Source organism: Adiantum capillus-veneris, chromosome 3 (genome assembly GCF_014529385.1).
Source record: "Adiantum capillus-veneris isolate H3 chromosome 3, ASM1452938v2, whole genome shotgun sequence".
NCBI lineage: Eukaryota > Viridiplantae > Streptophyta > Polypodiopsida > Polypodiales > Pteridaceae > Adiantum > Adiantum capillus-veneris.
Window position 1 is genome coordinate 108801746 of NC_140933.1, and position 72089 is coordinate 108873834.

The 72089-nt window shown below is 41.2% G+C and overlaps 1 pseudogene; it reads left to right on the top strand.

Moving 5' to 3' along the window:
- The first annotated feature begins 34756 nt into the window (after window positions 1-34756).
- On the top strand, window positions 34757-35390 carry LOC147461467 (ras-related protein RABA1f pseudogene; annotated as a pseudogene).
- Window positions 35391-72089: the final 36699 nt, after the last annotated feature.

Below are 72089 nucleotides of genomic sequence, written 5' to 3' on the forward strand. Positions count from 1 at the left end.
TTTAAATCAAAAACTAAGCATAGGCGGGGTATTGGGGCATCATTGCTAAGCATTTAGATGCATTCTGGGTCGAAAACGACTAGGTTAAAGAACCACTGCTATTAATAATTGTAATTTTGAAACTTGACATAAAGTGGGGTTTGAGACCATAGGCATGTGTGCTTAGGTCTTATAAACTTGTCCTAGAAGTTTCGTTACGTTTGGATGTCATTTGATGCTGTAACAGATGTGAATTGTTTGCCGATGAGCGATTGGCTTTTGGTGATTTCAGTCACTTGAGTGTAGCTTGAGTTAGATGCGAGTTGTTAGTGTTTTCCAAGAGATTGACAACCTCTTGTAGCCTCTATGCACTAGTTGAGTCAGCTTCGTCCCATGGTTTGACAAATTAATCGTGGTTCTCGCTAATACTGCAATAAGATAAGACAATGAGGTTAGACATGCGTCCAATATTTGGCGCCGTTGTCGGGGATCGAAGAGACCTAAATTAGGGAAAAACACAAGCGTATTGTGTAATTGTCTATTAACTTCCTCTAGGTTCACCTAGAGTTCAAAACTTTCTTTTAGAAACCGCATAGCTTAAGATTGTCATTTTTTTATGTGTAGAGGTAGGTTGGAGGTAATCGTACTTGGTGAGTACCTTTAGGACTGTAGGATTGTAGATTTAGGTTTGGATTTGGAGAATTATTGGTAGACGAGATAAGTCTTAAGATCAAGGCTCTGAAAAACATAAAAAAACACAAGAAAACGAGTGTTTGTGGACACTTTCCACAACTCCATTGCATGAGAATCTAGGAGTAGGGTAAGTAGGATCCGAGGTGGATTTTAGAACATTTCTCTCTCTGAAAGAATCAAGTGTGAGTTGTTATTGGAAGTTGCAGAATTTCAGGTCTACGACTAGAAATAGCCCGAAAGACTCGAATCCACTCAAACCGATTGAAAAGTAAGCCTAAGAGTTGTCTGAACCAGTTGGTAAGCTCAAAGACACTTCGAGGTAAAAAATTTCAAGAGTTGATCAAAACTTAGATTATTTACTTTTTCTTGACATTTTATGCCAAACTAAGTTTCGACTTATTCATAGGCTTAAAATAGCTCATATAAAGACTGTCTTTGAGAAAATTGCAAAAAAGTGCTCATTTTAAGCCTAAAGTTAATAATTGCGATTATTAACTTTCTGCTCTAAATTGGCCAAGGTTCATACCATTGACTCATTGCATGTGTACAAACAACTTTTGTAAAGGTCCAAGAGATTTGGATCACTAAACTGGAAAAAAGCTGAGTAAAAACTAAAGTTTGTACTCACTTTTTGAATCTTGAGTATAAATTGCGGGAAAATTTATCCAAACTTGTTGAAATTTGATTCATAGGCTTATGTTGATGCGATAAACATGTGTACATGCTCAGTTGTCCAAAAATTTGCAAACATTTGTCAAAAGTAAATAATCGCGATTGTTTACATCTGACCTATTTTTCAATTTTTTAACCAAGTTAGCATACCACTAGTTTCACCATGTTGTAATAAGCCCACAAACTAAATTTGGAAAGATTTGGATCACTGGATTAAAATTTGTGACTAAAATTGTAAAGTTAGTCCGCGGACAGATAACTCATGACCATTTGACCAAAAATTGTCCAAACTTGATGAAATTGGCTAGTGACCTTAATTAAAGGTGCTTAACAGATCTGTGTCAAAGTTGGGGCAAAAACTTGCAAAAATATAGCTGAAGTAAATAATCGCGATTATTTACATATGCTTCAAAACTTGATGACTTTGCAAATTTGAGTATACCACAAGGTCAAGCACATCAAGTAGACCTCACAAATCCATTTTGGTGAAATTTGGATCCCAAAAGTGAGACTTAAGCCAGATTATCAAAATCAAAGCTGCTGACACCAAACAATTGATAAACTTGATTAGATTTTGTCCAAACTTGTTGAAACTTGTCCAGGGACTCTAACAAGTTGTATACTTGCCAAACCAATAAAAAAAGTGAAAAAAATTGACAAAAGTAAAGAATCGCGATTATTTACTTCTGCTATCCAGAGACATCAATTTTGACTTTTGAACTTATGAAGTGATAGACCGACATAATATAAAGCCACAAGGCAATTTTGGGTTCAATCGGATCAAAATTGATACATGTACACTTAGTTTACAGGTTGAAGATTAGACCTTTGATTTTTTGCTAAAGTCGAATTTGAAAGTCAAATTTTGACTCTCATAGCTTGATTTGAAGTGATACACAGAGATCAATCACGAGAATAGCAAAAACTCTACTGTCCTTATAGAAGAATAGCTAACTTGATCAAATTTGTACAGGAATCAGGTTGCAGACGAGGAATCAGTGGCTTGATAGAAAGTTGCAATCGAATCAAGTGAAAATTGACGACAAGTCAATCCAAAGGTGAGTACTCTATCGAGGGCTTCATAAGTCTATATGAACCTTAGATCTGGTCGTGTACTAGGAAATCAGGGCATACTCGGAGAAACCTCCAATAGAGTATCTACAGAAGAAAGCGTGAATCAAGGCAATTCCTTGCACACAATTCCTGAAGAAGTCTCAGACACTTTTTCAGATTCAACATCCGAAATGTCTTCTTACTCGATTCACTCGAAAACTAGAACGACAGTGCACTATAAGCATATACTATCTTTTTACAAGACTAACCGTCATGGAGCCTTTACTTGGACCCTAACGAGGAGTATGCTATTCGCATTGATGACCATGGTATTGAGTTCGAAGAAGAGGTTAGGGCAAACAAACAAGGAAAAATGTATATGGATCTAAATGGAACTCAGTATTTACAAGTCAAAAACCTTGATGTGATAGACAAATAGGGGTTAGAAGTAAACACCATAATCCCGGACATGTCAACAAAAGAAGGACCACCAACTTTAGAATTCGAGGGATACAATCAAGTAGACTTGAAGCCTTTGAAACGGCTTAGTACGGATAATCCTAGGATCGGAGTCTATTCTTGGGAAGATAGAAACATAAAAGATCTTTTGTGGACTTCTCATGCCAAACCAGGACAATTAATGGCCATGAAGATCATCTATAACTTCAAGATCAAAGATAAGGGATCAGCAGACCTACCAACCTATCTGTTAAAGGATTGTTATAACAACATCTTTGTTATGATGACTCCTGAGGAGGTAGAACAAACCAAATACCAAGGGTATTTTATACGGGATTGGATATTGGGGCAAGGACCAGAAACAATTCCAAGAGATGAACACTGTGAGAGATCATCTGAGAGTAATGTGAAGAAACGAGAAACCACCTCATCACGTAGAAAACCGGGTGACACTAAGGCCAGTCCAAGGCTACATGAGTCACTATTTCCAACAGATTGGTTCGAAGGACTTGGAACAGGACCAACTCCCAGAAGACCTGGAGTTGAACCAAACAGACGCGTCAGACCAGCTGATTTTCAGAAATGGGTCAGAAAATACAGTGGATCAGGGGATCCATACGACCACTTAGCAAGCTTTAAGTAAACTAAGAGCAGAGCATATATTTTATTTCCATACTCAATTCGAGGGGTTTGGAATGACATTAGAAGGAAAAGCATTAACATGGTTCCAAAACATTCCACCAAGGTCAATCATGGACTTGAATACATTAGCTCAAGGATTAGTAGCTGCTTGTTCCGAAACGGGGATCAAACATAATACGGTAGCTCAAATCTACAGCTTTAAATAGAAACATGGTGAGTCTGTTACAGATTGTGCAACTCGAATGAGATAATACATTGCCAGATGCCCAGAGATGGAGATACCTGCAGAAGAACGACTTGTATCTTTGTTTCTGGAGGGACTGCTAAACAAAGAACTTCATGCTATACTCTATAGTAAAAAGCATACAACCCTAGAAGCGTGTGTGTCTGATGCTATTGACTTAGGAGACAATTGCAAGATCGTCTATGAAGAAGATGTCCCTAAGGATAACCAAATCAAGAAGACAACATCCACAAAATCAGCACAAGTGGGAACGGCTGGTGCGGCACCACTCTCATCCATAGAAGATATGCTAAAAAGGATGAACGACATGATGAACAACATGCAAAAAGCACCTATGAGAGGACCAGGACAAGGGATACCTCCACAGGGACAACCAATTAGGCCACAAAAATGGTGTGCAATCGAGGGTAAATGGACCAACATGGACCAACCATGAGACCCACGAATGCTACTTCAGACCAAAGTATGATGGGAATGTTCAGTATGTGCCCATGAGGCCACAAGGACAACCCATGTCTAGATTTCAGCCTAATATGGCCCAAGCTCAAAGACCACCAATGGGTATGGAAAGACCTCAACCTGTGTTGGGACAACAACCTCTGTATCCAGGAAATAATGCAGTGCCTGTAAAGTACATGCACTCTGAAGGAGTCATAGATGAACAAGCATTAGTGCCTGTTACACCCTATGCATAGTCTAGTCCATCTATAGTAATGGTAGAAGCAGATTGGTATAATCCACATCCACCACCAATGGAAGAAACCGTGACTTATGCTCCACCAGAGCTAGCACCAATATATTATGTAGCTAATCAAGGTGTCAGACCTCCCATGGGAAGACCCATGATGAAGCCTAGAACAAGAAACTATCATAACTGTGGTGCTGATGACCATTGCAACAACAAATGTCCAGAGCCTGACAAAAACATCAAACCAATTGAAGCCTATTGCATACAATGTTGCAAAAAGGGAGGACATTTTCCGGAAGATTGTCCTAAAAATCCTTTGAATAAGGGAAAAACTGTAGTAAACGTAGTCCAAGTGATGCCTAGTAGCTCATCAGAGAGTGAACCGATTGTTCCAATCAAGGTAATCACTAAAGCCCAGGCAAAGAAAAAGAAACAAAACTTCTCTGATGATTCGGAAATACGAAAGTTCTTCTCAAAGAATCAAAAGGAGCAGAAGCAAAAGGTATGAGATGAGAAAACAAAAACAACGGGTTGAAATCGAGGAGAAAGCAAAGAAGTTAGTCTAGGACAAGTTGAAAGAAACTGGCAGTGAATTCAAGGAAACAACCGTGAAATCTGAGGATCCATTCTAGAAAAATTTTGAGCCTATTAATGTCGCCTTGGAAGCCTACCAAGCAGGACTTAAAGCAGGCCAAAACATGGAAAACAAATGGAAAAACTATCCATATCCAGACATGGACGCAGCTAAGCTGGAGGCTATCAAAATTTGGTAAGAATCACGCAAGAAATGCTGGAAAAACAAAAGGCCAAGCTTGAAATTATTGCAAAACCTGAGGAGCTTGTGGTAGAAGAAATGAAAGCAAAATCCGACGTGCTAGCAGAACCCCACCTTGAAACAAATGAACCAGAGCTCATAGTGCATGACAATGAAGATGCCTTAGATGGAATTCCATTCGTAGAGGAAGACTGGCAAGGACACTTATGGGAAAAAGTAAGAGAGATCAATGATGGGAGCCTAACTCTGAAGTCAGCTCCTATAGAAGAAGTCTGGTTGGATAACTTACCTTCTGATACGAAAATGGATGTACAATCCTTGTACGGGGATTGTGGATCGAAAGCTTCAAAAATGTCGAAACCATTGACATTAAAAATATTACCTTTTTACTTGGGAGATAAGAAGATGAATCCATCGTGTGCAAGACCACTCAAGTAAAAAGAACTGAGCAGACCCTAGAAGTAGACAACATTCATTCAATCATGTCTATACCCATCCAATGAACTCTTACCTTGGGAGAACTGTTAAAACTCAGACCATACTTATGGAATGATTTACAGAAAACCCTAGAAGGTGGGGATAACGGGGTTAATCTCGAAGAATTTGGGAAAATTGAAAAATGAAATGGAAAACAAAGAGATTCGATCAGTTCCTATGAACAAAGTCGAAGAATATTATGAAGGGGAAGAAGGAAACACCACCCTCCCAGTGAAATATAATGACATTGAAACCATGGCTATAGTGGATAGTGGCATAGCCATAGCCACTAAAGCAGTATGGGAATCCTGGGAACAGCCAGCCACTAGACAACTTGAATGAAATTGCAGTTGGCTGACGGACACATTGAGAGACCATTAGGGATGCTTGAAAAAGTGATAGTCAATTCCTGTGGAATTGAATATCAACACACTTTTGCCATAGTAGATGTTTGGCGGACGAAGCAACAAGCGGCCGTTTCCAGAGAAGGATCATATTTTTATGAGAAACCATTGTAAAATTCTTTTGTAAGGAAGCATCTCTAAGCCGAGAACTTGTCAAAGGATTTATGATTATTCTTATGGGAGCAATTGTATATTAGAGAGCCAATTAGAAGTTTAGGAGCTCTTGGCCGGACAAGCCATTTGTAAAGACCTAATCTATAAAGGTCATTTTTTGTAAGTTTGAACATGATCTTTTTGATGGAAAACTGAGAAGACAGCGTACGTTTGAGAGCTCCTTCTTGTTCCAACTTGTAATCTTCGCCATTGTGGCTATGGTAATCCAAATTCAGATGTGTTTATTGCATTGTGTTCCTCTTACCTCGCTCTTCCATTCAAGTGTAATCATTCAAGATTCGGTGTAGGTTTTCAACTACGAGTTTGAGGCCTTAAATCGCTGTTTTGAGTGTCTATATGCGTGTTTTATGTTGTTTTGACCCTAGGAGGGACTTCAAGGACCCTAAAATGACCCATTAGGATCACATGTTCGTTGTTTTTGCTGACTTTGGGATGAACGATCGCGATCTTTGTACCTCTCCAGAATGCTGTGATAGTGATAGGATATGTCCCTGATAATCCCCTGTAGCCTCCCTTCAAGTTTCGTGCGATTCCGATATGATTTGCATGGTAAACGGGCGTGATGACTGTAGAGCTGTGTAGAAGGACATATGGAGATTACTTGGCGGTAATGCGTTTGATTTGCTTGTAGAGTTAGTAGTTGCATCTCTTCGAGTTCACTTCATTAGGATTGACACCCTAGTGAGTTTCCATGCCTCATCCGAGTCGCTTCCCTTGTATTGATAAATATGTTGATGCTTGAGAGCTATGCTATGGACGTCCATCGTGGCGATCCGCAAACATTGGCGCCGCTGCCGGGGAATGCACCTTAGGTGATGAGTGACCGAGTGCGCAGTTAGATTCCTTAAAAAAGATCAATCCACAAATCCATTTTACACTTTAATTAGGTTGCTAGACAAGGGTTTAGAGCTTAGTGGAGTCTAGAGCCAGTGGACTGGCTAGACCCTCTCTTAGGAGATTTAGGGAGCTGTGAGTGAGAGTGTTAAAGCATTTTTGCTCTTTAATTTCTCTAATTCGATTGAGTACTGAAATCTCACCCGAAATCCGTCGTGTTTGTTTTGTTTGATTCATTTCCTTATGTTTTTTCAGTTCTGTACTTAGGAGTAGGATAAGCAAATCAAATTCCAATCAGATTTGGGGTAAAAGTTCAAGTCGAGAAACCAGCAAACCATAACTTTGGCCAAAAAAGCCATAAGACTCTGAAATTTTGAAAATCTGACGAAACAGGGTTGATATTGATTCAAATCACAAAGTGGTAGCACAAAACACTAGGAAACACTTGTCAGAGGGAGCAGACAAAATTTCATCAGATTTGGCCCAGGTACTACGATCGCGATCGGTGTACCTCAGTGTCAGAATTGTACAAGATTTGACATGTGCCTTCCTGATAAGATTCTAAACAAGTTTGTCTAAAGCAACCACACCCAAAAACATCAAAAATCAAGGAAATCAGGCCACTTGGGTAAAACTAGCTTGACAGACCCAGGAAGTGCAAAATCTTGGCTTTTGGTGATCCAAATGCAAAAAGACTTGGGGGATAGCCTTAAAACATCGGTGTCTACAAGTATGTCAAATTTGGTCTAATTTGGGCTCTGAACTACGATCGCGATCGGTGTACCTAAGTGCCAGATTTGGACCAGACTTCATATGTGGGATCCCAAGGTGTATACAAACATAAAAGTCTAAAGGACCTAGAGCCAGAAACCTCAAAATACCTGTCAAACCATCTAAATACAGATCCAAGTTAAAAACCGCTAAACTGGCTTAGAAATTGACTTTTAGTTGACCAAAAGACATCAAAACTGGGAAGGAACCATACAGAGGGATAGCCTGAACACAGGACAACCCCAGATAGCTTCCAAATCCCTGATCAAGCACTAAAATCAGATCAAATTGACAGATTCTGGGAAACGGACACTTCCAACCAAGAACTGGTAAAAGCTTGACTTCTTAGAGTCTGGTTACAAAAGTATCAGAGAGGTAGCCTTAAAATAGCCTAGTAAACAAGCTGATGAAGTTTTGTCAAATTTGGGCCCAGAACTACGATCGCGATCGGTGTACCTCTGGCCCAGATCTAACTCATTTTTGACATGTTCATAGACCTAGACTATTTAAGATATCACGAGTTGTCAAAACTCAAATTGGACATAATGTCAATAATCTGCAAGCAAAATTGTGTTGAGATCATTGTGAAAGTGTTGAATCTGCTGACAGTTGGAATGATACAGTGATCTCATAGCCATCCATTGTATTCATTTGCAGAGACCGATCAAGTAACAATCCATGCAGTCGCAGGAATTGGAAGATCATTCCATCTCCAAGTAAGAGGTTTGGATTCAGTCAGTGAGTCCCACTTTCTTCATGTTTTTGAGATCGGGAAAACAAATCAACACCAGACACCTAAATTTAGCGGATCAAACAAGTGTTGTATCAACGGAGGAGAGTGTAAACCAAGGGATAGTATGACCGTTAGAGCCGATCCTTGAAGAAGACATCTCCGATACTTCTTCAGAGAGATCTTCGAGTATTTCACAGAACACTTGGGACAATTAAAACTAAACGGAAGAGAAAACATGGCAGCAGGACCTTCAGACCCCTCGGCCACATTAAAGCTATTGTTCATCAAGTATCAATATGACAACAAGGAAGGTGCCAAGATATATAAAGATGGTATGGACCGCTACTGTGTGAAAATAGAAGATAGACCAAGTGAGTTCAGGGACTTAGTGCCTGTGAGCTATAACGGAGATAGGTACCTAGATGACGAGGGTATCATGTACATGGCAGTCCTGAATCCTAACATTGTAGACAAGTGGGGATTGATGGGCACAAAAGCCAAAATAGACGAGGAACATGAGGAAAAGGCACCAACAATGAGCTTACCTAATGTGAGATTAAGGCGAGAAAACGAAGCGTTAAGAGTCAACACGGATAATGTCTACTTGGGGTTATACAAGTATAATAATGGAGAGCAAGATCTCTATTATAGATGCAACGAACCCTATGTTGGAGAGATGACTGAGCGGAAAACACTTTATGTCTTCACCTACACCGAGGGAGCGGAAACGAAAATTGCTGCATACGACAAGTATGGAAGACAATATGCAGCAATCAATAAAAAAGAGTTGGAAGGATATACGTACTTTGGGGGACCACTTCACCAGCATTATGTCACTCCAAGCCCACTAAGACTAGCACCTACAACTGTCGTGCCAGAACCGGTGACCACAGGTGGAGGGAGGACTCATGTAGCTGATTCTTTCAGTCGACCTCATTATTCGATGCCAAGCCCCATGGGAACGTTACATTCCAGAGAATCAATGGCTACGAATCGAGGTAGTGCGGTTCCTATCTCTACACATACGGCAGTAGGTCGGACATTTGCAGCCACCCCATCACATTTGCCTCCTAGTAGTAGATTTGGGGCAGGGGAGCCAACGAGAGCAACCCACGACCTCCATGATGCCCGAGAATGATTAAGTCGAGACACGGGAGTAATGAGATTGATCGTAGACCATAGACGGATCGGGCCATCCCAAGTAGCGAAGTGCATGCCGAAGAAGTATAGTGGATCGGGGGATCCATATGCCCATGTATCGCTCTTCAAGCAAGTCTTAAGAGCAGAACAAATCACTGATTTCCATACTCAATACGAGGGATTCGGGCTGACCTTGGAAGGGACGGCCTTAAACATGGATTCAACCTTTAAAACTTGAAACTTGTCCGAATATTGAACATGTATTGCGCGAGTTCGCGGAAGAATTCTCAAAACGGGGTATAAAGCATAATACTGTATCACAGATATACGCTTTTAAACAAAGGGAGAATGAAAAAGTGAAGGAAGCAACCTTGAGATTCAATCAATACATTGAGAGGTGCCCCATGAGGGAATTACCGCAGGACGAGAGATTGTCTGTGCTCTTCGTTGAAGGACTTAGGAATGAAACCTTGAAAAAGGACCTTCACTTGAAGGCCTGTAGCACATTTCAACAGGTTACAAGGGAAGCATTGTATCTTGTCGATAACTGCAAAGCATATGGGGAAGTGTCAGAGGATACCGATTCAGTAATGAGTGGCTCTTCATCGATTAAAAGCGAACCCTCTACCAAGAAAGATGCTCAGGCGTCCTTGATGTCGACAGCTGATCAAATGATAGAGGAGGTAATGAAGAGAATGCAGCAACATATGAGATCAAATCCGGTGATGAGACAGTCTCAGACGAGGAAGTGTGACATATGTGGGGGGGATCACCCGACTCTGTGGTGCACACAACAGCCGAAAGCACCAATTGCGAATGCACGAGTATTGAAATGGTGCGCTATAAAGCAAAAATGGACAAATCATAGCACGGAAGAGTGTTTTTATAACAAAAACTATGTGAGGAAAAGACCGTATGGACCTCCAGCAGGACCATCCCAACCACCTCCTCCAAGATATCAAGTTGGACCAAATATGAATCTGGTAGCAGGAGCAGACATACCTCAACCTGTGTTGGGTCAACAACCTCCATTACCACAGGAAAATAGAGCCATGATTAGGTATACTCAACCTTGTGAAGCATCACTAGGAACAAATAGTACACTTCAAGTTTCTTATTATGAGGAACCGAATGAGCCTTACACAACAGAACCTGAATCACAAATGTATGCAGACGAAGCTTATCAACCGTGGGGAAATAGTGAGGGTATGGCACCACCAACGTATGTAGCACAACCTTCGAGAGATCAATATTTGGTAGACGAAAGAACGTTAATGTTCATTGCGAACCAGAATTACAAACCAAGAGGATATCCTAATAGAGCAAGACAACCTATGGGACCACCTCCTCAAAATCAACCACCAATTGGACAGTGCTATAGTTGTAGAAGTACGGATCATTGGGAGCGTAACTGCCCTTTCAAAGGCGAAAGAGTGAAAATTTTTGGGTTTTGTGACGGATGTGGTGTGAATCACATATTGCCAGATTGCCCAAAGAATCCGGACAACAAGGGAAAAGCAACTATGAATATTGTTGGGGTGATACCAAGTGCAAGCAGCGGATCAGAAACCGATCCCATGATCCAAATCAATGCGATAACCAAAGCCCAAGCCAAGGACTTAGGAAAAACGAGCCCTTGGAGGAAAAGGTCGAGTTGCCGATACCCACAGAAAATGAGAGTTTATCCGTGAGAACCCAGCGAAAATCCTGGAAGGCGAAACGAGATAGGATGAAAACAAGAAGGTTGAAAACCCAAATTGCCATGCAAAATGAATTGCATGAAAAAAAGGAGCAACTGAAACAACAGAGAGAGAGTAAAACTGCTGAGGTTAACAACAAGCCGAGGAAAGCGTCCTCAGGGGGATCAGTCTTGGTTGAGAAAGTGCTAGAGCCGTTAGATGCTCTATTACAAGCGTACGAAGCAAGGCTAAAACCAAACCAAACCTTAGAGCAGAGATGGTTAACTTATCCTCAACCAGAAGTAGAAACGAAGCGTTTGGAAATGTGTAAACACCTCATTGAAATAGCCCAGGCGTTGATGGAACCTAAGGTGGTTAGAACCCCAGAACAAGAAGTGTTGATTTACAAAGAGCGAGAAAAACTAAAAATCGATGAACCAAAACAAATAAACGGACCCAGACCTGAAACGATATTGTCAATGGATCATCGAGTGGTGCCAAACACGACTGATGACGCTAAGTCAATGATGATAATGCCAATTCCAAAAGTTGAAGAACAATGGCCACAACACTTATGGGAAACCATTAGAAACAGAAAGAACAGAAGCGCGACGTTACAGTCTGCTCCAATTCCTGAGATTAACCTGGATAACGGATTTTATCCAGCCGATATACAATCGTTGTATGGGGATGCGAGAACGGAGGTTTCGGTGGAAAGCAAAGCCCAATCCTTGAAAACCCTGCCTTCATTTATAGGTGAACACGAGGCACAATCGGAGATAAGGTTAGTTCCATCCTAGATGAGAAATATTCCATATATGGTTGACTCAAAAAGTCTTCAAGAGATGTTGTCGACACCTATAACATGCACAATCACGCTGTCCGAACTCTTGAGAGTCAGACCACACTTATGGGAAGACATGGGGAAACATTTGGAGCACAAAGGATTAAAGATTCCTCTTCGGACAAACCCTACGGGAGAAGAAAACAAACGGGAAGGTCAACCCAAAGCCCAACCAGTGCCCATAAACAAGGTCGGAGATTGCGAGGAGGGTAATACAACCTTACCTATTGAATATTAGGATATAAAAATGATAGCTATCCTAGACAGTGCAGCAGGAGTGGCGATTGCTACAAAGCAAATCTGGGAGAAATGGGGCCATCCATCTCTCAGAAAAACAAGAATGAAACTGCAACTCGCAGATGGGTATATAGAGAGACCATTGGGAATCCTGGACCAAATAGTTGTAGCTTCGTGTGGAATTAACTATGAGCACACCTTTGCTGTGGTGGATTTCGGAAAAACGAACAACTTCGACATTATTTTGGGACGACCTTTTATGCGTCAACTCAAAATGATACAAGATTGGGGGTACGACCAAATCTACCTAAGGCACGAAGAGCTAATAACGAAAATCAACATAAAGGATCACAGCTATAGAGACGTTGCAAAAACACCAGTGCAAGAATTTAATTCAAACACTGTAAATGAAAAAGAAATACCTGCATGGATGCAAATGAAAGCGTATGTCTGGATGTGTGGAGCATTTGATTGTGGAGACATAATCAAAGAAGAATGCGTTTTGGAAAGATCCGTAGAAGACGAGGCTTATCTCCCAGAACCTTTCCCTGAATATTTATTTGAACCATTCGGGTGGACTCAAATATTGTCAACCTTGGACGTATGTGTTAACGAATGCACACCTACAAAATTTTGTGACAAAGAAGGATACGACCTAGTAACGTTGCAAATGGCTAGCGTCATCGTTGAGTAAGAATCGGAGAGCGAGGAACAAGAAGAACCACCACAAGAGACTGAGTGTAAAAGAATAATTGATGAGATATCTGTAGTGAACGATAGGAATCAAACAGAGGAGGAATTCACAGATTCACTAAGCGGTGACCTTCCATCACTGGATGATGAAATCCAATTGATAGAGGCTGATGATGAAAGATCAAGTGCATCAAAGACGAATAGGAAACACAGGCCCGGCGAGACAGGACAGGTTTTACAAGTTTCCTAACCAAAAACCTAGTCGACAGGAGCGGTATAAATCCAAGAGAACAAAAAAATCAAGGGTGAATAAGCATAATTCGATGCCTCTTGTCAATGACAGAACGGGATATCTAAAGCTTGTCAAAGCTGATGATTGTGTCAAAGACGAGGTCACTGGCCGGTTTATCAAAACTAAACCATGGAAAAACAACAAGAAAAATAGACACGAAAATCGAATGACTAAGTCGCATAAAGGGGAGAAAACACGGTCTGGAATGACCAAAACAAAGAGAAAAACGGAGTACAATAAGCTCAAGCGAACCCTCAGAGATATATGGACGACTGACTTTGAAACAAATGAGGACACGAGTTCTGACAAGATGGATACACCGTCCCATTATAAGAAGTATACCATACAAGATAGGAAAATCATAGTGCAACAACCAATGAGGGAATTGAAGGAACCGGGTACATCGTACGACGGTCCTGAAAAAGCTAAACGAATAAATCTAGCGGAGCCAGGAGAAGATCCAAAACCTGCATATATTGCCACGGATCTTAATGAAGAAGAGGAAAAGCTTTTGGTAGCTACTCTTAAACAGTATAGAGATGTGTTTGCATGGTCATACAAAGATCTTAAGGGGGTGGATCCAAGTATCTGTCAACACACAATACCCCTTAAGAATGACGCCAAACCCAATAGACAACGTCCCTATACTTACAATGAAACGTTTGCGAAAAAGATCAAGGAGGAGATAGATAAACTTAAAGAGGCAGAGTTTATTTACGAAATTGAGCACACCGATTGGGTTTCACCGATTGTGGTGGTCCCGAAGAAGAATGGAAAGTTAAGAGTGTGCGTCAATCTCAAGAAAGTAAACGCTGCTACGATTCGGGACAACTATCCCCTACCCATTACTGATCATGTAATAGAAAGGGTGGTAGGAAAAGAAGCTTATAGTTTCTTAGATGGCTTTTCGGGTTACAACCAACTCGCAATAAAGCCAGAGGATCAGCACAAAACGGCTTTCTCAACAACTGAATGGGGTATTTTTGCATTTCGGGTAATGGCTTTTGGCTTAACGAATGCACCAGCCACATTTCAAAGGCTGATGGGTCATGCTTTTAAAGAATATCTAAGACAGTTCTTAGAAATTTACATGGATGACTTGTGCGTTCACTCTCTCGTAAGATTGGAGCACATAGAGCACTTGACCAAGGTGTTCGAAAAATGCAGACTATATCGAATTTGCCTGAATCCAGAGAAATGTGTCTTCATGGTAAGACATGGCAAAATATTGGGACATATAGTGTCCAAAAACGGTATTTCGACAGACATGCAGAAGATCAGCGTCATTGTTGATCTACCACGACCAGTAAAGGTAAAGGAGTTACAGGCATTTATGGGCCATTGTGGATATTATCGCATATTTATCTACTCATATGCTATAATTACAAAACCACTTTACGCGTTGATAACTAAATTTGAGTGGACGGATGAGTGCGAGAAAGCTTTTCAAACTTTGAAGCAAAGGTTAATTTCCGCTCCAATTTTGAAGGCTCCGGATTGGGAAAAGATATTTCACATCCACGTAGATGCATCAGCGTATGCAATAGGATACATACTTGCACAACCTGGAGAGAACAACATGGATTTTCCAATAAGTTACTCCAGTAGACAACTGAACAATGCGGAGAAGAATTACACAACAACTGAAAGAGAGGGTTTGGGTATGGTCTATGCGCTGAAAAAGTTTAGACACTACTTACTTTCCAATAAATTTGTATTCTTCGTTGATCACCAAGCACTGTTGTACTTAGTAAACAAACCTTGTAGTACGGGAAGGGTTGTTCGATGGTTCATCATACTGCTTGAGTTGACTTCACGGTAGTAGTAAAAAAAGGAACTATACACCAAAGAGCGGATCATTTATCTAGAATGATGCATGGAGAAAACCCAGTAGGGGTTGATGATGATTTGCCAGATGCATATCTTTTCAACATAGAAATGGTTCCAAGATGGAGCGAGGATGTAATTCCTTTGCTCACTATCGGGTCATTGAATGTGACAAGACAACCATCTACCATTGCAGCATCCAAATCATTGGTAATGTTGGCGGGCAGGCTATACAAATAGGGATCGGATCAAATCCTTAGGCTTTGTGTTGAATCGAGTGAACAGGATTGTACCTAAACCAAGCACATGTACAAAAAACGGGGATTCACAATGGACATGCACAGACGTATCAAAGATTGATGAGAATGGGTGTGTATTGGCCAAAAATGCAACATAGTGTTCATATGCATATCAAATCATGCGTTAGATGCACGCTTCAAAAGCCAATAGAGCACGCGACTCTATTCAGATTATCTGTAGCACCCCGATGGAGTAACTACATTGTTGAATACCTCAATACTAGGATATTGCATGAAGGGATGAGTAGATCGCGTATCAAAACGATCACGAAAGAGGCAGAAAACTATGTACAGATTGAGGACAATCTTTACAAGAGGGGAAAAGACAATCAATTGAGAATGTGCACGACTGAAGAGGAATACAATCCTATCTTAGAGCAAGCACACGGCGGACAACAAGCTTTGGTTTATGGAATTCAATCGATTTTGCCACTTGAATTCCTTATCCCCAGGCTTTGGGTCGCTAAACAATTAGAATGGACGGGCCATGAATTATCCAATCAGGTAGATGTCCTGGAAAAACTGGATGAAACTAGATTGAGAGCCGTTGCATCAATCTACGTGCAAAAATGAAACATGAAATCATTCTTTGATCAACATGTTATCAGCAAGGAATTTGCTATTGGGGATTACTTCTTAATGTATACCCTGAAACAACATTCTCGGAAACTCAAAAAGCGAGGCAATGGACCCTATGTGATTCATGACATATCATCTAGCGGTGCCATTAAACTTGCGACATTAGAGGGGGAGGAAATGCCTAACTGGATTAGTGGTTGCAGACTAAAGAAATACAACCTACCACTAACCTCAGAGATGCTTGCCAAAATACACGCTGCGAAGGAGCGCAAGAACAAAGCAAAGGAGACAAAAGCTCAAGCGCAGGAGGAGGCCAAAGTCAGGATTTTAAAACGAAAACAAACCTTACAACAACAAATAATTCCTCAACCAGCAGATACGGTTCAAATTGCTTTTTCTATAATTCAAACTAATGAGCAATGGGAAACAGGAATCGATGTTCGCATCAATGTCAGACTTCCGCATGGCAGATATCAACGAGCATTGATTGACACAGGAGCAAGAGTCAATGTGGTCAACTTCTCTACTTACAGGATGCTTACAGATGAACCCCTCGTGCAATCCACACGTGATCTACAAGCCGCAAACGGTGCAACAATGCCAACATTGGGGATAGTAAACTTACCAATCAATATTGATGGCAATAGTTGTCCTCATCAATTTTTCGTAATAAAAGACGGAGAAATCAGAGAATCACTATGCTTGGGAGTTCCATGGATGAGAACGTACAATGCAGTCACTGAATGGTCAGAACATGCGTAAATATACACACATGACTCTAACACGGACATGACTCCATTCGCCAAAATAGATCACTCGTGGCCGAGTATCCCCATCGACAAAAAGCAACTGGCTAATCAGCCAAAAACACCACAAAAGGTTATTCGGAAAGTATGGATAAAGAAAAGATTGATGCCCAACAAACCAAGCAAGATATGGCTACCTAAGTACAAACTCCAGACGGAAGCAGCATCATCTCAAAGACCTTCAGGAGTTACTCCGGAGTGGAAATGGCAACCAAAACTGGAGAAAACTAAAGATTCGAAACCCACAACTCAAAACAAGAAGCCTGAACCTCCAAAATGGCACTAGAAACCTGTGAAAACTAAAGTAGAATCTGTAAAGATGCAACAAACCGCATACAAATGGGTTCCAAAACTAGTTGCCATCACAACACCAACAATCAGGGAAAGAGCACTTCGATTGCAAGCTCTTCTGTTCCATACACAGCTACCCTCGCCAGCAAAAGCCACTGAAAACTACATTCAGCCCCCGCATCTTTCACAGCACCTTGTTACCCAACGCATTGTTCCAAACATCAGAATAGGGCCACATTACACGGCCATGCATAGACACAGATTCCAAAACCCATGCTCATGCACCCAACCTTTGTCCAGGACGACTCAGACAAGGAAGAGGGGAGTAATTGATGAATCTAGCAGTCAGGGCCATTAAGGGGTCCAACGTGTATATATGTACATAATGTGTGTGTTTTTTCATTATTTAGAGTTCAATTTCGAACATATTCGATCAAAACCGGGCATTTTTAGCGTTTTTGTATCATCCGACCAGCATAATAATGAGCTGTAATGACAAAATCCGGAGCATTGGGATGCTTCTAGAGAAAATATATGCTTAGGGGTGAGTATAATAATTTTGGCTAATTTTTGCCAGTTAATAAGTATTTTCAATTTATTTTGTTTAATTTCGTTAATAAAACATCAAAAATTAAAAAATATCGCTCACAAGTGTCGAAATCAAGTTCTGGAAGCAAACGCCAAAGTAGCATGATAAGGTTATCAAGCATGGAAGATATGAAGCTAATCTGAAGATGTCGAATTTGAGCCTTAATGATCATGACTACATTTCGCTAAAATCACATCAAATGGTCATACGACGCCGGAATGACAAGCGGTTCGACCCACAGGTGGTATGCAGATTATATCGGGATCAAAGGTGAGGAAAATCAGCCCTATGTCACGAAAATCTCGGGAAGATATAGGCCAGGCAGGCCAAATTCTACCTCATTGTTCATTCTCACATTTTGAGAGAGAAGAAGAGAGCTTCTTGACCTAGAGCGAGCTGCCACATTTCTACCGCGTACGGACGGTCGGAGCCAGCATTTCATACCAGATTTCATAGTATGTTCCTTATCAAGTAAAGATCAAGTCTATTACGCATGCAAGCGCGAATCATTGCACAAACGGGCGAAGGGATCAAATCAAAGTCGGATCGGGTCAAATAGGTCAAGGGCCCTTAGAGGCATCCAAACAAAACTTTTTCCAGGCACGGAACACATCAATGTGCTCCCCACAAGGTCAGGAATAAAGCCATATGATCAAATCACAGTTTGGTGGTGGTACACCAATCGCGATCGGTGTACCTCACTGACAAAATTTGGGACAGAACATGCAAAACACCTCCCCTCAGCCTCGCCTACAATCTGTAGGTGTCAAAACCAGTTTAGGCCTTTGTGGTACGATCGCGATCAGTGCCCCCAGATGCAAGTTATGCAACTTTTGATTTGGCCCAGGCTTGGAACTCAGTTAAAAGTACACTCTCTTGAATTTTCAAGGAAAATGCACAAATTTTGCTCATGGAATGGGCCTAATTTGTCAAACACAACCGACAAGGGAAAATTTGCCCTACCACTACCAAAATCCGGTTAAAAATAATGATGGATAGTTTGGAAGGCACACATGTCCAACTAAGAGTCAGAACAGTTGTAGAAAACCTCGAATGGATCTCAGAATCTCCTACAAGTACAGATATAGTCATTTCAGTATCGAATGATCACACAAAGATAGAATTGGAGCCGAACCAATGCCAAAGACCAAAAGGTGACTTAGGGATGCTCAAGTATCACATGGATATCCAAGGAATGCCTGAAAAATGCACAAATATGGAAAACCTCCTAAGACAGAGTATAAAGTGCCTGATCAAGTCAAAATCAGACAATGAAGTAGGCTGATGGTAGCAGCACCTCATGGAAGCAGCGGGAGCTCTAAAACTAACTTCAACTAACTACAGGATCCAACCAAATTTCATCAGGAAAACCCAATATGGTTAGACTTAGTAAAATAAGATCAAACAGTGAAAAATTGCTGTAATTTGTTTATTTTAAGTCCAAACTTGGAAATAAATCATCAGTGGGCTAGGCACGCATAGGGGTCCATGACCATCTAGTTTTCACCAAAAAAAGCTCAAGTACTACGATCGCGATCGGTGTACCTCAGCATTAGATTTTGACCAAAACCTAACAGATCCCTTGTATACATCTTTTTCAAGTCACCAACCAAGTTTCAAGCCATTTGGACATCAAAAACTCATAAAAAGACAAAGTCTAGTCCAAAACTCCCTTGTAACCCAAAATTGGGACCTGTAAACTCAAAAGTGTTTCAAATGAAACACAGAGTGGACCAAAATGACCCTTCAACTATCAGCAACCCACTCATGTGATCAAATCTAATTTTGGCCTCTGTACTACGATCGCGATCGGTGTACCTCAGGTCCAGAATTGGCTCAGATTTAAATCAGTCATAGCTCTAGTCTTCCTAGTCCCACTGGTGAAATATGGATAAGAATGGATGAAATTTGTTCAAGTTATGATCAGTTTTAACTTTTGAACTGTTTTTACTAAAAGTCTAAATGCGATTGATTGCGAAGGGAAAATCCTGACAGCTTGTGATTCTCCTGACACAGAATGCCTCGCCAAAAGAAAGAAAGACAGTGGACAGGAGCACCATATGAAGTGGAGGAGCTCGCTACAAATGAAAAGGCTCACATCTCGGATGAAATACTAGTTCAGATCCCTGCCCACATATTCATCTCGAAGTTTAAGGATGCTGATGGTGACATGGTAAAGACAACTATCATGCCACGAGAGATATGGAACCTCCACTGAAGGCCGGAGGTAATAGAGGCAGTGAGAGCTGTACACTTGGAGCAGTTTTTCAGATTAAAACCATCGGGAACAGATTACATGAGGGCCCACGAGCTCATGAGCTCGATACAATATGATGGGCAGGCAATGCTCACGGACAAGGATGGATAAAGATCACGAAAGAAATCATCAACGAAGCTTTGCATTTCCTCCCAGGGCAACACGATTTGCTGGCAAAGACAAAGTCAGTGGATAATGAGAAGGCATTCGTCAAAGCAAAAGGAAACAAATACAAATACAGTGACATGATATACGAAGAGCTGTTGATCTCTCAGCATTTCAGAGTACAAAAGCCTCCTCGCTACACCGAGCCAATCCTGCACATTGCCATGGTCATGGCTCTAGCGACAGTAAAAAATAGAACCATTTGCTGCGACTACGGTTCTTACATTTTGGAAAACTTGATCGAAGCAAATTTGAAAAGCTCGGCAAAAAACAAAAGCTACATGAACGCAGGGCCGATGCTAACCAGAATAGCATACCAAGCTTTGGGAATGATTGAAGATTTGCCAGCTGTCAGTTCTCAAATGGCCCTGATTCAGAAAGCAAAGCTGGTTGCTCATTCAGTAAGGACGACCCCTGGCGCGACATCGTCGCGCTCAGCAAAGGCCTCCAACAAAAGCTCTAGTGATGAAGAAAAAACTGAGACAGATTAAGAAGGAAAATCTCAAGAGTCGAAAGACAAAGGGCCATCAGAGTTTGAAGAAAGCGAGGAGGAAGACTCCACAAAGCCGCTCGAGAGAAAAAGAAGGGAGAGAAGTGCAGTACCGCAGTCGGACCTTCAAAAAGCATATGCAGAAGCTCAACAAAGAGTCGAGGAAAGAAGAACCAATTTACGGGCTGACAGACAGGCTAGAGCGTCTGCAACACAACAAACACAAAAAAGAAGATTCGAGAAGGAAAGGCAAGAAAGAATAGAAAATGCAACTCGCATACGCGCGGAGAAGCAAAGGTTAGAAGTAGAGCAAAAGGCTGCAGAAGTGGACATTTCTTCGCAGTCCACTGAAGGAACGAAGGAGAAAGATGCGGCTCATGAAACAAACCAAGCAGAGCAACTAAAGAAGATCCAAAGACAGAGGAATGTGGAAGCGCGACGGGCGGCGGATCTCACCCGCCAAAGAATCATCAAGATTTTAAAGAAAAGAAAAGTGGAAGCATCTGCTTCGCAACGAGGGGAAGATGCTTCCAAAAAGAGGCATGTACGAGAAGAAGCAAGCCCACCTCCTCCCTCGCCTAAATCATCACCTCCTCTCTCGCCCAAATCAACGCCTCCTCCCTCTCCAAAATCTCCTCCTCCTCCCCCTTCTCCATCGAACAAATAACAGCCACCTCCTCCTCCTCCTTCAACCTCGCAAAAGGAGTTTATACCTCCTACAGAAGCAATCGGATACCACAAAGCCTGCCAGGCAGTGGCTGGTTTTGATTACAAGCAAACTTTAAAGGAATTAGAAAGACAGTTCCAGTGTCAGCACGTTGTGCTGAGTGAAAAGGAAAGGCAAGTACAGGAGGCCCAACAAAAGCAAGCATTTGGGCAAGAGGAGTTAGAGAGCTTGAGGGTGTGACTAGAACTCACAACGGAGGAAAGAGACCTTGAGCGATAGCAGGCTCAGTCTCTGATCAAAGATTTGGTGGACGTCAGGACATATTTGACCGCCAAAGAAAAGGAATGCCAAGAGTTGATGGCAAGACTACAGAAAGCAACGGAGCAGCTTGCGTACGAGAGCGCAACATTTCAGAGACTTAATAGTTCATACAACACTGTCAAAAGCACTTTGACAACCTGGATGGAGAATCAGGAACCTGTTGGAGCATTGGTCTCCACATCTGACAATGCCACAGCAGTGAACACTATAGTGGCACTGAAATCAGAGCTAGAGCAAGAAAAGCTTCAAAGACAGCTGCTCATATCAGGAATGGTGGCCCAAACGGCGGCAAATGAGCGAAAGCTAAAAGAACTGGAGCAGCAACTAGCTCAAGCAAGTGCCGAATTAGAGACTCAGAAGCAGATCGGTGACACGTTGCTAAAGGAAAAACAAGATCTGCTTTTTCAACAACGAATCAAAGCAAACAAAGCCCAGAGTCAACCGCAATTGCTGACCGGACAACAAGGGCCTGATTTGCCTGAAACATCACACCAAGGGCATCAGGAGCATGAATTTGAAGGGCCAGATCTGGATATAAGAGATGAGCTCAATGAGAGCATTAAGGACATGCCAGAGGGGCCAGCAAAGGAGTACATGCTCTATGAAAAGAAGATAATGGAGTCAGCGGCCCTGGCCTACTTACAGCCAGAAGAGTAGGTGGAAGGATTTGGCCATGAGTACCTCCCGTTTCCTCTGCTATGCCATGAAGCAATCTTGTGGAAAGAAAAGATGCGACCAACCCTGCAACGAAACAAAGATGGGGGTTACGATGGCATTGCACTAACAGCGGAAGAAGCCCAGATGCTTGTCGACGACCACCCAAAGTGGAGGCAGAAGTGGTTGGACAAATGACCACAGGATCTAACCAACTACCACAACGCTCCTCAACATATACAAATAGATCCTACTTTCTGCCCAGTCCCTCGAAGACGCACGTGGAAGGATTTCGCCACATGGAAAGGCTCAAGGCCGCAAAAACTAAATTACCCGATCTTGACAGCGCATCAGCCCCCTACAGTAGCCTACATGGTCAACACACTGAATTCGACAGTCACATTGCCGCGGGATGTCCCCGACGTGGCGTGTCAAATGCTAGTAAAGATAGCCCGGATGATCGTCACCTGCATCCAGGCGTTTAAAGACACTGAAGGCGACGATCATCTGTGGAATCTGTTCTTGGAAAGACATAGAGGGATCTGCTGGAATCTCTAGGATTCACCGCCATGACACATTTTGATGGCAATGTACTCCAGGCTAATGTACCTGCCCTCACACTACTTGCAGACATTCGAAGAGGCCTTCATCACAAGATTCTTCGAAATTGACTCACGGATTTTCCATCCTATGGTGAAGGACCTCAAGGCATGGTACGTAGCATACCAACATACGTTATCTGAAATCCATTCAGACAACATCAAGAAGCACTGGAAGCTGTCCTTCGAACAAGAAGTTTTTCAGCAACACTTGCTTCATTGGAGCCACATCAACGGCCAAAGCACTGAACATGATGAGGGCGTGCAAGGATAAGGAAGGGGGGAGTGTTTGGTGGACGAAGCAACAAGTGGCCGTTTCCAAAGAAGGATCATATTTTTATGAGAAACCATTGTAAAATTCTTTTGTAAGGAAGCATCTCTAAGCCGAGAACTTGTCAAAGGATTTATGATTATTCTTATGGGAGCAATTGTATATTAGAGAGCCAATTAGAAGTTTAGGAGCTCTTAGCCAGACAAGCCATTTGTAAAGACCTAATCTATAAAGGTAATTTTTTGTAAGTTTGAACATGATCTTTTTGATGGAAAACTGAGAAGACAGCGTACGTTTGAGAGCTCCTTCTTGTTCCAACTTGTAATCTTCGCCATTGTGGCTACGATAATCTAAATTCAGATTGTTTATTGCATTGTGTTCCTCTTACCTTGCTCTTCCATTCAAGTGTAATCATTCAAGATTCGGTGTAGGTTTTCAACTACGAGTTTTAGGCCTTAAATCGTTGTTTTAAATGTCTATATGCGTGTTTTATGTTGTTTTGACCCTAGGAGGGACTTCAGGGACCCTAAAACGACCCATTAGGATCACCTATTCGCTGTTTTTGCTGACTTTGGGACGAACGATCGCGATCTTTGTATATTCCTGATAATCCCCTGTAGACTCCCTTCAAGTTTTGTGCGATTCCGATATGATTTGCATGGTAAACGAGTGTGATGACTGTAGAGCTGTGTAGAAGGACATAGGCAGATTACTTGGCGGTAATGCGTTTGATTTGCTTGTAGAGTTAGTAGTTGCATCTCTTCGAGTTCACTTCATTAGGATTGACACCCTAGTGAGTTTCCATGCCTCATCCGAGTCGCTTCCCTTGTATTGATAAATATGTTGATGCTTGAGAGCTATGCTATGGACGTCCGTCGCGGCGATCCACAAACAGTAGACTTTGGAAAAAAACTCAACTATGAAATCATATTGGGAAGACCTTTCATGCGATAGGTATAGCTTATCCAAGAATGGGGAAACAACTATCTATACTTGAAGCAAGTGGAATCTATAACAAGAGTCAATCTAAAAGATCACACTTATAGAGATGTCTTGAAAACACCCATCCAAGAGTTTGATTCAGTCTCTTCGGCTGAAACTAAACTCCCATCCTGGTTAAACAAAGACACTCCTATTTGGATGTATGGAGCTTCAGAAAACAGAAGCTTAAGACGAGAAGAATGTATCCTAGAAAGGGATTGCACAGACAAAGCCTACGTACCTGAATCCTTTCTAGAGCATTTATTTGCGCCATTCTAGTGGACTCAAATTTTAGCGACAATGGATGTATGTGTGAATACGTCTATGCCTACTCAATTTTGCAATGAGGATGGCTACGACATAATTCCCATCCAAATGATTTCAATCCTCAACATTGAAAACTAGGATGAGGAACCCAAGGACTTAATGAAAGCTCAACAAGTCTTTTTAGACCTCTATTATGATGCAACTGATGAGTTAGACGAACACTAGGCTACCTCAGAGGATTCGGGGTCAGAAAAAGAGCATACGAGAGCTTAAAAAGAGGGGAGGAAAAGTTTTTTGACTTTCCAAACTAGTAATCAAGAAGACAAAAATGGTATAGACGAAAGAGAGACACCAAAATTGTGAAAACACGACCTATGCCATCAGTCTCTAGTAAAACACAATTCCTGATGCAGATAGATACTAATGATTGCGTCAAGGGCAAAACAATTGGCAGATATCCTTCAAACGAAAACTCAGAAACGTCTCACACATCGAGAAAGACAAGGAAGGGTACTCAAGAAAAATCACAGGAAAAGAAATCACTCATGACCAGAGTCGAGCGGAAAAGGAAGTATCAAGAGTTGAAAAAATCTCTAAAGAAGATATACACAACCAAAATGGAAACCACAGAAGAGGATGGTAAGGATGTAATGCACGTTCCATCCCATTACAAAAAGTATACTCTCCAAGATCGGAAAATCATAGTTGAACAACCTGTTATGGAACTACGGAAATAGGGCGAGTCCTAGGAAGGGCCTGAAAACGCTAAAAGGATAGACCTGGCTGAAGAGCGTAGACCTGCTTACATTGTGATTGACCTAACAGAAGAAGAAGAAAAGCTTTTGCTGAGTTTGTTAAGAGAATATCGAGATATCTTCGCTTGGTCTTACAAGGATCTCAAGGGTGTTGATCTAGAAATCTGTCAACATACCATACCCATGAGAGATGATGTGAAACCCAGTAGACAGAGACCATACACGTATAACGAAATATTTGTCAGGAAGATAAAAGAAGAGATTGAGAGACTAAAGGAAGCCAAATTCATTTACAAAATTGAACACACCGATTGGGTGTCTCCAATTGTGGTAGTACCCAAGAAGAATGAAAAATTATGAGTGTGTGTTAATCTCAAAAAGGTGAATGCAGCTACCATCAGAGACAACTTTCCTCTTTTGATAAATGAGCATATTTTAGAATGAGTTGCAGGAAAAGAAGCTTACAGCTTCTTAGACGGCTTTTTGGGATACAATCAACTTTTGGTTGACCCAAAAGATCAACATAAAACTGCTTTTGCAACAAAATGGGGTATATTTGCCTATCGGGTTATGTCGTTTGGGTTAACTAATGCTCCAGCCATGTTTCAAAGGTTGATGAGCCATGCTTTCAAAGAGTATCTTAGGAAATTCTTAGAAGTATATATGGATGATCTATGCGAACATTCATCAATCCGGGCTGGTCATTTGAATACCTCAAAAAGGTATTCGAAAAATGTAGACTTTATAGGATTTAATTAAATCCTGAAAGTGCACATTCATGAAAAGACAAGGAAAAATTCTTGGACATATAGTGTCTAAAAATGGCATAGCTACTGATATTGAGAAGATTCATGTCATTGCAGATTTTCCTAGACTAACAACAGTCAAAGGGGTACAAGCCTTCATGGGGCATTGTGGATATTACCGAAGGTTCATCCACATGTACGTTATAATTGCAAAACCCATGTATAGCTTGATTACACACTTTGAATGGATCGAGGCATGTGAAGAATCCTTCATGAATCTTAAGCAAGCTCTCACCTCAGCTCCAATATTGAAAGCACCAGATTGGGATAAGGTATTTCATGTACATGTACATGCTTCTAATTTTGCTATCGGTTGTATACTAGCTCAACCAAGAGATGGGAAGGACACGGAGAATAGTGATATGGTTCATCATTCTTCTCGAATTTGATTTCACTATGGTTGTAAAAAAAGGCACTACACATCAACAAGCAGATCATTTGTCAAGGATTGTTTCAGGGGAATCACCTAAAGGGGTAGACGATGATCTATCAGATGCCTATTTGTTCTCCATAGAAATGATACCTAGATGGTTGGAAAACATTGTGTCATTAACGACAATAGCTCAAGTGGATTCACAAATACCACTTCCGATCACAATCGGATTAATCGAGCAATTGGCTATGTATCAATTACTAGCGCATATGCATTAGTCCTTAAGAGAAAGAATAGTACCTAAGTCAAGCACATGTTACCATAGTAGGACTTCACTTTGCGGAAGATCAAACTATGCAATGAATCTTGAGACTTGGAGTCCTTTGTCCGACTATGAGGAGAGATGTTCGATCTTTTGTAAAGGATTGCCCTCAATGTCAAAAACAAATACCCATTCCTCATGTAACATTGTTTCAAATGTCACCTGTACCTAAGTGGAGTAATTATATGGTTACTTAGTTATTGAGCCGAACATTTCTAGAGGATATGAGTAAACACCATCAAAGAACAGTTGAAACTGAAGCAAGAGACTATGCTCTTATTGGGAACCAATTGTACTGGAGAGGTAAAGATCAACATTTGCGTCTTTGTGCAAATGAAAACGAGTATATTTCGATTATAGAACAAGCACATGTTGGATTAGCTGGAGGTCACTTTTCTAGTGAGACCACCGCAAGAGCAATCTTGATGGCAGGCATCTGGTGGCCAACACTTTTTGCAAATGCTAAAGAATATGTTCGAAGGTGTGATACTTGTCAACGAGCAAAAATGCCAACACGAGTAGATAGCATGCTCTTAAGACCAATGATGTGGGCTAGAGCTTTCGCAAAATGGGATATAGATTTTGTTGGACCAATACAGCCACCTTCTTATAGAACCCAAGCTCAATATATAATTGTAGCTACGGACTATTTGACCAAGTGGGCCGAGGCTAAAGCAACTCAAAAGAATGATGCCATAACCACTGCTGCATTCTTATATGAGTAAGTATTTATGAGATAGGGACTGCCAATAGAGATTGACAGTGATCGGGGAACCCATTTCCTCAATGAGGTAATAGAGTATTTGCTTAATGAGTTTATGGTCATTCATAACAAGTCAGCTCCCTATCACCCACAAGCAAATGGACAAGCTGAGCATACGAATAAGATTCTTAGCTCGGTGCTGACTAAAGTGGTTAGTTCAAGAAGAACAGACTGGGAAACTTGAATCTCCATGTTGCTCTATGGGCTTACCGAGTTTCATTCAAAACAACTTTAAATGCCACACCCTTTAACCTTGTTTATGGTCTTGATGCCATACTTCCAATAGAATTTCTATTGCCGACATTAAGGGTAACACAAAATCTTGAGTGGACTGGACATGAATTGTCAGAAAGACACAAAGATTTGGAAAAGCTAGACAAGCAAAGGCTAACTGTTGTAGCTCATATCTATGCACAAAAGCGGAAACAAAAACAGTTTTTTGATTCCCACTTAATAACAAAAATATTCAAAAAAGGAGACTCAGCTTTAGTCTATTCCCTTAAGCAACACATTCCCAAGTTTAAGAAAAAGGGAAACGGACCATTTATCATTGAAGATGTATCTCCAAGTGGAGCAGTAAAATTATCCACCCTAAATGGTGAACCAATGGCTAATTGGATTAGTGGATGTCGTTAAAAAAATACAATTTATCACTAACCAATGAATTGCTAGAAAGAATGCATGCAGCCAAGCAAAGAAAGATCAAACAATAGCAGGTTATTGATGAAGCCCAAGAGGAAGCTAGGCTTCGAGTACTCAAGCGGAAAGCTGCTCTCAAGAATCAACAGATACCGATTCCCATCAACACTTGATCGACAATGGGAATTACCTAAAGACGCAGTTTCAATAGATGATGACTGGTTAGATGGAATACATCTACGCATCAAAGTACAGCTCAACAATCATAGCACCAATGCTTTGGTCGACACAGGAGCTAGAGTAAATGCAGTAACGAGTTATTCCACATACAAGCAGGCCACAAGTCAAGCATTAACGGTAGGAATAGTGACAATCAAAGGATGCAACAAGAACCTAACTCCAACATTGGGAATAGTCAACTTGAACGTGATGGTACATGGATGTGCATGTTCTCATCAATTTGTATGCTTTCCAGATGAACACATGAATGAAACGATGATTCTTGGAATTCCCTTGATGCGTACATACAAAGAAGTACCAGATTGGGATACAAATCAGCTAAAGCTATCACCTTAAGGAGGGCAACTCATTGTTCCAATTGCACCAAGCAAGGAGGAATGAAAAAAAAGCAATCAACAGACCAAACCACGAAGTAGTCAATCTTCTCCATCTCCTCGAAAATCAAATGCTACATGTAGCATGCAAGGAGTCAAACAAATTTGGGTAACAAAAGCACAGCTTAAGGATAAGCCGATTCAGATATGGGTGCCTAAAACTTCACCGACAAAACACAAGAAGGTTCCAAAGGTTAAAACACAGAGACAAGCATCTCCAAAAAGGAAACCTAACATGGAAATGGTTTGGAAGAAAAAGGAGCACTTATCTTCTCCACAAACCGCGAAACCAATCAAACAATGAGGAGTTAAGTCTCAAAAGACTCCAACACACCATGTAGCCGACCAAGCTACCAATGGCGAGAAAAAGCTCGACAACCGTCAAAAGTGCTAGCAACAGCTCAAGCATCCTGATGGTACAATCAAACAGAGAGCACACAAGCTACAAGAATTGCTCTTTGGAAGAAATCAACAGCAAACCTCGACATCGGAAACCCTTGAGTTAGTTACTCAAGACCCAGCTCTTGCATAACATATTCGTTTGAATTGCATTGATCTTCATAGCATGGTAGAGCCAACCATGGCTATGCATAGACACAATTGTTCAACCCATGCACACAATCGTCTCGGAGTACGCCATCTAGGAAGGGTGGAAGGGCACTAAGCACTAAGGACTAAGTACTAAGTAATTAAGGGTAATGTTTGAAGAAGGAGGAAAAAGTTCGATGTTAACATGTAATTTTTTGCAAAATTACCTAATAATGCCCTTATAATTCATCAACAAGGGAAAATTCACAGATAATATCTTCCCGAAGAGTGTAAATAGTGTGTATACTATCAGAAAATCATAAAAAATAGTCCTTTTTTGGGTATTTTTAATCACTTTTATTGATAATGAAGCTTAGAAATAGAAAAATCCAACAAAAAACAATAAAGCTGTGTTTTTCAAGGGATTTTTTTAATTAGGGATTTTTACTTTACTTTTTTAGAACATCTTGCTATTTTCTTTGATTTTTTCAAATAAACAGGTCAAAAATTAATAATAAATAACAAGGAAGCTCAGATGGAAAAATGGAAGACACGATGGTGATCAGAAAGACAAGGCGGACAAGCACAAAAATTTTCAATGCGGTTAGGCCTACTTTTGCAAAAGTCTTGCAGCATGAGCTACATGAATCCGATCAGGAAAATTTTTGAGTCTAACATAGATTTCATACCCTAGTAGGACTAACAGGGAAATCTGGGGAAATTTGGTTCGAGAAGTCCGGGTATAGATATCCAAGGTAGGCTAAAACCACCTCATTTCTACTTGGAGCCTTTGCAGAGAGAGATTTCGGCCTCTTTCGCGCGACTTTTATGGAGCCCACAGTTGACCATTTTCAACGCCGTCTCACACGAGATATGAGGGGTAAGTTCTTTACTCAACAATGATCCATTTTGTACGGCTGGTAGCTAGTCTAAAGCCCTAGAAAAAACCCTAGAAATCGAGCAGTGCACAAAGACCTACGACCTAAAACTGGCCATAGCGGCCTGCCAGCTTGACCAAATCGGATGGGATTTGAACCATAGCATGCCCTAACATAATAGAACCTTTCTATATCATCAGATGACCATTCAGCAGGGGTCGAGGGGGTTCCCAGTAGAAAAGTTAGGATTTTTGGCAAATGCCAGAATTCCAACCTGACTCCACAGATGGCTTGCTAATGAGGTCCATTTACAATGTATTTGATTGGTTTGGTGAAATCCATCAAGCAAAGCCCTCGAACAACAGAAAACGACTCAAAGGTTACAAAGCGTCCAATTCAACATACGGGGTCAAACTGACTCCAAATGAGCCAGAATTGGACAGGGTGCTTCACGACTATGTTGCGGACAAGTCCAAAGCATCAAAGTTGACCGACCAACCCAACAGGAAGGGTAGTCATAAAAAGCGGTGATTTTAGAGTCGGCAGAGCACAAAGTGATGCCGGCATGACTAAACTTGACCAAATCCAATTTAGGACTTGTATTATGTGTATGAAAGATGTCTAGGTCAAATTGGTAGGTTTTGCAAAGTTTTTGTCACTGTTGTAAATAATCGCGATTATTTACTTTTGCATCAGTTTTGCTTGGAAATTGTCAAATCATCTCACCTATCATGTGTACACACCTATTACATGCCAAAAATCAAGTATGAGCCAAAATGACCACCCATTACTTGTAAAATTGCCAAAAAACGCAAAGAAGTCTTTGCAAGCTAAAATTTGGGTTATGGACCACATCTCTTGATTCAAATCACTTCATATCTCATACCCAAGGTCTATACAATGCATAGAACCAAATTGTACCAAAAAATGTCAATTTTGGAAGAAAAGCAATTATTTACTTTTTTGGTCAAAATTGACAAGTTTTGATATTTTGCATCATACATCCAAAGTACATGACGTGTTAAGCCCACTAGCCAATTTTGAATCAATTTGGAGTTCAAAATCTCAAATCTCCTTTATATCTACTGTTTTAGAGACCTAAAGCCAAAATCTGGTACCATTTTCACCATGTGCATCCAAATGAGCCCATATTTCACTCAGAGCATGTATTTGGTATATACTTCAAGCCTATAAAGCCAAGTTTGCAAAAAGTTGAAAATTTTTCTCAGCTGTAAATAATTACGATTATTTACTTTGGTTGCAAATTTTTGTTTTGACCATACAGTTTTGTTCCTTGCATGTTTTTAAGCATCTTTGCTTGTTCAAAAATTGATTTGAAGCAGTGGACCAAATTGTCAGCATTTCAGTCTAAAGGACATTTCAGAGATACTTCCGACAAATCTGCTAACGTTGCACTCTATTCACTGAACAGGATCCATGCAAGCAGCGGAGAGGGCTAAAAAGAAGCTCAACCAAAAGAAGAAACTACAGGAACTTCCCGCTTATCAACTAGACCCCGAGTCAATCAAAGCAGCAAAGGCATCCGACCTCTCTAGAGAATAGCTGGAAGAGCACCACACTACAGTTTTCACTGGCAAGTTCAAAAGTTAAGAGGGGCATCAAGTGGAGTTGCAACTCCTACCCAAAGAAGTCTATGATGTAGCCGCCAAGCCAGAGACAAAAGAAGCTAACCGCAGGCTGGGGCTCAGGCATTTCTACGAACAAGAGCCTTGCGGAGTGGATTTTCAGAAGGCTTATGAGCTTCTATCCACCATCAAAGAAGACGGAACCGCATAGATATCCGACCCCCAAGGGAACAAGATCGAAGTAGTGATCACAAAAGAGATAGTGGCAGAGCACAGACTGCCCACAAAAGGGATGACCATGTGATCAAGGGACAGGAAAACCGTAGGTACATTTACCGAAGAGACAGTCGTGGCTACATTCGCAGACCTCATTCACAAACAAGTGGAAGAGCCAGCCCATTTGTACCACCAACACTTTTATTTCTTAGCAAAAAGGCTACCAAGGTACACTACACCAAATTAGGGATTTCTAATCACCGAGCAAAAAAAATCGAGCGAAGACAAATTCGAGCAAATTGATACAATAGCAACAACGGTGAAAGAAAAAAATTATGTCATGCACATTACTTTCACTACACAAATCTAACACTCAATTGACAAAAAATGAGATTTTAGAACCAATATGAAAATTGAATACCCGAGGCACAAGCAATCTCTTCATATTTGAAACATATACAATTCAATTCCATGTGGCGCACCTCCTCTCAAAAATGCTAAAAGAAAAAAATAATGTCAACAATGGTGAAAGAAAAAATTATGTCATGAACATTACTTTCACTACACAAATCTAACACTCAATCGACAAAAAATGAGATTTTAGAACCAATATAAAAATTGAAAACCCGAGGCACAAGCAATCTCTTTATACTTGAAACATATACAATTCAATTCCATGTCTCATACCTCCTCTCAAAAATAAGTTGTAAAATTTTTGGCAAGCTCCATTTTACTAATTACCAAAAGTTCAAGTCAAAACTTCTTGTTTCACCTAAGTTTGTTGGCAGCTTGTGTAGCATTGGCTTCTAAGCTGCCTCTTAATTCTTCTAGCCCTCCTAATTGAAAATTTAAGGATAAAGTAAAGCTTGAAGAGGTTCCTTTTGCAGGCCCTCCAAATTGGTGCTTTATCTGATCATTTTGCTTTTGGAGCCACTTTCCTTGAGACAATTTCTTGCCTAACGAGTCTATTGTGAGATCAATAGACAAAAACGATACGACTAGAGCCGACCAAAGCCAAATGCAAGTTCTTCTATAGAGGAAAGGCCCAAGTCTGAGTTGCGTTTGCATGTTGAATGCAGAGACTTAAAACTTCTATATTGTGAGTGCTAAACAATTCACTGTTAAAAACACCCAAGGCCATGGCACAAATAGAGAATAATCTAATCGTAGGATATCCATGCAAGATTGAAAGAATCTTTTAGTCCTAGCTCAGAGAATGGTGATTTACAACTTCCAAAGCCTGCCATATCTTTTGCGGCAGCAATAGAAACAAGAGCAACCATCACAGGAACAGAGGTACAAAAGAACTGTTTCTTCTACATGCCGACGTCTATGGCTACAATCCAATGTCCTTCCAATCTGTCACAGTACTGTCGTCTGTGACTTAGGATAAATATGAACGTCATTAGCGCTATGGGGTATACCATGTTGGAATGAATCGAGAGTGTTGGTTCGAATCTTGAATTATGTTGAATAGAGTTCGTGCTCATTCGTAGCCTGCCCTAGTTTGGATCTCGAGCTGTGTTAAATAGAGTTCGTGCTCATTTGTAGCCTATGTTCAAACATGTTTGGTGGAACGAACTGCTGACTGGTTAATCTACTAAAGTAGGTTGTCCCCGCGGCTACATGGCAGGCTCTCAAGGATCCCATATCCTTGAGAGTCTAATATTTAGCAAGAGCCAGATTGTGTGGTCGTGATCCTATGGGCAAGAAACAGTAAATGGGCAAAACGCAGCAATTGTAGGTGCGAGTGAGAAAAGCGACAACAAAAATAAATTATTCACAAAAGCTTGGAATCCAACTCATTTTGACAAATCCTATTTTTTTCAAGGGAAAATGATCAAAGTACCTCAAAGTACCCCTCATATTTTAGAAATTCTCAAAATACCCTTGTATCTATTTTGGTTGGATTCTTCAATATTTTCTAATCTTTATTCCTTTTTGACAATTGAGATCCGTTTTTGAGTGCTTAGCATGGAGTTTGTCACAGATTACCTCACAAAAAGGGCAATTATGTTCAAACAATAATGAAGTAATTCGTCTCCAAAGCCTACATAACCAACTCAAATTCTAGTTTTAGCATGTTATATTGATAGACAATCAGTGTTCTTATAAAAAGCTTCAAAAAAATTTTATCTTTGGAGAAATTTAATCTCATAACCTGGCGTATTTTGGGATTTTTGAAAAATTTAAAGGACATTTTGGGAATTTAGGACAAGAGATCGGGGGAACTTTGGGAACTTTTGAAATTTGAGGGCAAATTAAAGGAGTATTTTGGTAATTTTCCCTTTCACTGGTTTGCTACTGCAACCATTTCGCACCGGCGCGGAATGGTTGCAGTAGCAGACCAAGGAGCTACTGGAGCGTGCGGTCCCCTTCAGCTGGCGGCCGAGATCACCTCCTCCAGTCAGTGCGTTGTAGTCACAGAAGAAAAAATCTACTTTGAAGCCAGAAAAGCGTGTGCGGGGAGAGCCCCTGCATGTGCTCCTTCCCCCCTTCTCAGGATGCTTCGCCTCCCTCCCCACTACACCATCTGCTCGCCTTCATCCAGTGAGAGAGAGAGAGAGAGAGAGAGAGAGAGAGAGAGAGAGAGAGAGAGAGAGAGAGAGAGAGAGAGAGAGAGAGAGAGAGAGAGAGAGAGAGAGAGAGAGAGAGAGAGAGAGAGAGAGAGAGAGAGAGAGAGAATGGCTTCTTCTTAGGTCCTAGCAGACTCCCACTTTGAGTGTGGCGATGGCCTACAGACCTGATGGACGACTATATATGATTACCTCTTCAAGGTGGTTCTAACAGGTGACTCTGGTGTAGGCAAGTCCAACCTACTATTGTGCTTCTCTCACAATGAGTTCGCCCTAGAGTTCAGGTCCACCATCGATGTCGAGTTTGCTACCCGCACCATCAATGTCGAAGGCAAGACCATCAAAGCACAGATTTGGAATACTGCCAGCCAAGAAAGATACCGAGAAATGACCAATGCATATTACCGGGGTGCATTGGGTGCTTTGCTCGTGTATGACATAGCTAGACATATGACTTTCGAGAACTCAGGGAGCATAGAGACTCAAATGTTGTGATAATGCTTGTGGGAAACAAATCCGATCTGCGACACTTGAGGGCAGTTTCAACAGAGGATAGCCAGTCTTTTGCAGAGAGTGAGTGTTTATTCTTTATGGAGACCTCTGCCTTGGAAGCAACAAATGTTGAAAATGCATTCACGCAAGTCCTTATGCAGATTTACAGGGTGGTTAGCGAAAAGGCACTTGACATAGGCGAAGACCTTGCTGCTGTACCAAGACAAGGGCAAACGATTAGTTATACAAGTAATGAGTCGACGACACCTAAGAAAGTTGGGTGTTGTTCAACATAATGGTGAAGGCCACCATAAAGTTGTCATGAACACATTGTGGACTTTGTAAGCTGCCATGTGTCGTTTTTCTACCAGGCAGCAAGCTTTTTTGTTTGGATTCATTGGAGGAAATTTATGGCAACATTTGAGTGGAAATAAAGCTGCTTCAAGAGGTAACAAGCTAGGTGCCGTATGTCTGTAGATGATCCTCTTGCTTTTGAGATGCAGCAGGAAGAAGATGGATATTTTAGAGTGCGTATTCACTTGCATTCTTCTCTGACTTCATTTGTCATGAGGTGGGGAGATGCTTTCTGGGTTGGTTTTGAAGAGGCTTTATGATAGAATAGGAAGTTTTGCTTCAAAACTAGCCTTTGGAGCTGGCCATGCTTGGAAGTAATTTCAGCATGTTCTAGATATTGTTTTTGTTGGTTGGAAAATTTAGTATGCTGCTGATATAGAGTTTTCTATAGCAAGCAACTTCTTTGTGCTAGATGGCTTGTAGACTTTTGTATTTTGGTCTTGGTAGATTACTTAAGGTTTGGTTACAAAAAGAGAGAGAGAGAGAGAGAGAGAGAGAGAGAGAGAGAGAGAGAGAGAGAGAGAGAGAGAGAGAGAGAGAGAGAGAGAGAGAGAGAGAGAGAGATGGTTCTGTGGTTTTTAACAGCAAGCCTTCATTTTGGTGAGAGATGTTGGCACTTTCAGCTTCACGCTGGACATAGAGTTCAAAGGTGCGATCCAGATCGCAGGCTCTTGAGACTGCTTAAAATACACTGAACCCTGGTTTTTTTCTAACACTGCTTAGGACCTTGGTTGGGGTTGATCACTTTTTACTCAGAGGCACCATTTTACACTTTGATAAATGGCTACCTATAGGAGAGTGAATGCTAGAGGCCTACGCTAATGGTACAAACCACTATAGAACATTACATTGTATGCACTTGGGAGTCATGTTTGATAGGTTGGAAAAGTGCACTTTGAAGAATCCCGAAGACTACGGATGGAAATGTATTCCAAGTGGATAATAGAGGTGGAAAGTGCTAGAACAACATATGCTAGGTGCCCTTGGCTTGTCGCAAGCACCGATGTGGAATGATTTCGTCGACACTTGCGACAAGCTGGGGGCATTTATTTGTTCCATGATTGAAATTGGCTCCAAGTTTGGTTCCATGGGATTTGAGTTTGGTTGTGGGGTTAGTTTGTAACAATGGAAAACCCTCTTGTACTTCTGCAATTTTCTCTTAGTAATAAAGAATGTTTAAAGGGACTTGCTTGATCATTTCATTGCTCAAAAATACTCGCTCGCCAATTTGTATAACCCCACCAAATCATGCCGTGGCCACCACATTCACTTAGGTTCTCAAGTCGACAATAAGACAACCAATGGACCACGCGCAGTATGTCTTGACAACCTTGAAGGGAGCCAAGAAGGAAGGAAAAATCACGTACTTGGGTGTGCCAGAGGTCTTGACTAGAATAGCATATCATGCCATCGGCATGGCCGACAAACTATCGCCGCCTGCCCCTTATCAGAACACATGGATATTGGCAGCACAACCCTCTCCAAGAGCTACAAGGTCAAGTAAGAGATCATATAAATCTGATGAAGAGTCAGCTGACAGCTCGCCGGAAAGGCACAACAGCGAGAGCTCTAACAACAAAGAAAAGAGAGCTCGGAGAGAAGAGATGAAAAGAAAAGTTGTGGCCGCACACCAAGAAGAGCCAGCTAAAAAACAAGCGCGCTTGAAAGAGAGAAACAGGTGTACCAGCACAGTAGGCAAGCACAAGGGAAGGACCCAAAAAAATGGGTACCTACTGGACTTAAAGGCCCTCGAACGAAGCATCATACAAGAAAAGAGGCAGATGATCCAACAGAACGTTTAGAAAGAATGCACCAAGAGGCTGAATCTCTAAAGTTGAAGGAGGTAGAAGAAGCTACTAAGAAAGCCAAGGAGGCAGAAGATCAAAGGCAAGCTAAGGAAACGACTAGCCAAGAGAAAAGTCATGGATCTCCCTGACCCACCTCATCGTCTATAGAACAACAAGACCATCCCATGCCTAGCCCACCACCATCACCTGCGGGCAAAGACACCAATGAAGAAGCGGAACCTGAGAAAGAGAAAGATTCTGAGTCTACTCAACAAACAGAATCTGCACAAGAAGCTGACCATCCCGACAGAGAAAAAGAAAAAGAATCCGAGCCGAAACAGGAGAAGGCAGCAGAAGATACTCAAAAGCCACATAAAAGGCAAGCAGATCTGAACAAGAGACCGGTAAGGAAGCAGACGCGGAAAAAGAGTCTACCACTGCACATGAGACAGAACCTGAGCCAAAGAAAGAAGAAAGGCCGGCACCTGAAGAGACATCAAGGTATGATCCAACACCATCTACTTCCACTCAACTAGAAACTGCCAAGGCATCAAAGCCTCACGGTACCCCAAAAGAAGACCGACACACAAGAACCAACAGCACTGACGACACAACAAGAAGCCACACATGAGGCTGCAGGCACATTCCAGCTGGCAAGACAGGAGGAGTGGCAGTCAAACGATGAGGTAATCATCCAAGTCAATGAATATGCACGACAGATGCAAGAAATGACGGAGAGACTCCGCTCAGTAGCACTAAACCGTAGCACCAAGGCCAAAGAACTTGAGATGGTGATCGACGCTCTCCAAGGAGAGTTAGAAGACAGGATGACTGTCGTCACTAATCTTCAAAGGCAGGTGCAAGAGTTGAAGGCAAAAGCGGAACAACATCAGTTAGCCAGAGATAGGCAACAAAAAGAAATGGAGGAGTTAGGTGATCTCCTTACCAAACTATCTGATGCCTGCAAAGCAAAAGACAAGCAGTTGACAGAAGTTACGAATGAACTTCTTACGAAATCTCTGTCAGCTCAAAAAATTCAGGTACAATTAGATGTTGCCAATGCTTCTCTACAGTACTTGGAGCAGCGGATCAATGATCATGCCATTTTCTTACGAAAAATCAGAAAAAATCCAACCGTGGCCTCAATCAAAGGAACTGACGAAGTGTACAAGGCACTCAAGAAAAAAAATAAAGACCTTGAATTGGACTTAAAGCTAGAACAATCATAGCGCAGGGACCTGGCATTGATGCGGGTTCAGAGAGAGGAGGAGCTTCTAAAGGAGATAGCAGAACTAAAGCGGATTAATCAACTCCTCAAAGATGGAAAACTAGACACGTAGGAAGAGGCAGGCACTTCAGAGCCACCACAGATGGATATACACTCGATCTCGTATGCTGAGTTTGAGACACAGTCCACAGCAGAGCCGAGTGGTGATGAAGATTTTTAGATTAACATGACGGACAAAGACACAGTGCCAATGGTCCAGTTGACAAAAGCTGAAGAAGACGCACTGAAGGAGAAGATCACCCTAGAGGTGGATGAGCAATGGAAAGACGCTATGGATTGGGAGTTGAGAGTTTTACACTCTGTCAACATCACTCAACTCACTCCCAATCAGATCAACGCTCAATGGCACCAACAATCCCTACCATACCCTCTTATCAAAGTGAAACTATTACAGGTGAAAGAAAGGCTATACAAAGATATGCAAGAAGATGCCACAGATAAGGACCACTCAAAGTGGAGGCTAAGCTGGCTGAACAAGAATCTGAGATACCTGATTCTGTTCAAGAGCACCTGCAGCCCTTCAAAGAGATCGAACCTTCTGTCCTGTACCCAGAGTAAGGACATGGCAAGCGCATGAAGCACTGCAAAAGAAGAGGCCAACTTGGCTTAACTTCCCCAGGCTGCCAGCTCTAGAGAGAGGCCAAGCAATAGAGGAATACATGGTGAAAACCCTAACGGGCACCATGTATTTCTTCAAGAGTCTGCCGGATCTCTCCTGTGCCATGTTATGTAAGATCTGGAGAATTCTGCTCACATGTATACAAGTTTTTAATGAGCCGAGCAAACAGGAGCCCCATGGCTATCATTCTTGGAAGGAAACAAAGGCTTATGCTACGATCTGAGTGGGCAACCTTCGGAAGAAGTCCTTTACGGATTCTATGCCAGATGTATGTTCCTGCCATCACATAATATGATAGCCTTTGAAGAAGTATTCTACACTGGATTCTTCACCTGACGAACGAAAATATTTGCGCCGGTGATCAACACCCTAACATCTAGGTTTGTAGGCTACTCAGCGGTGGAGCTGAAGAATAAAGTAACAATGCAATTTCTGCAAGTGCCTGACAAAGAAAGAAGAATCAGATACCAGAAGGCACTAAACGCGCTTAAAGACCGCTTCACCAGCCGTCAATCCGAAGACTATTTCAACCCATAAAGCTGTGTCAAGAGATGACACAGGCGAGGAGGGGGGGAATGTTAGAAGCAAGTTAGCACAGACACCATTTTTCGTAGTTCTCTTTGTAAAACATTTATTATTTTGATAAATCGAGAATATTGTAACTTCTATTTTCTTGGATAAACTTTGTAATTAATAAGCCGAGGCTACAAGCTTCCAGATTTTATCAGCCAGTCATTTCCCAGCTTTGGTAGAACTCCAGATTATTAGTTTTGACCACCCAAAAACCTTGGCTAAGGTATAAAAGCCAATTTTTGTAAGTTTTTTGTAAGTTTTTGGATAAGAAATACACAGCGTGAGCTAACGACGCTCACTTCTCTCCTTCTCCTGCTTCCTACTCCCTCTCTGGTTGTCACATTGCGATTGCGTTTGTTGCATTGCAACCGCAGGTAAGAGCTCTACGCATTGACGTAAGCCATTCGCAATATTTTGTAGCTTTTGGCGTCGCCGACCCGTGGCCTAATTTCATCATAACTAAGAATTTACACTTTTAAATAAAAAATTAAGCATGTGTGGGATATTGGGACATCATTGCTAAGCATTTAGATGCATTCTGGATCGAAAATGACTAGGTCAAAAATCCACTACTGTTAATAATCAAGATTTTGGAACTTGACCTAAAGTGGGGTTTGAGACCATAGGCATGTGTGCTTAGGTCTTGTAAACTTGTCCTCGAAGTTTCGTTACGTTTGGATGTCATTTGATGCTGTAACGGATGTGAATTGTTTGTCGATGAGCGATTGGCTTTTGGTGATTTCAGTCACTTGAGTGTAGCTTGAGTTAGATGCGAGTTGTTAGTGTTTTCCAAGAGATTGACAACCTCTTGTAGCCTCTATGCACTAGCCGAGCTAGCTTTGTCCCATGGTTTGACAAATTAATCGTGGTTCTCGCTAATACTGCAATAAGATAAGATGGTGAGGTTAGACATGCGTCCCACAAGGCTGACCTCTTTATCACCTTTTTCTTCCCTTGTTCCTCCTTGTCTGCACCATCACTTTCTTCAGAAGAGGAAGAGGATGAAGAAGATGGAGAAGAGGGTGACCTCTTTCTCACCTTTTTCTTCTCTTGTTTTATCTCGTCCCTCTTTGAATTATGGTGTGGAGAAGTATGCATTTTGCCCGCCGTCTTTGTGGGGCTATCTCCGCCAAGGTGGCAGGAGAATTACTTATTTCTCATTCTTTTGATGGGGGATCTACCATTGAAACTTGAGCTCTCCTTTGGGAAGGATATGCGTCGTCAAGTAGTAGATTGTTCAGCCCTTCATAAGGATCCTCTTTTTCTTCCCTTATCTGAGAGAGGAATCTTTTGGAAGTCTCACAAGGAGGCCTCCTAGGTACTCTCTTTTCTTGGTGGGGAGTTTGGAGAATCCCTTGAGTACTGCGTAGCTGCTGTTGCACTTCACCTTGGAGGGATGGATTGCCCATGGCTTGTTGAAACCTAGTAACAAGGTAATTAACAAGCATATGGACATCATTAGTAGCCTCTTCATTAGCAAAATCAAAGCTATCAACATTAACCTTTCACTCTCTTTACTATTGTCAGCCATTCTAACAAATTTTAGGTGTAAAATTTTTAAGTGTACTTTGGCACTTCAAGTCTTAGTTGCTACTCCTCTTAACCCTTTAGAAAAGCACTCAAGCTCCTATACCCATGACTCAAATATCATTAATTGCAACGAATAGAAGAGAGGGTCTTTCACCACCAAAACAACACCGGCTCCTGTCAAGCTTCTAATAGCTCAATAGTGGTTAAGCCATACGCAAGCCCCGTTGGACTCCACTATTAAGACCATAGCTCTAGACGGTGATGTCCCGTTATCTGCACAAAGCAGGCGCACTGCAAGGTTGGAAAATCCCTATTCTACTTACTCACTTGCAATTAATAATACCAACCATTTATAGTTAGCTTGAGAACCTCTCTTCTTGAGCAAGAAAAGAGAAACCTTGTGCTCTGATACCAATGTAAAATTTAATGGCCTAGTAACTTGTGTGTAGTGAAAAATAACATAGACATAGTGAGCATTTCATTAAGACTAGATTCCTAATGAGCATAGCAAGAGTGCTTGGATGGAGAGAGCAACAAAAGCATAACACCTTGTTAGATAGACATGAACAATACTTCAAAAAAAGAGAGAAATTAAGCTATTGACAACAGTTGAGGACCGGATTTACATAGAGCCGGTTCCCCCTCCAAAAGGCTTTGTATTATAGGATTCCCCCCATCAAGTAAGACATTTTACAATACAATACTTTGTGTTCCTTCAATAACTTGCTGGTGCAATGGGGGTGCAATGAAGATGGAAGTTTCAAGCACCAAGCTTACACTTGAAAACACAACATCAATTCCCTCATGGTCTCAGACCCAAGACCTCACACACCTTCGAAGATGGTGAGAGCTAGCGGGGTATAAGAGTAGATCTAGAGGAAGAAGGAGTATTCTTACGAGAATGAAGTATGTAGCCTCACATAATCACTCATAAAATCTTAGCATAGTTTAGTAATTAGCATGGTAGAGGAGATGAGCATGCATTGGAGCTTGGCTCTTGGTAGGATTTGCATCACAAAACCAAGAGTTGTTGGTGTAGGCCTCCCTTCCCACAAGCTTGGAGTAGATGATGAGCTTTCCATTAAATCTTGAGAAGGATATAGTCTTGTTTATCTCACACATGAGATTGTGTGTGTGTGTGTGTGTGTGTGTGTGTGTGTGTGTGTGTGCGTGTGCGAGATAATGCCTTGCAAAAACCAGTCCCCCTCTCTCTCTTGGTCAACCCCTCTTCCTATTTACTCATGATGGCATCCTAATTGCCCTTGAAAAGCTTAGCCAATAGCATTTGAGATGCCAAGTCAAGATCCTTGTGACAAGTGTCCACACCTTTTCCCTTTTGTAATAGCTTAGATAATTAATTTAATTATCTAAATCTTTATTGGACCTTTTAGCCTGTTGGCCAATAGGAATTAAGAAAATTTATGGGCTGCTTATTTCTCATTGGACCTTTTGACTGTCCAATATTATTTTAGGGTGATTAATTTTCATTTGTTATTTTATCAAGCATTTCTAAAATAAGAAATTGAATTTACACTAGCTTAATCCTCATTGGTCCACCTCTTTGTCCATCCAATAGGATTCAGGCAAAATTAAGGGTTTTGTTGCATGCCTGACATGTGTCCTATTTGCTTTTAGGTGTAAAGGTAAGCTTGTGTGTGTGTTCTGTTTCATCCCAGCTCTCCCACTCTCTTGTCTTCTTGTTGGAGTACTTTGTTGACTTTACAAGTTAGTACTTTAGTCATTAGGGATGGTTCCCATGGCCTAGGACCTATAGACTAAGAATTTGGAACTTTACTTTATGGAAGTCTTAACGGAGTTGAACCCAAAGGTCTTTTTAAACTCCATTCATGCACTTTTCTCTTTAGCAAACCATCCCCATCTGGATCCCTATTTTCCTTCTTTGGATCCCCTGTTGAGACCGGTCTGGCAGCCTCTCCAATATCTAGCCTTTGCTCCCCCTGGTATCTCCCCATATTAAATGATCAATTTAACATGAGAAAATCATTTAGGAGAATTAGATATTAGTTATTATGACATTACCTTTCTCTTGCAATAATGATCGTCCTCGACTATGAGGTAGAGACTATAAATCCTAGTCATTAGTCCATTTGCTAGCGGGTAGGGGACCCCTATTTTACCCTACTCCACCGTCCTAGAATGGATGACTAGTCCATTTGGTGCTTGAGAGTGTTAGATACCGCAAGCATGTCTGCATGATTAGTCCGTATCAATCTTTTATAGTAGACTGACAAGCTCTACTTGGTGTTTGGGAAAAGTCGTCTCCGCAAACATGATCCTAAGCATGTATATTTATTAATATGTGCACACTATAAAGAAAAATAGAGTGTTATAAGACAAAAACTTTGTTCATTTAGACATTTTTACATTTGCTTACTGTAAGCATTGACAAGGTTTAGGTTATCCTTTGATTGTATGCCTTGCATCCATCTAGCATCTTCAAAAGGATAGCTCTTAAACTTAATAAGATACCGTCGGATAATCTTATCACTTCTCAATACCTTGTCTTCATGTTGGAGAATGGACTCAGGCTGCAGCACCTCTTCTTGGTCCTCGATCTCCGGTGAGTCTTCCATAGTTGGTTCTTGGGGTGGCTCTCGTTTGTAAGGCTTCAGTAGGCTTACATGGAAAGCATTGTGTATGAGCCAATGACTGGGCAACTTGAGATGATAGGCCATTTCTTTGATTGGTCTAAGAAGCTGGAAGGGACCATAGTACCATTTTGCTAACTTAGCATAGTACTTTTGGTGTCCCGTAGGATTCTTTCCCGTTGTGTGCCTTAATCGAGCCTTGGGAAATTTAAGCAAGACCCAATCATTTTATTTGAAGGCTTGAGCTCTTCTGTGCTTATTAGCAGCAGCCTTTTGCCTTTGTTGTGCGATAGAGATAGCATCCATAATATTTTGGAAATATTCTTGTAGGTTTCAGCTATACTTATCTGCAACGAAGATCTTCCCGTGTACCTTAAGTAGCAAGGGACTTTTTGATCTTCCCTCTTTCACCTCAAAAGGTGCTTTTCCCATAGAAGTATGTATAGTGTTATTGTAAGCGTACTCCACTAAGGGTAAGTACTTCTCCCATTGGGAACTTTGATCTACTTCCGTTACATAGGCTTTTAGTAGATCAATGTTAGCTATTTCACTTTGGCCATCCATTCAAAGAGAAGTTTAGCCTTGTCCCTTAATTCTCAAAGAGACCCTTCTAGAAATTACTGGTCATTCTAGGATCTCTATCCGAAACTATGGACATTGGCAAGCCGTGGTACTTGAAGATTTGTGATATAAAGAGGGTTGCCATTTGATGGGCTTTGATAGTCTTTTTGACACGTATGAAATGTGCTTGTTTGCTAATATCCTCTATATTTGTGTATTCCCATGGATAGACTTAGGCAATCCAAAGATGAATTCCATGGATATGCTCTTCCATGGTGAATTAGGGATTGGCAAAGGTTGAAGCAATCCAAGTTGCTTCCCTCTATCAAACTTCATCTTTTGGCATACCACACATTTTGAAACATACTCTTGTATGTTTGTTTTCATGGTAGGCCAATAGAAACATATTTTTATTTCTTTTAGGGTAGACTGTATTCCTCTATGCCCTGCATAAGGAGGAGCATGAGATTCATACATTACTTTCTCACATAGTGAGTTAGTAACACATAGTCTATTGCCATGGAGAAGGTAACCATCTTGTAGAGTAAATGGTTCTTCTTTCTTCCCTAGTGCAAGGGCTGAAATCACATTTCTAAAATCGGGATCGATAGCGTACTATCACAAAAGATAGATCATTGTGAGTTGCTATGGAAACCTCATTCACTCTTAGTCGTGTTGAGAGTGCATCGGCTACCTGATTATGCTTGCCAGCAATGTGATCGAGCAATATGAAAATGAAATTGAAAAAGGAATTTTCCCACCTCATTTGTTTTTCGGAGAGCTTGGTTTGCGTCATGAAGTACTTGAGGCTTTGGTAATCCACCAGCAAAATGAAAGGAGTGCCCAATAAGTAGTGCTTCCGTGTCTAAGGCATGTAGAACTACGAGGAGTTCCTTTTCATATATGCCGAGACCTTGCTAAACAGGTCCAATCTTTGACTTTCATAGGCCATAGCATGCCCTTCTTGGAGCAAAACAACTCCAAGGCAATCACCACACGCGTCACATTGGACCTCAAATGGCTTTGAGAGACCCGACAGTGTAAGCACCGGTTGAGAGATAATATTTTCTTTAAGCTTTTTGAAATCATTGTTTTCCTTGGTAGACCATATATACCTAACGTTTTTCTTTGTTAGGTCGTGTAATGGTCCTGCGATTTGTGAGAACTTTTCTATGAAGCGTCTATAGTATGCACACATACCTATAAAGCTTCTTAGTTCATGTAGATTCTTTCATTTAGGCCATCCTTTTATTACCTCTAGCTCTGAGGGATCCATTTGGATGCCATCTTGAGAGATAATGTGACCTAAATACTGAATCTCTTATAAGAAAAATTCACTTTTCTTTCTATTCTCTCGTAAAACCTGAAATTTTACTTGAAGATGTTGCTTGTTTTCGTCTAGTGAATTAGAGTAGATGATTATATCGTCTAAATAGATTCTCCATCAAGTGGTTAAATGTGGCTGGGGCATTGGTCAAGCCAAAAGGCATGAGAATGTACTCGTAAAGACCAAACGTAGTGCAAAATGTGGTCTTTACAATGTCTTGATCAACTATCCTTATTTGATGGTAGCAGTGAGGTCCCCACCCCGCCATATCAAACAGCGGATCTGATGGTGAACCTGGTGGCCACTAGATCTATAGCGGAAGCAAACAAAGTGGTTCAGGGTTCAGCTAGCGGACGATCTCTCATCACAAAGTGAGTCGAGCTCGAGCCTACTAGCAATGAGATCTAGCTCCACCCCGTAGGGGAAGCGTACTTAAATTATCTAGCGATCCTAAGACCCACTTCCAAGAGGAGAGAAATCCCGAGTGCCTTTTTCCCCATGTTTCAGAGGCACGTACTCTCGAGATTTCACCGCTCTAGGGGCAATGAGTATTGCTAGTATCGAATTAAACACTATGGGGACATAGAGTTCCCGACCAATCGGGACCACCCATCTCATAGGCATTGGCAACCTGAGCCAAGACCCCACTTTCCCACCCCACACTCACACTTCCTTATCTGTCCTAATTACTACCACATTGGTTGTTCAACATAAAGATTCCTTGATTATATTCCGAATCACAGTGTTCGTTAAGACAACCCTTCAAACAGTATTGCAAATCGGCACCAAGACAAAATTTCTAGTAAAAATTCTACTCAAACTTATTCATTAAAATTCCAAGGTTCTAGAGGTACAACATCCCTCCTCCAGCAAGAGTTTACTCCTCCCATTGTTGCCTAGCTGCCCATACAACTAGGTTTTTCCACCGCATAAAAAGAACGGCATGGACACTCCCACCGCATAGAAAGCAAGACGTGGGTTCCCACCGCATAGAAAGCAAGTCATGGGTAAGGCCCTAAGCTAGTAACTCTAGCTACTGCGATATCTTCGCGAGCCGCCCCCTGTGATCAGTAGGGGGATCAGGACTAGTTCAACATTGGAAGTAGAATGAACATGCTGAGCTAAATTTTCCCTAGCATACATTCTTTCCTATTGCAAACAGTATATCCGTCAAACAATTCTTTCCTACTTTAAAATTTAGTAAACAAATGAATTCAAACGCCATTGTTTCCGTTGGATTTCTCCCACATGTTCGGGGATGTGTTCGTTTCCTAACTAATCGTATGCAATGTTAATTAAACAGCTTGAATAAAATTTAGTGACCTACCTCTTCCATTTGCTCGTCAATGGCCGGTGAGATGGCCGGCGCTTGGTCGTCCAAGGGAGATTTCCCCTTTCCATTCACATTGCTCGTTCCTGCCTCGTGGTCGTGGGCTCCACCAAAGCGAGTCCTCTTAACCGGGGCCATTTTAAACTCGCTACTTTAAATAATTAGCTTGGAGAAAAGAGCTAATGTCCGCAAGCGTCATAACAAGCCAAATGAAAGATTAGCAACATCAAACACTGCCTTCTACATGAGAGGTTTAGATTTTTCCATATAGCAATCATTATGGATGATGATGGGAACCGGCTCTAAGGATAATTACTCGACTTAGATGATTAAGAATAATAAGGTCTCATTAATAGAATTACCAGAAAGATGTATCAGCATAATTAATCTCTTTCCTAGCAATTAGAGGATGCAGGTTCACCTCATGCATAGGTGTGAAAAACATTAACTCTTAGAGACTTAATGACGGCTTTAATTTTACCTTAATTACATCTTAATGCATAAGAGAATGGATCTAATTTAGCTACATTGTTAATAAAAAAGTGATTTTCATCAATCTACACAGTTATTACCGGCTTATGGATTAATCACTATGCTACCTAGAGAGAGAAAATTCTATTAATCATGCACTAATCGCTAATTAAGGATGATGAATGGCTGATAATTCAGCTATGGTGTGATGATTACATAATAGAATATGGTTAAAGAGAAATTAGAGAGTAATTATAGAGAATTACGACTAGGAATACGCATAATAGACGAGGAATTTAGATGGTAATGAAAAGGATTTGTAGAAAGCATTAATTAAACCGTGGTTACCGTGATTAAGGGCTGATAATCCTCTCGATTCTCTGATTTAATCGAGTTTCTTGAGGCGAGAATTCGACAGCACCTCCCTCCTTGCTTCTCCTTCAAAGGATGTGTGTACCGGCAACACCTCCCCAAGGTGTGTATAGGTGTGGGTGTGTGAGCCTGTGTGTGTGTGTGCACTGGCCTTTAAATAGGCCTCGTCAAGCTGAAAATTGACCTGGGTTGCTAAATGCATCTGGGAGCTTCTCTAGTTAAGCATGGCAAGTCTAGTTCCCTACCCACCAAGTGTCAGGTTGGCTAGGTTAACTGACTCTGAGACTTAGTTACTGGCTTGGCAGCTTTCCCAGGACTCCCACAAGGACAAAAGGCGCCCCCTAGCTGCTAAAGCTGATCTGGTGTGGCCTGGGACCTGTTCCCACACAGTCCCGGGCTACGGTGCCTCCCCGCTCAATTTTTGGAAAAATTGATTTTAGGCTAAAACGGGTCATACGAGTTGGATTTTGATGCCGTAAATTGCTATACAGAGCTCTAACTAAGGCGTAGTGGCCCGAGTACCTGCCATATTTAGCATTCCTCAGGGTCCAAAAATACATTTTTTCAAATTCGGGGTACGGGTGCAGTTTTTCGAGACAAATCAAAACTAGACGGGTCGGGTGCCCAAAAACTTACTATTTTTGGATTTTTTTTGCAAAAATTATTTTAATTCATATTTGGGAGATTTAAAACATTCTAAACATCATGGCCACTAACAGAATTCAAAAAACTGCTAAAAATAGTAACTTTTTCCATTATGTTCATTTCATGGTACAATGGTGCTCTTTTTGGGTCGGGTCAGAGACCTTACAACCTCCCCAACATGAAAAATTTGAGATGTCCTCATCTCAAGAATGTGTTTGGGTAATCCTTTATGAGCGTTGGTTCGTCCTCCCAAGTTGCATCTTCTTCAGGGTAATCCTTCCACTTTACTAGATGCTCCGTGATAGTTCTGTTGCGTAACTTCCTTTCCCTTGTTTCAAGTACATAGTCAGGTTGGAGCTCGAGAACTCCTTGTGCTAGCATGACTATCTGATCTGAGTCCAAGAATTGATCAGGGTTAGGAATATAGGGTTTGAGTAGGCTGACGTGGAACACATTATGAACCTTCAAGTTTGCAGGTAACTTTAGCTTGTAAGCTTGGTCACTCATAACCTTAATGATCTCGAATGGTCCACAATACCTTGGGCTTAGCTTCTTATATCTGCCTAGAGATAAGTTGATTTTCTTTGGTTGGACTCGTAGAAAAACCTTATCCCCTTCTTTGAAAGTTCTTTCCGAACGGTTCTTATCTGCATAGTGCTTCTGTCTATCCTGAGCGGCCTGAATGTCCTGGCGAATAGCTCTAGTATGTGCTTCCATATCTTCTAACATCTTCCTAGATGCTTCTACGCTGATGGTTGGATCTAAGAAGTTCAGTGGTGGTAAACAATCTTGTCCATAAAGAGCTTTGAAAGGTGACATTCCAATGCTTCTGTGTTCGGAAGAGTTGTAAACATACTCCACCAAAGGTAGATATTGTAACCACTTCTTTGGCTCTTGCGAACAATAGGCTCTGAGAATGTCCTCGATGACTTGATTAACTCTTTCAGTTTGCCCATCTGTCTGTGGATGATACGCTATACTGAAAGCTAATTGTGACCCAATAGATTGGAAAAGAGAAGTCCAAAATTTTGATGTAAACTTGGCATCTCTATCACTGATGATACGCTTGGGTAGACCTTGTAACCTAAAAATCTCCTTGATGAATACCCGGCTAATATCTGAAGCTCTAAAGGTTGTCTTTACGGGTATTAGATGCCACTTTTGTGAGCATATCAACAACCACAAAAAAAGAATCATAACCTCCTGTAGAAGGTAATCCTGTAACAAAATCCATACTGATGCATTCCCATTTCATCTGGGGTATGTCAAGAGGTTGAAGTTGCCCTGGTAATTTGACCCTTTTAGCTTTTATCCGCTGACAAGAAAGACATTGCCTCACATAGCGAAGTATGTCTCCTTTCATTCCAGACCAAAAGTAACTCCTCCTGACAGCATGAAGAGTCTTAGCATAGCCTGGATGTCCAGATGTAGGGCTATCGTGTGCTTCATACAGAATAGCCTTCTTTAGAGCTGGGTCTCTGGGTACACAGAGTCTATGTCTGTAGTAAAGAAATCCTCCCATAAGAGACTAATCTTTAGCTTCAGGCATCTTATTCTGTTGAACTAGTGATACTATACATTGGTACTCTGGATCTACCAAGGATGCTTCTTTGATTCTATCCCAGATAGGGTTATTTGGAATAGAGATAGCTCCGAGAAAGGATTTTCGGCTCAGGCCATGTGCAACTGAATTTTCCTTCCCTGGTCTATACTTTATGTCAAGGTCATATTCCTGTAATAGCTCTATCCATCGCCGTTGTCGCATATTGAGAATAGGTTGAGTAAAAAACCATTTTAAGCTCTTGTGGTCTGTAACCAGCTGAAACTTGCGTCCGAGAAGATAATGTCTCCATAACTTCAGTGCATGTATAACTGCTAAAAGTTCCAGATCATGAGTAGGATAATTCTTCTCATGATCCCTCATCTCTTGTGAAGTATACGCCACTGGTCTTCCTTCTTGAGTAAGAACTCCACCTAGAGAAAATTTGCTGGCATCGGTCGCTACTTCAAATTCCTTACTGAAGTCTGGAAGCTTTAAAATAGGAGTTGAGACCAAGAAATCTTTTATCTTGGCAAAGCTAGATTCGTGCTCGGCCTTCCATTTGATCCTCATTCCTTTCTTCAGGAGTTCCGTCAAAGGTGCAGCAATACGTGCATAATCCTTGACAAAAATCCTGTACCATCCCGTTATCCCAAGAAATCCTCTGACTTCGCTGTAGGTAGATGGTTGAGGCCAATCATCGATGTCCTTGACTTTATCTGGGTCCACTGAAATTCCTTCAGCGAATATGATAAATCCAAGATAGTTGACCTTTGGTGAACAAAAAGTGCACTTGCTCTCTTTAGCGTAAAGTTGGTGTTCCCGAAGAAGATCAAGTACTTTGCGAACATGTTCTTCGTATTCTGCCTCGTTCTTAGAATAGATCAGAATATCATCAAAGAAAACCAAGACAAAATCATCCAGGTAAGGTCTGAAAATATCCTGCATAAGTCGATTGAAGCTTGCAGGAGCATTTGTTAGACCAAAAGACATTACTGTGAATTCGTAGTGTCCATACCTAGTATTGAAAGCTGTCTTTGGAATATCTGATTCCTTGATCCTGATTGGTAATACCCTGACCTTAGATCAATCTTTGTAAATATTTTGGCACCATGGAGTCTGTCCAAGAGTTCGTCAATCCTTGGAATTGGATACTTGTTTTTGACAGTTACCTGGTTTAGTCCACGGTAATCTATGCATAACCTTAAGGTTCCATCCTTCTTCTTCTGAAAAAGAACTGGAGCACCCCAAGGAGAAGTAATGGGTCGAATGAATCCTTGCTCAATGAGTTGCCTAAGTTGTTCCTTGAGTTCAATGGCCTCGAGAAGTGACATTTTATAAGGTCTTTTTGAGATAGGTTCACATCCAGGGAAGTTGTTCCTTGAGTTCAATGGCCTCGGGAAGTGACATTTTATAAGGTCTTTTTGAGATAGCTTCACATCCAGGGATAGTTTCAATCTCATGATCTACCTCTCTATGTGGTGGAAGATTCGTAAGGTATTCTAGGAATACATCATCATACTCCCTCAACCAGTTTGGTCAAAGTGAGGTATCTGCTTGGTCCACTTTGTTGAGCTTTATCGCATAAATTTGCTGTCCCTTTCTTAATCCCTTCAAAAGTCTGCTGGCCTTAACTAGAGTAGCCCTAGGTCTCCCATTTTCCCCCTGGATTAAGGCTTCATTACCCAAGTTATCTGTAAAGGTAAAGTTTCCTTGTGCACAATGTATGTGGGCCCTATTTTGCTTTAGCCAGTCCATCCCTAGTATCCCATCAAAGAATCCTAAGGGTAGGGTTTAGAATTGGGCAGAAGTTGGGTTTCCCCCTAAATCAAAGTCAATTTTTCCTGCAGAATTGTTGAGATACTACTTCCTTGCCGTTCGCTAACTCTACAACTAGCTTGCTTGTTGGATACTTATCTAGCTTTAGCTTCCTCATGCATCTGGGTGAAAGAAATGAAAGAGTACTACCACAATCTATAAGGAAGTTAACTTGTTCACCTCTGAGATATCCTAGCATATGAATGATTGCGTATTGCTCGCAACCATTGGGGTTGTCAATTGCAGCATGCAGGGTTGCTCTCTCCACTGCTTGTCACCCACAGTTGGTTGTACCACTGCGGCATTCACTCTGGCGGTAGCTCCACGCCCTCTCCCTCTGTTCATCCTTCCTCGTCCTCCTCTTCCGTTAGCTTGGCCACGCCCATGGGTATTCAAGGGTATGGCATTGGCGTTGGTTGCCTGAATGTTCCTGGGGCACTTGGACCTATAATGTCCATACTCGCCGCAACCATAGCATCGAACATCTGGGAATTCCATGGTTGTGGTGGTAGCCACAATAGGACGCTGGTCATATGCCTGGTTGGCTGGTTTGTTATTCCAAGCAGTTGTCCTTGCCCTCTTTGCCCAATGATTCCTCCTGTTTTGATTATCCTTTTGTACTTCAAGAGCTAGAGGTTTGGCCCTCAACAAGGTATCCTGTAGTGTTGTTGGCCTAAGAGCTTCCAATCGAGTATTCAAAGGATTGATTAGCCCTTGGCAGAACCTCGCCACCTGTTGTTCCAAGGTCATCTTAGGAGCATATCTCCGAAGAGTGACAAACTTTGCATAATATTCTTCGACAGATGAAGTCAACTGCCGAAGTGAAAAGAATTCATTCATCTTCAAGGTTCTATAGGCAGGTGGTAAATAACGGCCCATTATCGCAGCTTTGATGTCTTCCCAGGATTGGGAAGATCCCTTGATATCCAAATCCCTGCAATGTTGCTTCCACCATATCTTGGCATCGCCAGTTAAGTGGAACATCGCAAGCATGGTCTGATTTACGGGTTGGGTTCCCACAGCTTCAAAGTAGTCGTCCATGGCTTCCATCCACACTTTCGCATATCTCTCCACATTTGCCCCCTCGCCCTTAAAGATCGGAGGTTGGGCTTGCTTAAGGAGAAGCTTCTTCTCTTGCGCTGCCGAGTACAGAGCAACAGGCGGTGCCTACAGAGGTTATACGAGATTCTTGATACCATTACTTGGATTTCAAAATAGACACGAGACTTTAAATAAAATTCAAGATACCACTTTATCAAGAGATAGAGATTCAGAGACAAAAAGCACTTTATTGATGAAAATTTATTACAATTGAAAACCCTCAAGGTTTAGGATAGCTGATGATCAACTTATTACATGGCTTTTTGGATTGCGTATAAAATACGCATAGGAGATGGTATTCACATGATGCACTACTTTGTTCGTGAAATAGTTCCTGTACTCATCCTTGAGTGGATAATAAACTAAGATATCAAGCCGGAATTCCTCTTTTGGTGCTCCAAAAGTTTTGACTCTGTTTGCTGGGATCACCTCAGTGACCTTTTCCAAGAGCCAGTCGTTGATGGTTTGATTGGAGTCGCCTGAAACAGTCAGGTCTAATCGGGTAGGCAGCAAGTAGAATAACTCCACTACCCTCAACTCTTCTCCCCAACGTATCTTCTTCAAATCAGTAGCCAGGAATCCTAGCTTCCGAGCGTTGATGTAGTAAACCCCTCCTGGAAATGTCCAATCAAGCTCCCATCCTCTATCAATGCGAGTGGAGTGTGGCGTATGAGCCTTCATCAGTATCTCCATGACATCTTGCCTGAACTTGTAAACTGGGGATCTTCGAGCTTGCTCATAAATAAGCTCAAACACTTGAAACTTCCGATATTCTAGCACGGGGTCATCCTGCAACACTAATGCCAGGATCAGCTACCTATATACTTTCAGTTCCATTTTAAATATTCAAACAGTATGACTTTATTTCCCAGCCTAACCTACGCTGTGATACCAGGTGTGAGGTCCCCACCTCGCCATATCAAACAGCGGATCTGATGGTGAACCTGGTGGCCATTAGATCTATAGTGGAAGCAAACAAAGTGGTTCAGGGTTCAGCTAGCGGATGATCTCTCATCACAAAGTGAGTCGAGCTCGAGCCTACTAGCAATGAGATCTAGCTCCACCTCGCAGGGGAAGCGTACTTAAATTATCTAGCGATCCTAAGACCCACTTCCAAGAGGAGAGAAACCCCGAATGTCTTTTTCCCCATGTTTCAAAGGCACGTAATCTCGAGATTTCACCGCTCTAGGGGCAATGAGTATTGCTAGTATCGAATTAAACACTATGGGGACACAGAGTTCTCGACCAATCGGGACCACCCATCTCATAGGCATTGGCAACCTGAGCCAAGCCCCCACTTTCCACCCCCACACTCACACTTCCTTGTGTTTCCTAATTACTACCACATTGGTTGTTCAACATAAAGATTCCTTGATTATATTCCGAATCACAGTGTTCGTTAAGACAACCCTTCAAACAGTATTGTAAATCGGCACCAAGACAAAATTTCTAGTAAAAATTCTCCTCAAACTTATTCATTAAAATTTCAATGTTCTGGAGGTACAACATCCCTCCTCCAGCAAGAGTTTACTCCTCCCGTTGTCGCCTAGCTGCCCATACAACTAGGTTTATCCACCGCATAAAAAGAACGACATGGACACTCCCACCGCATAGAAAGCAAGACGTGGGTTCCCACCGCATAGAAAGCAAGTCGTGGGTAAGGCCCTAAGCTAGTAACTCTAGCTACTGCGATATCTTCGCGAGCCGCCCCCTTTGATCAGTAGGGGGGTGAGGACTAGTTCAACATTGGAAGTAGAATGAACATGCTGAGCTAAATTTTCCCTAGCATACATTCTTTCCTATTGCAAACAGTATATCCGTCAAACAATTCTTTCCTACTTTCAAATTTAGTAAACAAATGCATTCAAATGCCGTTGTTTCCGTTGGATTTCTCCAACATGTTCGGGGATGTGTTCGTTTCCTAACTAATCGTATGCAATGTTAATTAAACAACTTGAATAAAATTTAGTGACCTACCTCTTCCATTTGCTCGTCAATGGCCGGTGAGATGGCCGGCACTTGGTCGTCCAAGGGAGCTTTCCCCTTTCCATTCACATTGCTCGTTCCTGCCTCGTGGTCGTGGGCTCCACCAAAGCGAGTCCTCTTAATTGGGGCCATTTTAAACTCACTACTTTAAATACTTAGCTTGGAGAAAAGAGCTAATGTCCGCAAGCGTCATAACAAGCCAAATGAAAGATTAGCAACATCAAACACTGCCTGCTACATGAGAGGTTTAGATTTTTCCATATAGCAATCATTATGGATGATGATGGGAACCGGCTCTAAGGATACTCGACTTAGATGATTAAGAATAATAAGGTCTCATTAATAGAATTACCAGAAAGATGAATCAACATAATTAATCTCTTTCCTAGCAATTAGAGGATGCAGGTTCACCTCATGCATAGGTGTGAGAAAAATTAACTCTTAGAGACTTAAAGATGGCTTTAATTTTACCTTAATTACATCTTAATGCATAAGAGAATGGATCTAATTTAGCTACATTGTTAATAAAAAAGTGATTTTCATCAATTTACATAGTTATTACTGGCTTATGGATTAATCACTATGCTACCTAAAGAGAGAAAATTCTATTAATCATGCACTAATCACTAATTAAGGATGATGAATGGCTGATAATTCAGCTATGGGTGTGATGATTACATAATAGAATATGGTTAAAGAGAAATTAGAGAGTAATTATAGAGAATTACGACTAGGAATAAGCATAATAGACGAGGAATTTAGATGGTAATGAAAAGGATTTGCAGAAAGAATTAATTAAACCGTGGTTATCGTGATTAAAGGCCGATAATCCTCTCGATTCTCTGATTTAATCAAGCTTCTTGAGGCGAGAATTCCACAACACCTCCCTCCTTGCTTCTCCTTCAAAGGATGTGTGTATCGGCAGCACCGCCCCAAGGTGTGTGTAGGTGTGTGTGTGTGTGCACTAGCATTTAAATAGGCCTCCTCAAGCTGAAAATTGACCTGGGTTGCTAAATGCATCTGGGAGCTTCTCCAGTTAAGCATGGCAAGTCCAGTTCCCTAACCACCAAGTGTCAGGTTGGCTAGGTTAACTGACTTTGAGACTTAGTTACTGGCTTGGCAGCTTTCCCAGGACTCCCACAAGGACAAAAGGCGCCCCCTAGCTGCTAAAGCTGGTCTGGAGTGGCCTGGGACCTGTTCCCACACAGTCCCTGGCTCCGGTGCCTCCCCGCTCAATTTTTGGAAAAATTGATTTTAGGCTAAAACGGGTCATACGAGTCGGATTTTGATGCCGTAAATTGCTATACGGAGCTCTAACTAAGGCGTACTGGCCCGAGTACCTGCCATATTTAGCAGCCCCCGGGGTCCGAAAATGCATTTTTTCAAATTCAGGGTACGGGTGCTGTTTTTCGAGACGATCAAAACTAGATAGGTCGGGTGTCCAAAAACTTACTATTTTTGGATTTTTTTGCAAAAATTATTTTAATTCACATTTGGGAGCTTTAAAACATTCTAAACATCATGGCACTGACATAATTCAGAAAACTGCTAAAAATAGTAACTTTTTCCATTATGTTCATTTCATGGTACAATGGTGCTCTTTTTGGGTCGGGTGAGAGACCTTACAGTAGCTACTTTTTAGGTCAATCCTATTGAAGTAGGTGGGCCCTTGTACCTTATCAAATAGGTTTTCAACCCGTGGAATGGGAAACCTATTTTTGATAGTGATCTTATTTAGTACTCTATAGCCGGCACACATACAATATGTGTCATCTTTCTTTTTCACTAATAACACTGGTGAACAAAAGGGATATGAGCTAGGCCTAACCATACCCTTCTCAACTAACTCATGCACTTGCCGCTTAATCTCCTCTTGTTGAGCTTGAGAGACTCTATAAGGAGGTTTATTAGGTGGTGAACTTCCTTGAAGAAGTTCAATTGCATGGTCATCATTGCCTCGTTTAGGAGGTAGGTCACAAGGGATGTCATGAATAAAAACATCTTGAAATACCTTGAGAAAATTGGATAACTCTAATTCCTTGTGATTGTTTATATTTTCTTTTGCTAAAGCATTAGGTTCATTTTAAGAATCTTTAACAAAAATCATGTACATGGAAATGGAGCTCTTTATTGACTTATGGAAATCTTGCTTATGTACAATGGGTATGGTGTTACCAACTCCTTAGCATCTATGTACATATCTTATTCCCTGAACGTAAAGTAAATTTGCCTTTCAGGGAATTTAACATTGGCTACCATGCAACCAAACCATGGTGCCCCTAGGATTACATCCTCATGCTTGAGAGGAGAGATAAAAAAATCCTCCTTGTCCACATAGCTTTGGATATGGAGCCTCAATTTCTCAATTAAGGGAGTGATTGAGGCTTCTTGCCCCTTTAAAGCACCATCAGCAAGTAGGACATCTCCCATCTCATAGGCTTGGATGCCTAGCTTGGTGGCCAACTCTGTGGATATAGAAATGTGAGTAGAACCAGGGTCAAAGAGAATAAAAACATCATGTTATCTTACCTTTTCCCAAGCATGGCATAGAGGATATCCCTTGGGATGAATATCCTCTTCTTGGATTTTGACCAAGGTAGCTCTAGGAGGCTCATTAAGTGTATTCTTGTGGGGGCAAGCACGATAGGCATGCCCTTGGTCCTTGCATTTGAAGAAACAATTATCTTTACGATAACACTCTAACTCTTCAAGAGAGAGTTTATTTTTGCGTTTATAAACTCCCTTCTCCTTAGCTTTGTTGTTGTTGGCGTTGCCTTTAGGAGACTTTGGACATTGTCCTTCCCCTTGGGCTTGTTATGGTCCTTATTTTCTGTGGGATTAGGATTTCTCTTATCCCCTTGTTGGAAATTGACTCGTGAAGCCACCATGGTATGGTGTATGACTGCAGATATGGTGCGTGGCTTTTGGGAGTTGACATACTTCGCCATATCTTCAGGTAAACCCACACAAAATTGTTGTTTTTGCTCTCAAAAATCCATCTTTTTGAAGACAGTGGCTTTGAGATGTAAATCCCAAAACTTGTCTACATATTTGTGAATAGATTCGTAGGGAGAGAGCTTCAAGCTTCACCATTCGGTGAGTACTTTGTCTTTGGCATCGATAGCCGAAAACTACTTCATGATGGAAGCTCTTAAAGCTTTCCATGTTCGTTGAGCTTCACCGTTTGGTTGTAAGCTAGAGCACCATTGCCTGGTGGACTTTTGAAAATGCATAGCTACATGGCATAGCTTAGAGGACTCCATGAAGCCCTCATCTCCCTACGCCGCATGGAATTGTTGGATGAAGGCCAAGACTTTGTCCGGAGCACCAAAGGTGCCATCAGAGATAAGGAAAGAGGTGTTATTTTCTTCCTCTTTGAACTTTCTGAGCTTGGACGACCTCTTCCATGTGGCATAGGATTTCCTATGGCCTCTTCTTTTAGGTGGTTCAAGAGCTGCACCATCACATTCTTCAGAAGAGGAAGAGTATGAGGAGGATGGAGAAGAGGGTGACCTCTTTCTCACCTTTTTCTTCCCTTTTTCCTCATTGTCTGCACCGTCAATTTCTTTAGAAGAGGAAGAGGATGAAGAAGATGGAGAAGAGGGTGACCTCTTTCTCGACTTTTTCTTCTCTTGTTTTCTCTCGTCCCTCTTTGAATTATGGTGTGGAGAAGTATGCGATGGTCTTCTCCGTTTAGGGGTTGATGGAGAGCATTTTTCCCGCCATCTTCATGGGGCCATCTCCGCTGAGGTGGCAGGAGACTTACTTCTTTCTCATTCTTTTGGTGGGGACTCTACCATTGAAAATCGAGTTCTCCTTTGAGAAGGAGATGCGTCGTCAATTAGTAGATTGTTGAGCCCTTCGTATAGATTCTCTTCTTCTTCCCTTATTGGAGAGAGGCCTCTTTTGGAAGTCTAACAAGGAGGCTTCCTAGGTACTCTCTCTTCTTCGTGGGGAGTTCACAGAATCCCATGAGTACGTAGCTGCCATTGCACTTCACCTTGGAGGGATGGATTGCCCATGGCTTGTTGTGTTAGGAAATAAGACGTAGCTAAATAGATAATTGAGTAGATTACTTAATGGAGAGAGACATATTTATATACACGTGATTATACAGTAGAGAGAGAGAGAGAGAGAGAGAGAGAGAGAGAGAGAGAGAGAGAGAGAGAGAGAGAGAGAGAGTACACACGATATACGTGGTTCACCCAATGTGGGCTATGTCCACGGGAAAGCAGCCACTCAATGGCTTTAGTACTTCAAAACAAGAATTAGTTTACAAAGGGATTATACCCTTAATGGAGCTCCCGCCTTGCTTCACTCTCACTACCTCACACTCACCTTGTTGCATCAACTTCACACTATGAAATGTGTGTAGAAATGGCCTCCTTTTATAGGCCAAAAGGGCTGCCCTCTCTTATGAGAGACAGCCATGTGTAGCCGCCCTTCTGCGAATAAGTCCAAATCGGACCCTCCAATCCGCCCATGTGTGGCCGCCCTTGAGAAGACAAGTCCGCTTTTGAATTCGGCCACCGGCCACCGGCCATTGACTTCCGGTGGTCCGCCCATGTGTGGCCGCCCTTGAGAAGACAAGTCCGCTTTTGAATTTGGCCACCGGCCACCGGCCATTGACTTTCGACCACCGGCCAGCGGCCATTGACTTCCGACCACCGGCCATCTGCCATTGACTACTAGCCACTGGCCAACCGACCGGTTGTTTTCTGACCACTTTCCGGCCGCCGTCCGGCCATAATATTTCGGCTAAAAAGTTTCCTTTACAGTTGCCCCTGATTCTTGTCCGTGAAAATTTTGGTTTTCGGTGAGTGATTTTCCTTCACGCACGATGGCTTCTCCTCATAATGGGGGTCTTACAAATGTGTGCTTTTACCACAGAAAATTACAAGGGTAAATCAGGCTCCATACTTAACAATCTCCCACTTGGAGACTGATCTCCAAACCAAACCTGTGACTGCTTTCCATTCTGGCTTCTTATCCTTGAATGCCGATTGAAGATGAGCAAAAGCTCAACTTCTCCTTGTTGACCACCTTTGTAAACATGTCTGCAGGATTTTCACTTGTATGCACCTTTCCTAGATTTAGTTATCCCTTTTCCAAAAGAGTGCGTATGAAGTGATATCTCACCTCAATGTGCTTTGTCCTTGAATGAAAGGTTGAGTTCTTCGCAAGATGGATAGCGCTTTGGCTATCACTGTACAAGACACAATTGTCTTGTTTGAATCCAAGCTCTTCTAAGAATCTGTGAAGCCACAGAATTTCTTTTCTTGCCTCCTTCATTGCTACATACTCTGCTTCCGTGGTAGAAAGTGAAACCACTTTCTGCAGCTTTGAAGCCCAGCTTACTGCTATGCCTCCAACCGTGAACACATAGCCAGTAGTGCTCCTTCGAGTATCTTTATCACCTGCCATATCTGCATCAACATACCCTTCTAGAAAAATATCAGTTCCTCCAAAATACAAAGCATTTGTTGTTGTCCCTTTTAGATACCTAAGTATCCACTTCACAGCTTGCCAATGCTCTTTACCTGGGTTGTCCATGAACCTACTCACAACTCCCACTGCATGTGCAATGTCTGGCCTTGTCCAAACCATAGCATACATTAGAGAACCTACCGCTGCAGCATATGGAACTTTAGACATATAGGCTATCTCCTCTTGTGTCTTTGGACACATATCCTTCGTTAGTTTAAAATGACTAGCCAAAGGTGTAGAAACTGGTTTTGCATTTTGCATTGCAAACCTTTCTAGTACCTTCTTGATGTAATCTTCTTGAGATAGCTTTATTGTCTTCTTCGTCCTGTCCCTTGATATTTTCATACCAAGTATCCTCTTTGCAGCACCTAAATCTTCATTGAAAAAGATTTGGACAACTCCTCTTTTAGGTCTTTGATGTCTTGCATGTTAGCACTTGCAATCAATATGTCATCAACATACAACATTAGGATGATGAATTTCCCATCTCCCAAATTCTCCGTGTAGACACAGTGATCCGAGTTGCATCTTGTGAATCCATGATCCAACATCCATCGATAAAACTTCAAGTACCATTGTCTTGATCCTTGCTTTAAACCATACAAGCTCTTCTTTAATCTGCAAACCATTTTCTCCTTACCTTTTACTTCATACCCCTTTGGTTGAAGCATGTAGATTTCCTCCTCTAAGTCACCGTGAGGGAATGCCGTATTTACATCCATTTGCTCGAGATTTAGATCATGAGCAGCCACAAGGCTTAAGACAAGCCTAATTGAGTTCATTTTTACAACAAGAGAAAATATTTCATTGAAGTCAATACCTTTCTTTTGAGAAAAACCTTTTACCACAAGCCTAGACTTGTACCTTTTCTTCCCACCTTCTTCTTCCTTTAGCTTGTACACCCATTTGTTTTGAAGTGCCCGCTTACCTTTACGCAACTCAACCAACTCCCATGTTTGGTTGCGATGTAGTGAGTCCATCTCCACTTGCATGATCTTCGTCCATTCTTCTTTGGATTCATGTTGCATAGCTTCTTCCTATGAGAATCTGAGATCAAGAGATGGTTGAAGGAAGGAACAAACCTTTCTGGAGGTCTACTTGCTCTTGTAGATCTTCGGGGAATAGGTTGAGGCTCCTCATTTGGTTGACGTTGTTGCACATTGTCACTGTTTGCAGTCCTTGAGTCTTCACCGTCCTCAAGCTCCATGTACTCATCACCTGTTTCTTTTGTTTGTTTTCTTTCCAAGTAATCTTTGTACATATTTTGTTCGTTAAAAATTACATCCCTACTCCTTAAGATTTTACCATCTTCAGGATTCCATAGGCGATACCCAAAGTCTCCTTCTCCATAGCCAATGAAGAAACACTTTTTGGACTTTGCATCTAACTTTGATCTTAGGCTTCTATCTATGTGCATGAAAGCCTCACACCCAAACACTTTGAGAAATGCATAATTCACCGGTTTACCTGTCCATGCCTCTTCTGGAACTCCCCCATCCAATGCCGTTGAGGGTGACCGATTGATTAAGTACACAGACGTATTTACAGCTTCCGCCCAAAGCTCAAGCGGTAGGCTTGTATGTAGCGCATGCTTCGTGCTCGTTCCATGATTGTCCTGTTCATCCTTTCCGAAATCCCATTTTGTTTAGGTGTCCTTGGGGTTGTCCTTTGCCTCCGAATGCCATTGCTAGCACAAAAGCTTTAAAAAGCTTGGCTGCAATATTCGCCTCCATTGTCGGATCTGAGGCATTTAACCTTGGTACCTGTTTCATTCTCCACAACGGCTTTCCACCTTTGAAATATGAAAAATACATCGGATTTATTCTTCATGACATAAACCCATGTTTTTCTAGTCGCATCGTCTATGAATGTTACATAGTACAATGAGCCACCAAGTGATGGTGTACTTGCAGGACCCCAAACATTAGAATGAACCAACTCAAGTTTTTTATTTTTTCTTTCATTTCCTGATTTTTGAAATTTTACCCTCTTTTGTTTACCATAAACACAATCTTCACACAACTCTAAGTCCACTTCTTTCAAACCTGGTAGAAGCTTCTTTGTTTGAAGGATTTGCATTCCTTTGGCACTCATATGCCCAAGTCGGTAGTGCCACACTGCACTGTCAACTTCTGTAGTTGCTGCACAAGCTGAAGGTTGCGTGCTAACAGTACACAAGTAAAGTGTACCGACTTTTTCACCCTTGGCAACCACCAAAGATCCCTTTGAGATCTTCCACCGTTTGTTTCCGAATGCAATGTTGTGACCTTCATCGTCCAATTGTCCTGTAGAGATCAAATTTTTGCGAAGAGAAGGAACATGCCTAACATCTTTAACCTTCCATTCATTTCCGTTAGTAGTTTTGACAGAAACTGTACCTTTGCCGACAATCTCACAAGCTTCATCATCTCCCAAGTATACATACCCAAAATTACCTTTGGTGTAGTCTTGGAAATGTTGCTTGTGTGGTGTCGCATGGAATGAAGCCCCGGAATCTACTATCTAGGAATTAGAGACATTGTCTAATGAGAGAATTAGAGCATCTTGCTCTACTTTACCTGCCACATTGGCCTCCGATGTTGGCTTGTTGTCTTGAGACTCTGTCTCCTTCTTCTTCTTGGACCAGAAATCCTTCTTGACGTGGCCCTTCTTGCCACAGTTCCAACATTCAAGAATTGACTTTGTGCGTGACTTGCTCCGCCTTGAGCGATCACGACCCTTTTGGTTTTTGAACCTCTCCTTAAGCCTTCCTCTTGTTTCCACTGATAGTGCAGCACTTGATGATTCTCTTGTGCTTCTCCTTCACATTTCCTCGCTTAGGAGAACACCCACAACATCTTCAAACTTAAGAGTATTTGTGCCAGAGATAGAATTACTTACAGCCATCACAAGGCTGTCCCAACTATCCGGTAGAGATGATAGTATAAGGAGAGCTCGCACTTCGTCATCGAAATTGATTTTCACTGATCGAAGTTAACTTATGTTTGTGTTAAAGTCATTTAGGTGTTCTGCAACTGAACCATTCTCTACCATCTTTAGATTGAACAAGCGCTTCATAAGAAATACCTTATTGGATGCCGATGGTTTCTCGTAAAAGTCGTCAAGTGACTTCATCAAGTCCTCCGTGGTCTTCATCTCCGAAACATTGAAGGCCACCGTTGACGCCAAGCTTAACCGGATTGTTCCCAGTGCCTTTCGATCAAGGACAATCCATGCTTCATCTACCATTGTTGCGGGCTTCTTCGCAATACCGCCTAGTGGCAAATAGAGGTCCTTCTGGTAGAGATAGTCTTCAATCTGCATCTTCCAATGTTGGTAGTTTTTTCCGTTGAACTTCTCAATCTTGAGCTTCCCTTCCTCCGCCATAACTCCCACTTAATTCAAGGAATCCTTTCCTTGAGATAATTTAGCTACGAGCAAACCTTGCTCTGATACCAGTTGTTAGGAAATAAGACGTAGCTAAATAGATAATTGAGTAGATTACTTAATGGAGAGAGACAGATTTATATACACGAGATTATAGAGTAGAGAGAGAGAGAGAGAGAGAGAGAGAGTACACACGATATACGTGGTTCACCCAATGTGGGCTACGTCCACGGGAAAGCAGCCACTCGATGGCTTTAGTACTTCAAACAAGAAGTAGTTTACAAAGGGATTATACCCTTAATGGAGCTCCCGCCTTGCTTCACTATCACCACCTCACACTCACCTTGTTGCATCAACTTCACACTATGAAATGTGTGTAGAAATGGTCTCCTTTTATAGGCCAAAAGGGCTGTCCTCTCTTATGAGAGATAGCCATGTGTAGCCGCCCTTGTGCGAATAAGTCCAAATCGGACCCTCAAATCCGCCCATGTGTGGCCGCCCTTGAGAAGACAAGTCCGCTTTTGAATTCGGCCACCGGCCACCGGCCATTGACTTCCGACCACCGGCCACCGGCCATTGACTTCCGACCACCGGCCATCTGCCATTGACTACCGGCCACCGGCCACCGACCGGTTGTTTTCCGACCACTTTCCGGCCGCCGTCCGGCCATAATATTTCGTGCGCTTTTACCCCAGAAAATTACAAGGGTAAATGAGGCTCCATACTTAACATGTTGAAGCCTAGTAACAAGGTAATTAACAAGCATATGGACATCATTAGTAGCCTCTTCATTAGCAAAATCAAAGCTATCAACATTAATTTCACTCCCTTTACTATTGTCAGCCATTCTAACAAATTTTAGGTGTAAAATTTTGAATTGTACTTTGGCACTTTAAGCCTTAGTTTCTACTCCTCTTGACCCTTTAGAAAAGCACTCAAGCTCCTGTACCTGTGGCTCAAATATCATTAATTGCAAGGAATAGAAGAGAGGGTCTTTCACCACCATAACAACACCAGCTCCTGTCAAGCTTCTAATAGCTCAATAGTGGTTAAGCCGTATGCAAGCCCCATAGGACTCCACTATTAAGATCATAGCTCTCGATGGTGATGGCTTGTTATCTGCATGAAGCAGGCACACTGCAAGGCTGGAAAATCCCTATTCTACTTACTCACTTGCAATTAATAATACCAACCATTTATAGTTAGCTTGACGGCCTCTCTTCTTCAGCAAGAAAAGATAAACCTTGTGCTCTGATACCAATGTAACATTTAATGGCCTAGTAACTTGTGTGTAGCAGAAAATAACATATACATAGTGAGATTTCATTAAGACTAGATTCCTAATGAGCATAGCAAGAGTGCTTGGATGGAGAGAGGAACAAAAGCATAACACCTAGTTAGATAGACATGAACAATACTTCAAAAAGAGAGAAAAATTAAGCTATTGACAACAGTTGAGGACCAAATTTACATAGAGCCGGTCCCCCCTCCAAAATTCTTTGTATTATAGGTTTCCCCCCATCAAGGGAGACATTTTACGATACAATAGTTTGTGTTCCTTCATTAACTTGCTGGTGCAATGAAGATGGAAGCTTCAAGCACCAATCTTACAATTGAAAACACAACATCAATTCCCTCACGGTCTTAGACCCAAGAGCTCACACACCTCCGAAGATGGTGAGAGCTAGCAGGGTATAAGAGTAGATCTAGAGGAAGAAGGAGTATTCTTACAAGAAAGAAGTATGTATCCTCACATAATCACTCATTAAATCTTAACATAGCTTAGTAAGTATCATGGTAGAGGATATGAGCATGCATTGGAGCTTAGCTCTTGGTTGGATTTGCATCACAAAACCAAGAGTTGTTGGTTTAGGCCTCCCTTCCCACAAGCTTGGAGTAGATGATGAGCTTTCCATTAAAGCTTGAGAAGGATATAGTTTTATTTACTTCACACATGAGATTGTGTGAGTGTGTGTGTGATAATGCCTTGCAAAAATCAGCCCTCTCTCTCTCTCTCTCTCTCTCTCTCTCTCTCTCTCTCTCTCTCTCTCTCTCTCTCTCTCTCACGGTCAACCCCTCCTCCTATTTACTCATGATGGCATCCTATTGGCCCTTGAAAAGCTTAGCCAATAGCATTTGAGATGCCAAGCCAAGAGCCTTGTGAAGTGTTCACCCCTTTCCCTTTTTGTAAAATCTTAGATAATTAATTTAATTATCTAAATTCTTATTGGACCTTTTAGTCTTCTGGCCAATAGGAATTAAGAAAATTTATGGGCTGCTTATTTCTCATTGGACCTTTTGACTGTCCAATATTCTTTTAGGGTGATTAAGTTTCATTTGTTCTTTTATCAAGCATTTCTAAAATAAGAAATTTATTTTACACTAGCTTAATCCTCATTGGTCCACCTCTTTGTCCATCCAATAGGATTCAGGCAAAATTGGGGGTTTTGTTGCATGCCTGACATGTGTCCTATTTGTTTTTAGGTGTAAAGGTAAGCTTGTGTGTGTTTATGTGTGTTTTGTCTCATCCCAGCTCTCCCACTCTCTTGTCTTCTTGCTGGAGTACTTTGTTGACTTTACAAGTTAGTACTTTAGTCAATAGGAATGGTTCCCATGGCCTAGGACCTGTAGACTAAAAATTTGGAACTTTACCCTATGGAAGTCTTAACAGAGTTGAACCCAAAGGTCTTTTTAAACTCCATTGATGCACTTTTCTCTTTAGCAAAACATCCCCATATAGTCCCTATTTTCCTTCCTTTGGATCCCCTGTTGAGACCGGTCTAGCAACCTTTCCAATATCTAGCCTTTGCTCCCCTTGGTATCTCCCCATATTAAATGATCAGTTCAACATGAGAAAATCATTTAGGAGAATTAGATATTAGTTATCATGACAATTAGCAATGTTAATAACCATCTCCATGTTGTGCACTTGGTAGTCATTATCATCTTCAATCCCCTCAATAAAGTTTGAGAAAGGTGCTTACTTGCTTTTAGAACACTTGTTAGCTGTATTTCCCATCTTGTGACAAGTGTAGCAAACAATGGTGTTCATATCAAGTTTTTCATTATTCCTATTTTCGTTATTGTTGTTGTTGTGACTATGTGGAGCCCTATTCTATGAGTTCTAGAAAGGAGCAAATGAGGTTTAAAAGAATTACTTGAACCATTCTTATTTACCTTCCTTTGTCCAAAATATTTTGATTGGAATTCCTTGATTGTGATCGACATTGATTGTAATTTTACATCCACCATTGCCCATTGGTGCCATTGGTCCTTGAATAATGAGTAATAGGATTTGTATGTTGTGGTTAAGAGAAGGATAACTCTTTCTAATTGTAACCCCTTTTAGAGTTGGATCTTTATCTTTTGCACTTTAGCATCATGAGCTAAATAAATAGCTCTCTCTATTGTATGTGAATGCAATTTGTTGACCTCGATGCGCAAATTATACTCCAAGACGACAATAAATTACATTTGAAAGTAGAGTGATAAATTTTTTCTACATTTTGAAGAGCAAGTAGAATTTGCCAAAACCTATGTGTGTACTATGTGATAGTTTTCCATGTTCTATATTAAAGAGTATCCCATGTATGTCTAGCTTTCTATTTGTATTGAGAAGGAAGAAAGTACTTATGAGTCACATTCCACTAGAAAGAAGCACCTTCCATCATTTGGTTTGTTGCACGCTTGATTTTGTCTTGTTCATTCAAAATTTTCTCCTTGAAAATAGTCATCCAAGGATGATAACCAAGAGAGAATCATATGTGCATCCTTTCTTCCACCATACTTTATAAAATTACATACATTGTTAGAAATTTTGTTTTGTTTTGTCTTGGCTTGAGCATCCAAATTATGCTTAATAACTTTGATGGGCCGCTCGTCTTCATTGTCATCTTCATGATTGTGATTGTAGGAACTCTTCTTTTGTATCTTCTTAAGCTTTTGTTGAAGGAGGGTATATGTAGTGTGTTCCTTTTCAAGATCTTCAAAAAGAGCATCAATCTTTTAATCCAGAACAAGAGAATCTTGAGTTTTCATAGTTGGTTAAACAAAAAAAAGTAAAAATATAGATGTAAATCCAAAATATATACAAGAGGTAAATTACAAAAAGGAAAAAGAACATGTGAAAATGTTGATGATTGTAGGCATTTTGATTGATTTAAAGGCTGATTTGTAACACTTTGTGATTGTCACTTGAGAGTGTAAGCGATGCATGAATTGTCTTTGTTGATTTTCTTCAATTGCTTGCATCATTTTCTTCAAAGTAGGTTGCTTGAAGCTAGGATTGAAACTATTGAGATGAGGAAGTTTTTTATTCTTACATCTTTAGCAAAGAGAGACTCTTCCAAAAGCAATTTTATTGAGAGTATTCATGCCAAAAATTATCTGATCTGCCCACAAGAAGTACTCTTCTTTTCTTCTACACATTGTCGGGAGCATTTTCAAAGCTTTGATACCATTGTTGGCTTCCTGATATCTTCCCAACAGTTTCAACACAACTTAAATTATTAAATCAAAATAATTTCAACAAAATAATTTATTGAATAATCACAACATATAAAGAAAACAACATAAAAAACATAAACAAGAATAAAAATACAAGACACCATACTGGGTACCAACCATCCCCCTGGTTCAATATGATTGAGTATTTGCCTTCTACCTTTTTATTCATCATGGAGCATGAATTACAAGAAGATAAATAAATGAAAGATAAGAAAGCATGCACTACATAGTCAAGAGAATGAGTGCCAAGATTAAAAGAGAAAATTAGCATAAAAAGAGGCAAAAGTGTATCTTTTGTAGCTTGTCCCTAATGGAGATTATGACGGCTCCGTTGGTTTCAAAAGGGCAATAAAAAATCAAGTCACTTATACACAATACTCCTGGAGCACTCATCTTCCTCGTAGAGGATCAAGAAGACAATTCTTGCTGAGAGAGGGCATTGCGTGTGATGATGAGATTTCAGGATTCTCTTTCTTTATCACTTGCATGCGATAGTAGAAGTGCTTGATTTTGTTGGTTAGGGGAGTCCTATTTACATTGATTTTTTTGAATTTTTTTTAGAATAAAACATGAACAAAATTGATAAAATGTCCAAAAGTAGTAATAGTGATAACATTGTAGGCTACCAATACCTCCGAAACCCGCTTCTCAAAACTTTTTCCTCTAGCCATTTTTCCTTAGCATGTAGCATGCACCACCAGCAATGTGTGCATGTAACTTGGAGGAATAAGGGGCATTGGCCCACCCTTTTGAGCGGCCACAAATCTACCAACCCACTATGCAGCTGCCAACCATCCTTTAATTCCTTCTCCACCCACTTGTTGTAGCTTGCGCCGACCTCTTCCACCCTCCCATGCCTCCACTTTAGGCACACTAATTTAAATAAAATCAAGTTTTCATGCATTGTTCTCTTTTCCATTCTCCCTCTTATGGTTCAAGTTTGTGTGTGTGTGTGTGTGTGTGCACGCGCGCGCGCGTGTGTGTGTGTGTGTGTTAGCTCCCGAGAGACCCCACCATGGGCTACCAACCCACCGCAAATCCACTTCTCTCAACCTCTTGCACTTACATGATACAATGTCTCCCTTTCTCTATCTCTTTCCCTTGTTGCCACACATTCACCACAACCACCCTACACCTTATCCTCTCTTGTTCTTTATAGCTAACTAGGTGACTATTTCCTCTCTTTGTTGTTCTATATGATTCATTGAGTGCATACTCTTTCTCGCTCTCTAACTCCACACACACACAGAGAGTTCTCTCACCATAAACAACATGCACTCCTAATGTACACACTACATTAAAATCCATCATTACACCGTCACCCCTCTAACTCAATCATATCACCCCTCTTGAGCTATCTCTCCTACTCAACTACATACACAAACTCATATACTCTCTACCCCGCATTGTTCTAAGTTTTCCATTCTCAAGTCTTCTTTCCCCTAGCAACACATTCAAAATTGCGTTCAATCATCATCAAAGCATGAAAGCCCCTAGGCAATTATAGCTGCTCAGACAAATCCAAGCAGTCTTCACCTTGGTACCATCCAATAGCAAATTTGCCAATTTTGGGTTCTCATTAGAACTCCCAGGAAAAGCATTGCTCATGCCTACTCTTGCAACCCGCCCGACATCACAACATGCTTCACACACACAATGGCACTGAAGGATATCAAAACCACCATTCTAAAAGAATATGCCAATTGCTGGGGAACCGACGTCGTACAAAAATTTCTCAGAGGCTACAAAACCATTGACTCCCTTGTTCCCAATACCCTATGCACCTGGCACAAGTACGTGGATGGAAAATTTGAATTTTGAGGCACATCCTGTCTCATTACTCCCTACCAAGGCAATGTCAAATGGGACAAGGCAAAACTTTGTACATGCAAAATCAAAATTTCTAGGCGGAAACTTATTTACATTAACACCTTGAAAAACTGTGATCGACTATGATAAAGACCGTGAGAGCTTACAAGGTACTCATTTTAAATAAGAAATGGGGTTGTTTTTCCATTATCATGTTTTGAGTTTGGGACTGGATTGTTAAAAACACCATCTGTTATTCCTTTCATCCTATCCTTTAAGACTTTTTCCACGAGAAATTGGAAAACTTTTGTGTCATAACCTACACCACCACATCATAATGTATGACAATTTTCACAAACCACAACGTCTTTCAATTTTCAAGACGTGACCAATGGGATTACCATTGCTCATACTTTTGTGATCACCTCACTGAAGCAAAAGTAGAGATACATGAGCGAGAGCACATCCCATCCACCAAATTGGCTTTAATAGATCAATGGTAGAATGAACGTAAGCCCTATTTTTCTCGCTTAGAATACGGGTGCTGGTTATTTAGTGAGCCTCAATAGAATCGAGCACAATGGAAGAATATGACCCCCATCGTTGAGGGTTACACTTGGAGAGAAGATATCCAGTGCATTCATGGCAAAAAGAAGACATTGTAAATATTTTGATCTATTTTTGTAGTTTCTCTAGTATTTTTCATAACAGGGCAATTGGTTTTCATTTTTCTCTTTCGTATATCCTTTCATTACTTATCACCGTCAATCATAATAGTGCTCTTAAATTTCTCAAATATCTCTTGTATTGACCACCTCTAGTGCAGTGTGGACACCTTAAAATGTGTACTTGTATTCCAGATAATCTATTTTTAGTTAGGATGTTTTTCTTTTAGCATACTGATAGCCCGCAAGGCACTACCTGCCTTCTTTTTTTCATAAACTCAACCTTACATTGGATTTTAAAATTGCCTTGACCTCTAACTGCTCAATAAATCTCAACATCCACACATGTTCATCATAGAAATTCATCATTCACTTACTATCTTTCCATTTTTTACAATCACATATGATCTACACCGAAGTATCTCTTCCATGGCAGCATACACCTCAGTGTAGTCCTTATTATTTTAATAGTACCAGAGATACTTTTCAAAGTAATGTAAAGTAACTAGCATTCTTCTTAAAGTATCATAGCTAACATCAAATCCTACATTACAGATATCTACAATTGCTTTTTTTTCTCCCCGAAACTGATTTACCTTTCATGTGCGCATTTTTTAGTTTGCACGATAATTTATCAATTGCTACTCATCTTACTGGTTTAGAGATGAATTTTAGATGTGCATACTAACTCTCTAGTTGATGATTCATTGATCCCATTCAAAAGAACAACAAAGATACATTGACTCAGACTAGATGGCTTGCTTATCAAACTGGCTACCAACTATATCTCCCACAAAGCTCAAGGTATGTAATTCCTCCAAAAAATTTAATCACATACCTCAAAGAATGAGCAATTGAAATTTATTCTATTAGTCATTTTTCCTTATGTCTCTCTCTAGGTCCAAATGCCAAATATAATGCACCCTCCTAGTATTTCCGTTATTGTCTTGTTTGTCTTAATATCTCATCATTATGAATAATCTACAATGTCCCAATTCAATATACTACTGTGATAATGCTCACCTTCTTTACTTTTTTCTAAGTTCTTCTCTTTATAGTCAAACCTAAATGGACAAGCTCAAGAACTTTAAGACAAGGGAGCATACCATGAACCAATTTTAGATGGAAGAGATCTTCTAGTAATTTGTCATTTAATATAGCTAATCACATGAGCTAAGGAGATTCAAAATGATCAAAAATAGTTTACGTACTTCACTACTTCACCCTCCTCCAATTTGGTGTCAAATAGGT